The 72,089-nt window shown below is 42.3% G+C and overlaps 1 protein-coding gene across 2 annotated transcripts; it reads right to left on the bottom strand.

The window, feature by feature from the left end:
* Nucleotides 1–18,690: 18,690 nt before the first annotated feature.
* Nucleotides 18,691–69,294, bottom strand: LOC141088448 (uncharacterized). Of its 2 annotated transcripts, none has more exons than XM_073574521.1 (5): nt 69,199–69,294; nt 51,846–52,229; nt 43,673–43,774; nt 23,770–23,868; nt 18,691–19,318 (listed from the first exon to the last, which is right to left on the bottom strand). In XM_073574521.1, the coding sequence occupies exons 2-5, from the start codon at nt 52,225–52,227 to the stop codon at nt 19,293–19,295; spliced, it is 609 nt and encodes a 202-aa protein (XP_073430622.1). In that variant the 5' UTR covers nt 52,228–52,229; nt 69,199–69,294; the 3' UTR covers nt 18,691–19,292. The 2 variants fall into 2 exon arrangements, with proteins under 2 accessions (XP_073430622.1, XP_073430621.1); XM_073574520.1 differs by lacking the exon at nt 69,199–69,294 and adding an exon at nt 56,359–56,668.
* Between the last annotated feature and the right edge of the window lie 2,795 nt (nt 69,295–72,089).

Here is a 72,089-nt window from a genome sequence, read left to right as displayed (position 1 = left end):
GTCTGAGTGTTATGTGATTTTTTTTCTCGCATAGCACTCGTCCGTACTTCTCTCTAGTGTTACTCCGGCCTAAAGAAAAGACAATCAGCGATACTGAGGAAGACAATGAGTTTCAAGTGGCAGCATCTGACCTGGTATGTCTGTAACCCCAGTTAAGAACTGCCTTGTTTAAATGGGTTGTCCATTTATTGGACAACCCCTTCTCAATCCCCATATTTGCCCTCAATAAAATAACAGCACCTATGCTCACGTCCGGTGCTGGTACCGTTCTAATGGTGTTGGAACTGGCTCTCATAGGGATAACATAACAATGTTTTGTCACACAATCCCTGCGGCCAATCAGCACTGGTTTCACTCTCCCCTCCTTCGGACAAATCACATACATTGGCATGTAAAAGTTTGGGCACCCCTGGTCAAAATTACTGTTATTCTGAATAGTTGAGCAAGTTGAAGATGAAATGATCCCTAAAAGACCTAAAGGTAAAGATGACACATGTCCTTTGTATTTTAAGAAAAAAAAATATTTTTTCATTTTTTACATTTTAAAAATTACAAAAAGAAAAATGGACCTATGCAAAAGTTTTTGCACCCTGCGTGGTTAGTACATAGTAGCACATCTTTATGAAAGTATCACAGCTTGTAAACACTTTTTGCAGCAGACAGTTCTTGTTTGAGGGATTTTCATCCATTCTTCATTGGAAAATTGTTACATTTCTGTGAGATTCCTGGGTCATCTAGCATGCACTGCTTTCTTGAGGTCTACCCACAGATTTTCAATGATCTTCAGATCAGGGGACTGTGAGGGCCATTTTAAAACCTATAGCTTGTGCCTTTTGAGGTAATCTATTATGGATTTTGACATTTGTCATTCAGTAAAATGGGTCGTTATCCATTTGTAGAAGTACCTCTTTTCAACGTCAGTTTTTTTACAGATAGTGTTATGTTTGCATTTCACTGAATCCATTCTTCCATCTCCCTGTGAAATGTTCCCCATGCTATTGGCTGCAACATAACCCCAAAGCATGATTGATCCACCCCCATGCTTAATGGTAGTCAAGATGTTCTCTTCCTTAAATTCTGTGCCCTCTTTTCTCCACACATATGTTTTGATCATTGTGGCCAAAGAGTTCTATTTTAACCTCATCAGTCTACACGACTTGTTTGCAAAATGCACCAGGATTGTTTAGATCTTCTTCTGCATAGTTCTGATGCTGAATTTTATGGTGAAGATGCAGGAGAGATTTTTTCTGATGACTCTTCCATGAAGGCCATATTTGTGCAGGTGTGTCTGGACTGTAGAATAATGTACTACAACTACAGAGTCTGCTAAATCTTCATGAAGGTCTTTTGCAGTCAAGCAGGGGTTCTGATTTACCTCTCTAGCAATCCTTCAAGCAGTTCTCATTGAAATGTTACTTTGTCTTCCAGACCTTATCTTGACCTCCGCTGTTCCTGTTAACTGCCATTTCTTAATTACATTTCAAAGTGAGGAAAGGGCAACTTGAAAATGCTTTGCTGTCTTCTTATAGCCTTCTGCTTTCTGGGCCTTCATCATTTTTATTTTCAGAGTGCTAGGCAGTGGCTTAGAAGAACCTATGGCTACCGTTTTTTGGCACAAGGTTAGAGAAGGTTGGGTATCATCCTTACCATGATAGTGAACAAGCTATAACCCTAGCAGGCTAGGGTGTAATTTTCCTTTGTGTAATTGTTAAAATGAAAAAAAAAATGACAATATATATTTGCTTTTTTTTGCAGAAAATACAAAAGAAATGTGTCATCTTTAACTTTAGGCCTTTTAGAGATCATTTCATCTTCAACCTGCTTAACTGTTCACAATAGCAGTAATTTTGACCAGGGGTGCCCAAACTTTTATATGACACTATAGGCATACTCACTAAGATGAGTATAAGTGTTATTATTTTACTGGGGGCAAACACAGGGACTGAGAAGAGGTTGTCCGAGTGGCAGACAATCGCTTTTAAGCTATGACAGTTAATTAAATAATTTTGTTGATAGATGGACACAAAATAGTAGGACATTCTTAATCAAGACTATTTGTAATGTTGCTTCATTACTTATTTTAATGACAATTTGGACATAAAAAAAAAAATGGTTATTGATAGGTGATCACTTACTTTTGCTAGCCTTCTTTTTGCGTATCTTTTTGCTCGTCTTTTTACTTGTTCTTGATGTGTTTCTTTTAACATTTCCATAGATGTGATCAAGAAAGAGTTCTAAAAACGTAGAATATTTTCAATGACATTCATTCCATTTAGTAGTAAATGTATTCAAGTTAGATTGTGTTGAAGAGTGGTTATTTTAATTTTATAAACCAAATAGTACACATAAAATTAGGAAACTTTATAATATATCTTATTAGATAAATCTATAATTTCTCCTCCATTCCTTCTCCAATCTTCAGTTCACAGGTAAAATTTGTATTCAGTGATTCCATGTTTTTCCATTACTGAGGTGAGATACCAGTCTCTGCATTGCATCAGATGACTAAATTAACTGATTTTTATGGAAATGTCATTGATCAATGCTGCTATCTATCTTCTTTAACTTCAAATCTACAAGTTACACAATAATAGTTGATGCTCATAAAATTCTATGGAGAACTGTAATTGTCATTTCAGGAGAACGTGCAGTAAAATGTATGTATCTGCTTCCAACTCCTCATTCCTATTCCCTCAGTTGAATTTGAAAAGCATTCAATAGCTCTAATCAAAACCAAAAAATATCATGACGACATCCCATCACACCCATGTGTGTGTTCTGTATATGTGTTGCATATTAATCACTACCTATAGCTCATACTTAAATACAGTAAATTAGTGAAAACTTAAGAGCTTAAGAAAAGTTACACAATAAACACATTCTCAATAGAATGCGTGACCAGAAAGACTCATGTAAATTATTCTTTACATTCTATTTTAAAGGGAATTGTGATTGATTTTTGGTAAGAGAAGGGTCCTCAAACTGTCCCTGGAACTGGGACCCTAATTATGCCTGTACTGAGTGTACTCTTGATGGCAGAGAGGCCTGGGTCTCTGACCTTACTGATCTCCTGTAATTCACTAAGCTGTCCCCTCCCCCAGGAGACCCGGGACAGGAAAGCTGGTTATCAACACGTAAAACTAGTAATATGGGCATGTATTTCTTTCAAAGACAAATCCAGCTTAACCTTCACATTGCCAGTCCATTTTTCCGTTGTTGAGAAATCAACGTCTGAAATGCTGTGCAAATGAGATTGGAGAGTTATTTGTAGATCTGAAGCCTCTGTCACTCCAGCTCAATTCCATGCCCAACACGGCCTGCTCCTGCTTGACTGATTGCTCCTTTGTCTAAAGTCACATGGCATAGATGCTGTCAGTCAAGGGAGAGGCAGCAACAGGCAGGAAGTAGAGCTGGAGTGACAGAGGCTTCAGATCTACAAATAATTATTTGGTCTTATTAGCAAATAATTAGGAAATGATGATTTCTCAGTAACCGAGGAGCAGACTGGCCATGTAAAGGTATTACTAGTTTTATCTTTAACCCCTATCAGACATCACACATTCTATTCGGTCCATGTAACCTGGGCCTGTCAGACCATGGACAGAATAGTACGTATCAGTGATCAGCCGCACACACGGGTGGTGTGCGGCCGATCGCGGCCGGGTGTCAGCTGATTCTCACAGATGACTCCCAGTACTCACTTTAAACCTCCGAAATGCTGCGATCGAAAACAATCGCAGCATTCCGGTAGCCAGGCAGAGGGCTGACAGCCCCTGTGCCTTTGCATTGGAGACCCTTCTACATGACACGAGGTCCCGATCGCTGACATGGTAATCCAATGTTCTCATGACGACATCTGGGTTACCAGAGCTGAGAAACTTCCTGGTCATGCGCAGTGCATGAATCAGGAAGTCTCTCAGGTCAGTGCAGTAAGTGCAGCGCTGACAGCTCCATCTGCATGCTATAGAAGCGATCAGTCTGCAAAAAATGATTGTTCCATAGTGGAACAAAGTGTAAAAGTTGGAATAAAGAAAAAAAAAATTTTAATAATTGTAAAAATATTTTTTAAAAATAAATGATAAAAAAATCAATATTTATTCTATCACTAAATAAATATTTGAATGAAAAAAATCTTAACAATAAGAGTACACATTTGGTATCGCAGAGTTCGTAATGACCCAACCTATAAAACTGTCCCACTAGTTAACCCCTTTAATGAACACCATAAACAAACAAGGCAAAAACAATTCCTTATCATCATACCGCCGACCAAAAAGTGGAATAACAAATAACACGCAATCAAAAAGATGGATATAAATAAACATCATACCACTGAAAACGCCATCTTGTCCCCCCAAAAAGCTCCATCACCGGAAAAATAAAAAAGTTATAGCCCTCAGAATAAAGCAATGCAAAATTAATTACTTATATGAAATAGATTTTATTGTATAAAAGCGCCAAAATATAAAAAAAATATATAACTGGGGTATTGCTCTATTCATACTAACTCGAAGAATAAAACCGCTTTATCAATTTTACCACACGCGGAATGGTATAAACGCTCCCCCAAAAGAAATTCATGAATTGCTGGTTTTTGTTCACTCTACCTCACAAAAATCAGAATAAAAAGCGATCAAAAAATGTCATGTGCCCGAAAATGGTACCAATAAAAACGTCAACTCGTCCTGCAAAAACCAAGTCATCACATGACTCAGGCTGGTTTCACACTTGCGTTTTTTTTCGCGGTATTTTAGCGCTAAATAGCGCATGCGGTTTTTTTTCCTATACTTTGCATGGGATGCGCTTATGTGCGCATACACATGCGTTTGTACGCGTTTTTCCGCGCATGCGTTTTTTTGCGGTATGCGCTCGGGCGCACAAAATGCAACCTGTTGCATTTTTTGGGCGTCCGACTTGCCTCAAAAAAACGCATGCGCGCGCAATGCGTTTTTTTACAGCAAGACACCCATTATAAGTCTATGGTGAGCATATGTGCGCATTGGCATGCTTATGTATGCGTTTTTTTGCACATGCGGTTTTTTTTTTACCATTAGTTTAGACAATGGAATTTAGGGGTTTGGGTTAGAGTTAGGGTTAGTTAAGGGGGTTTAGGGTTAGGGTTAGGGTTAGGGTCAGGGTTAGGGTTAGGGTCAGGGTTAGGGTTAGGGTTAGGATCAGGGTATGGTTTGGTTAAGGGTTAGGGTCAGGGTAAGGGTTAGGGTTAGGGTCAGGGTATGGTTTGGTTAAGGGTTAGGGTCAGGGTCAGGGTTAGGGTTAGGGTTAGGGTCAGGGTTAGGGTCAGGGTTAGGGTTAGGGTCAGGGTTAGGGTTAGGGTTAGGATCAGGGTATGGTTTGGTTAAGGGTTAGGGTTAGGGTCAGGGTTAGGGTTAGGGTCAGGGTTAGGGTTAGGGTTAGGGTCAGGGTTAGGTTAGGGTCAGGGTCAGGGTTAGGGTTAGGATCAGGGTATGGTTTGGTTAAGGGTTAGGGTTTGGTTAAGGGTTAGGGTTAGGGTCAGGGTCAGGGTTAGGGTTAGGGTTAGGGTTAGTAAAGTCATGGTTTGGGTTAGTGTGAGGGGCCACCTAATGTTGGAAAAAAACACAAACGCGGTAAAAACGCACTAAAAACGCATACAAACGCATAAAAACGCTGCGTTTTTTTCATGCATGCTCATAAAAATGCTTGAAAAAAACGCAGCATCTGTATGCGTTTGTATGCGTTTTTTCAATGCGTTTTTTTGCGGGAAAAACGCGCTGCAAAAAAAGCAAGTGAGAAACTAGCCTCAGTGGGTCAAAATATGAAAAATTTATACCGCTCAAAATGTGGTGATGCAAAAACTATTTTTTTGCAATAAAAAGCGTCTTCTAGTGTGTGACAGCTGCCAAACATAAAAACCCACTATAAGACCTCTTTCACACAGCCTGATATTTCCGGTACCGGAGATGTCAGTGTCCATGTGTGTAATACTTATGTGTGGCATGAGTGTGCCGCATCAGTACCACAAGGACAGGCGCCAGGGAAGAAGCGTTACAGTAAGCGCTATTCCCCGGCGCCGTCACATGGATGACATCCATGTGTGTATGCGCATGCACGTGTGCTGGATGCTTTGTGGCCCATGCTGACATTAAAAAACAGACATGTCAGCATGTTTTGCCCATGGACACACAGTCCGTGGAAATACACCGACATGTGCACAGACCCATTCACTTGAATAGACAAATAGCGCTCCTCTCCTCCCGAGTCTCTCTGCCTAGCTGCCCAACGGAATAAAATTCTGTGAGACACCCATGGTGTCAATATGATCACTGCACCCCTAGATGAATTCATTCAGAGGTGTAGCTCGTAAATTGGTGTCACTTATGGGGGGGGTTCGGCTGTTTGGCACCTCATGGGCTCTCCTAGTGGGTCATGGCACCTGCAAACCATAACAGTAAAGTCTGGCACTCCTTCCCTTCTGAGCTCTGCCATGTGCCAAACTGTGGTTTATCCCCACATATGGGGTATCAGCGTACTCAGGACAAATTGCACAATAACTCTTGGGGTCCAATTTCTTCTGTTACCCTTGGTAAAATAAAAAAATGGGGGCGAAAAGATGACTTTTGTGGAAAAAATATGATTTTTTTATTTTTACGGCTCTATGTTATAATAGTCTGTGAAGCACTTAGGGGTTCAAAGTGCTCACCACACATCTAGATATCATCATTTAGATATCACATCTATCTCAAAATGATATCAATAAAAATGTTGTCTTGCCATGCAAAAAAAAAAAGCACTCCCACGGCTTCTTCGACTACAAAATGAAAATTTTATAGGTCTCAGAAAATGGCAACACAACGCACCCGAAAATGTTTTTCAAACTTCTTATTTTTTTTTCAGCACTAAAATTAAAAAAAATGAACATATTTGGTATCGTCGTACCCATACTGAAGAGGAAAATCATACTGCGAGGTCATGTTCACCATATAATGTAGACCATAAAACAATTCCAAAAAAGAAATGTCAAAATTTTTTGTTTTTTTGCTTATTTTTCCAAATTCCACTTGGAATTTTTTTTTCCATTTTCCAGTACATTATGTTGGCAAATGAATGGTGTCATTCAAAAATACAACTCATCCAGCAAAAAATCAAGTCCTCACACCTCTGTGTGGACAAAAAAAAATAAAACGTTATGGCTCTTTGAAAAAGGGAAAGAAAAAAATGAAAGTGCAAAAACAGAAGGGGCTAAACAACTTCACCAAATATTCTCTTCCTGATCTCCCCTACATCGGGGCCACACACTCCAGGAAGTTCTGACTCTGCAGGGATCATATTGTCGTCACCTACTGATACATACGGTCGGAAACCAGCCACTGTGCAAAAGCGTCGCCAATTAATGAACACAAAGTTTCCAGGTAATATGACAATTCCCGCAACTCAAGCATTTATTTTCAATGTTGCAAAAAATTAGTTTTTAAAAGAAAATTTGGTTTCATAACTTTCAACAATTTTGCCCATTTTCAAAAATTCACTCCAGATGCAGTCAGAATAAAATTGATTTTCATCTAAAATGAAAAAAAAAAATAGTTGTATCTAAAAATTACGGTAATGCATGTAACATGATAAATTTTTTTGTTGAAAAAATTTAGCATTTTGTGCCTAAACCTTGCAGAGAAGGCTTTTAAGTGCAATATGGCAACTACGGTAATTGTCTTCCATTGAGCCTTTCTGCATGTGAGTTTTCACAAAAGGCAGTACAATCCTGATAATCTAGCACCCGTTATGGTGAACTTGGACATATAGAAATACAATTTACACGTAATTAGATGATTGAACATGTTTCTTGGCCACACAAAAGGAGAACTGATGATGTATTGGAGGTAGAGGAGAAGTGTATGGAAAGCAGTGGCTGAGGAGGATGATGACAATGATAAGCCACTACTTGAGGGTTCAAACCGATGATCACGAGGTGAGAAAGGAGGACAACTTGAGCCTTGCTCATCTTGCTGGTCAGTTTGCTTTCTCCACATATTTGCCTCTGAGTGGCGCAATCACTGCTCGCTCATTTTCGATCCCCCGGTTGAATTAGCCGCTAACATCCAGTGATATCACGTCAACTTCTGGAACTCTGGAAGTTGGCCTTGCACCACCGAGGAGTGTGAGTCTGTTTAACCACACGTCACATCCCAATATCCAGCGCATGCTGTACAAGCTTTCTCTTTCTCCTTTGCTTTCTTTAGCAGAGCCCGGCAAGCACACCTCGATACTGTGTGGTGCGGTGGAACACCGCCCACAGCCCAGGCAATCAGGAAGAGTGCGTGAGACTGGGCCACGCCTCGGTGATGCAAGGTCAACTTCCAGAGTCTTTACATTGACATGACATCACTGAATGGTAGCGGCGGCTGCAGTCGGGGATCACGTGATCGGGACTGAGCGAGCAGCGCCAGCGCCTCTCACAGGCAAATATGTCAACATAAGGTATTTGCAAAATTACTTATGTGAAAGGTTTAAATCGATATGCACAATAAACATTGTAGTGGACCACCTCTTTCATTTTGGCTCAAATAAAATTAACTATCACTCATAATAGTGGCAAAAATTTTTTTTCAAAAATTAAATTTGATTAATCCAATTAAAATATTAAAACTATAATCCACTGTAGTAGAAAGTTTTTCAGTCTATAGTCTAATATATCCCTCTGTATTAGGGATAGAGAGTAAAAGATGGTTCAACGGAAGAGCGCTACCAGGAACCTCTAACACTAGCACTCTCCATCCCATAGCATTATCCACACTACCGCTAGTATATGATAGGTCAATATATCAATCTGTATTTATGTAATAGATAGAATTAGAAGTGTTTTAATTAGAATGTATCTAATTTTTACAGATCTCTTATTATTAATTATAGTCACTAGTGTATTTTATGGCACATAGAATGTAATTATTTCAAGATAATTGCCTATAAATATTAGTTTATGCCACTGTTGTGTTATATGGCACATGTAATAATGGTGTTCAAAATGCCTCTGTGTTTTTCACAGACAGCACTTGTACACATGATAGTCTATGGGGCTGTTCAGATGTCTGATTTTGGTCGAGGGTTGGACCAAATTTGCAATGCAAGTCTATGGGGCCATGATAAAATCAGACCACACCTGGACGAAATTCACACTCGGATTGTCAGAAAGGTGGATAAACTTTTTTTTTCTCCAAACTGACTACACCCTGATCAAAAAAAATTGGTCCAACTGACAAATGCAAATCATCCAGTAAAAAAAAAACCTCCTGTGATTATGTTGTCAAAAACATAAAACCATTATAACTCCTTGAATGTGACAGTAGAAATACAAAAAAAGTTCTGGCATAAATGCTAAAACTGTCTGTGATGCTGTAAGGAGATGGACGTACTGCACACGTTCACCCTTGAAGACACGCGTACTGTTAGGATGTATAATGTGTATTGTGGTATGTGTTATTAGTGTTGGTATTGTAATCTGCCCAGCAACAGATAATGAGTAGGAATCAACAGAGTTAAGAGTTGGGACTATCCCAGAGGGGGAGAGGCTATGTAGCAAGATAGAAGAGGACTTCCTAGTATTGAGTCAGATATGGTCCATCATGCAGTAAAAGCGTAGCTGTCCCTTAAGTGAGTGGAGACCGAGGTAGCGGATAGCGTGATACTGAGTAAAGAACAGGAAGCCTAGTAATACAGCCCCGAGTTTATAACAGAGAGGTAACGGGACAGGATGGAATAGAAAGCGTGAGATGGCGAGAGTACCCTGGGAGCGATTCCAAGGAGTGAGCAAGCTGAGAAGCTAAGAACTGGACATATTGGCAAGCTAGTTCTCTTAAGAGGGACTAGGACGTGGAACTGCGGGATGTGGACAGGACTCTGTGAATAGGACTCTCGTTTACTGGACTGTAGGTACTGTTCTGGGTTGTGGTGAAGGTAGGTGACCTAGTGGAGACAGAAACCAAGCGAGATAAGAGAAAGGAACTGAGACTGTGTGTGAAAATGCTTCGTGTTTTGAAGGAAAAGTTCATTAAGTTATGTACCCACTATCTTTTGTACATAATCCCCACCAAGTTATCATTCAGTGAAAAGTTTATTTTTCACTTGTGGACCTCCGCATTGAAGTCCTCAACATCTGGTCCTGGCCAACCAAAGTCATTGGCAACATGCGGCTTGTAAAAGCGTAGCACCCCTATAGATGAAGTCCACACACCCAGCCAGGATCCTCACCTTCACGTAACATGCCGGGGTGTAAGAGATCAGTACCCAAGCCTACGGCTACTGCCACGCTCCATATTTTACAATTAGAGTTGAGCGAAACGGGTAAAAAATTTCAAAAGTCGCCGACTTTTGGCAAAGTCGGGTTTCATGAAACGAAACCCGACCCTAGGATGAGGTCGGCCACGAGGTCGGCGACTTATGCGCCAAAGTCGCGTTTCAAAAGTTTGTTTTGCGCTCTTTTTCAGCCAATCAGGATCCACTGACACTGTGGGCAACGTGATGACATAGGCAGGGGCCACCACCATCTTTCAGAAGGGCATGCAAGTGATTGGCTTGCTTTGGTGGGCGTCACAGGGGGTGTAAAAGGGCGTGCACGCCGACCGCCATCTTACTTCTGCCGATCTTAGCATAGGGAGAGGTTGCTGCTGCTGATTCTGTAGGGAGAGCGTTAGGCAGGGAAGAAGAAAAAAAAACTGCTTTTGCTCCTAGCGATTTTGCCTGTACAACACACCAGTCACTGTGTGTGCAGTGCAAGGGGAGGCTATATTTTGGTGGATCAGCGGTGTTGGTTGTTAGGCTGCCTTCTAAGGCTTCCTGACGGCTGCATTGCTGTTTACCCACTGCTCTGCAAACTGCTTTTTTAAAAGCAATCCCAATTTTTTTTTTTGTCCTGCTGAGGTACTGAGCTTGCATTTTTTCACACCATACAGCGGTGCACACTCCTCACACAGTACCATGTAACGGCTGTTATCACAGCCACAGTGAAGCTATCTGTGTGTCACTCTGTGAGAATAAGTCGAGGACATGTTCCGTTCTTACAGACCTGCACCTTCTAGTTTTGTCTAGCTTTCAAACAGTTAAATATATTTGCTGTTTGATCACATTCAAAACTATAGAGAGACAGCGAGGGAGCTGTTCCGGGAGGTCTCAACATTACGGAATCCGGGGCCTCCCCATCCACCGCCATAAGGGCTACTTCTGCTTCTAAGTCAGGGGTCATTGGTTGCATCCTAAACAGCCCCCGCAGCCACTCCGTCCAGCTCCACAGCATAGTGTTGGTGCCAGAGACCCTGGGCAGGTTGCTCAGCATAGCCCCCAAGGATAAACTGGACCGGGGGCCACTGTTGCCCCCCTGGTCCACGGCACCTCCCTGGTCCACGGTATCTCCGCTCGCAGGCTGGAGTCGGGCAGTGGCAGCCAAGGATGGCAGCGGGTATGCCGCAGCCGCGAGCTGTAGTCGGGCAGTGACGGTCGCGGGAAGCGCAGTCATGCGGTGGGTGTCCCTCTGCTGGGTGGCTAGGTGCCATCTCCTTCCTGTCCGTGGGAAGTCTCTCTCCAACCCCACTAGTTGTCGCTCACTCCTAGCTCTGGCTCTATGGCGCCCTCCAGTCTTCCTGCTCCTTCTCTCCCGCTCTGTCAAGTGCCCCCTGCTGGCGTCCTCAGCTCATTTTATATTGGCTCCACCCCCACTCCTTCTAGAACTCTCTCCGGCCCATCCTCTAATTGTGTCCCCCGGAAACAGTCTCCCTAGGAACCTTGGTGACAGTCCCCTTGGTTCCAGCCCGGTTACAGAGTGGGGACTCTCCCTCCTACACTTGCATAGTCTTTTCTGGTTATTAATTATAGGGGGACCCCACATCAATTTTTTGAGAGGCTCTCCTATTTTAATAGCCAGTAAAGGATAAGTATACAGCTGCGGGCTGATATTAATAGCCTGTGAAGATCCATGGGTATTATCCCCTTCCCAGGCTATAAACATCAACATCTGCCCCAGTTGCTGGTTTTCTCGTTTCTGGTTTTGAAAATTGCGCCGGAGCCCACGCTATTTTTTTCCACAAAATCATCTTTTATTATTTAAAGACAAGAACAGTAATTTACACACACACACACACACACACACACACACACTATACTAATTGTATTTGTCACACACATCTATATAGCTATTCTGTATTATGTAAACCATCTATTCTATCCTTTTCTTCTATGTTTTGAAGAATATGTCCTTTGAAAACGATGTGTAAATGACAGAGAATTGCAGTATGTAAAAGCTCAGGTTAAAATCGCATTGCAGTCTGATAGCAATTACACTGCATTCGTATGTAAATCGGAAGCTAAATGTGAAAAATCGGATTGTAATCGCATAAAACACGCATGATACTTGCATTACACTCGTCCAACTCTCCTGCATCAAAATCGGACCGATTTTAAAATTGCTAGTGTGTCTCCAGCCATATGAGGATGGTAGTATTTCTTTGCCTACCACGTTTTGTGTTTTGTTTACCATTGTAATGCATTGGAAATCTTTTTAGTTGAGCATTCAATTATTTTCTCCACTTCTTTACATGTTTTCCCCTCTCTAAAATATTTTTTGATCATAGTTCTTTCTCCTTTGGTACAATATCTGGAATTAGCCATTTTATTCACTGAGCAAGGGCTAAAACCAGCAGGTGTAACATTTGCTGCCCTCCTTTAAATAAGGGCTGTATCGGACATTTGTTTCTTCACAGAATTAGTGACCTCGCTAATTGAACTCCGTACTGCTATTAATTAGAACACCCCCCCTTCATTAAATAAATCAATTGCGCCAAATGAGTAGCGTGCATGTCATGACTGTTGATTGCCAATTACTCCCCTACACCTAGTCATGAACTTTTCCCGTGTTGTATGATCTTGTATGTGAGGTGGGGGGACTTTCAATGCTGCCCAGGTGACCACTGTAAATTACATTTCCCACAATCCCATGCTTCTTCTCCAGGCCCCTCTATCTGCACTTTGATCTGCTTGTGGCCACAGAGGAGGAAATGTGGTGCTGTGCATAATTTTTTAATATCAAATAAACAGTAAATCTTGTCTGTCCCCTCCACACTATGTAAAGGTTTAGAATTAACCTTCCTCCATCTTTCTTAGACATGGGAACCAATCACAGTGCAGATTTCATTTTACCAGAGTGATTTAAAAAAATGAAAGCTGAGCTCTGATTGCTTGCCAGGGGCAACATAGACAGCTTCTCTTTCAGACAGTCTAGCTGAAGGTCTGGGTTATTGAGTTAATTATAGGTTGGAGGCGGCCATTAGAACAAATATGGACAGAAATATTCGTACCTGCACACCGGACCAGGGACCCATGAATCCATCCGCTCATCTCTAGTCCCAACTGTCCCGGATACTGTGGACAGTCCCGAATTTGGATCTGCACCCTGCACTCTCACCGGGTTCACTCTCAAAAAAAATCTCGGCTTTCCCATTGACTCCCATTATACTCGTTACTCGAAAAGAGCATGCGAGTATTAGAAATTGCTCGGTTCAAGCAACGAGCACCTGAGCACGGTGTCTGCTGAACGTCCCTCACTGCCTACACCCCTCTGATAACTCATCTTGCTGGGGGAGAAAGAAATGGTAAATGGGTGTGAACTGGGGTGTGGCCAGGGGCATGGCCAAAATTTGACGCTGCGCACTTAGTACCCACATGATCTGTCCCTCTTTCTGTTATTCAATAGTTGAGAGTTATGAGTACAGTGTTTTCTTCTGCTCAGTAACAGAGAACTTCTTCCTGCCATGATGCCCAGCCTCACACTGCCTTACTACCTGGAACACAGTCCTTTATAAAGTGAAACCTTTTTTGAGTTGACCTCCCAAAACGGTTTTGAAAAATGGGAGGAGGAGATGGTAAGTATTCTATTGTTAAGTACATGTGGATTTCCTGAAACAACAGGAAGTATAAGTCTTAAAAGCCCCAGTGGCCAGTGTGAAAATTGCAAGTTATCTAGTTTTGATTTTAATACATTCCTGATATAGAAAAAAACCTTTGCAAAAATTAGGAAAAAAAAATACATTTAACACAAAAACCTGATTTCAAGAACTGGTCATTTTCTGATAACACATTTCATAAAAGAGGTTGCCTTTAGAGACGTTTCATTTTATTCTCCAATTCCAGCTACAATTGCGACATCTACAGACAGCAGTTTATATAACAGACTAGATCATTATATATTGAAATAGATGGTGGCCCGATTCTAACGCATTGGGTATTCTAGAATATATATGCAGTTTATTTTTGAAGATTTAATAATAATGCAATAATGCACCCCCCAATCCTGATATGTATGGTTCTCTCACCCCCAATCCTGATATGTATGGTTCTCTCACCCCCAATCCTGATATGCATGGTCCTCTCACCTGTCTTTCCTGGTATGCATGGTCTTCTTACTCCCCCTTCATGGTATGCATGGTCCCCTCACCCCCAAATCCTGGAATGCATGGTCCTCTCACCCCCCAATCCTGGTATGTATGGTCCTCTCACCTCTCTTTCCTGGTATGCATGGTCTTCTTACTCCCCTTTCGTGGTATGCATGGTCCCCTCACCCCCCAATCCTGGAATGCATGGTCCTCTCACCCCCCAATCCTGGTATGCATGGCCCTCTTACCCCCTTTTCGGGGTATGCATGGTCCCCTCACCCCCCAATCCTGGTATGCATGGTCCTCTCACCCCCCAATCCTGGTATGCATGGTCCCTCACACCCCTATCCTGGTATGCATGGTCCCCTCACCCCCCTTTCTTGGTATGCATTGTCCCCTCACCCCCCTTTGCTGGTATGCATGGTTCTCTCACACCCCAACCCTGGTATGTATGCTCACCGTCACCCCCTTTCCTGGTATGTATGGTCCCCACACACCCCAATCCTGCTATGCTTGGTATCCTCACCCCCCTTTCCTGGTATGCATGGTCCCCTCACCCCCCCATCCTGGAATGCATGGTCCTCTCACCCCCCAATCCTGGTATGCATGGTCCCCTCACCCCCTATCCTGGTAAGCATGGTCCCTTCACCCCCTTTCTTGGTATGCATGGTCCTCTCATACCCCAATCCTGGTATGTATGCTCACCGTCACCCCCCTTTCCTGGTATATATGGTCCCCTCACCCCCCAATCCTGGTATGCATGGTCCCCTCACCCCCCTTTCCTGATATGCATGGTCCCCTCACCCCCCAATCCTGGTATGCATGGTCCTCTTACCCCCCTTTTGGGGTATGCATGGTCCCCTCACCCCCAGTCCTGGTATGCATGGTCCTCTCACCCCCAATCCTGGTATGCATGGTCCCCTCACCCCCCCTTTCCTGGTATGCATGGTCCCCTCACCCCCCTTTCTTGGTATGCATGGTCCCCTCACCCCCTTTTGTGGTATGCATGGTCCCCTCATCCCCCAATCCTGGTATGCATGGTCCCCTCACCCCCCAGTCCTGGTATGCATGGTCCCCTCACCCCCCAATCCTGGTATGCATGGTCCCCTCACCCCCCAATCCTGGTATGCATGGTCCTCTCACCCCCCAATCCTGGTATGCATGGTCCTCTCACCCCCCAATCCTGGTATGCATGGTCCCCTCACCCCCCAATCCTGATATGCATGGTCCCCTCACCCCCCTGTCCTGGTATGCATGGTCCCCTCACTCCCCTTTCCTGTTATGCATGGTCCCCTTACTCCCCTTTCCTGGTATGCATGGTCCCCTTACTCCCCTTTTGTGGTATGCATGGTCCCCTCACCCCCCTATCCTGGTATGCATGGTCCTCTCACTCCCCTTTCCTGGTATGCATGGTCCCCTCACCCCCCTTTCCATGTAGCCGCGACCAATCAGCGTCGCGGCCCTCTGTCCGCGACCAATCACTGCCGCGGCCCTGTACAAAAATATTAAAAAATAAAAAAAGTAATTCTCACCTTCCGAAGGCCTCCTGTCTTCTTTCCACACGCCCGGCCTCGCGTTTCTAGTAATGCTTTGTGGCTTAGACCGCTGATGACGTCAGTCTTCTTTCTCGCTCTCGCGAGAGTGACGTCGGTCTTCTTTCTCGCTCTCGCGAGAGTGACGTAATCAGCGGTCTAAGCCGCAAAGCATTACTGGGAACGACAGGCAGGGCACGTGGAAAGAAGATAGGAGGCCGTCGGAAGGTGAGAATAACTTTTTTTATTTTAATTCTCTTTTTTACAGTTTAAGGCCTGCGCCTGCCGCTGATTGGTCGCGCGCGACCAATCAGCGGCAGGCGCAGCTTACCGTTACAAACAGCTGCGCCTGTCGCTGATTGGCTGCGGCCTGGTGGGTGCCTGGCGGCCGCGACCATTCGGCGGGCCGCAATTTCGGTTACAGGCAGACACGATAAGGCGTTTATAAATATAGATGACAGATTTAATCAGTAATCACATTTACTAGTCAGTCTTACTGGCAAAGAATAGTAAAGGTTTGATCCTTATAAGTCTTCTTAATAGCAAAAATCATTTATTACTGTCTTAGCTATGAGATATAATCAAGACAATCTGTTACATGAAGCAATAAATACAACATTTTTTTCAGTGGTTTCCTGTTACAGGAAATCTAGGACATCGACCCCACGTAGAGTGACTATCTACACATATTGTATAGCAGTACAAATTATAATACAATTGTGAGGTCAAGCATTGTGGTTTGGGCTGGAGGACTCCGTGCTTGTAACAAGCCCAGTATTTGTATTTTAGGTTGCAGACTATTTCTAATAACATACTGAAGGTATAATATTGTCACGGATTATTGATGGGTCTAAAAAATGTCTAATGTGTTTAGTTATTGTGTAAGGAGATGGACACACTGTCCATGTTCGCCCTTGAGGAACAAGTATATTGTTGTGTTGTGTAATGTGAACTGTGACATGCGTTAATGGTGTTATGTTGCTGCCTGACGGTAGGGAGAGTTAGAGTTAAAGATTGGGACTAGCCCAGAGTGGGAGGTGCTAAGGTGAAGGGGCAGAGACAGTTTCCTGTCAGGACGCCAGCTAGGGCCCAGTGTGCATCTAAAGTGTACCTAAGATTTAGACAGTAGCAGTGCCACATGATGTGGGTGTCCTGATGTGAGGGGAGACCAACACGTTGGTTAGCGTGAACTGGAGCCAAGAAGGAAAAGAGAACCAATGGAAGGACAGAGTGGTTAATTGGAGATGGGTCACAGAAAAGGACGACTAGCAGTACAGCCCCGAGTTCACAACTCAGAGAGGTAATGGGCCAAGACGAGACAGAGAAAATGAGACAAAGAGAGAGAGAGTGCCCCGGGCAGGAGTTCCAGAGCATCAGTAGCAGAGAACCTAAGCACTGACCATATTGGTAACATAGTTCTCTTGAGGGGAAAGAAGACTGTTCCATGGGTTTAAAATAGGACTCTTGCTAACTGGACTGTAGCACTGAGTTGGATTGTGGTGAAACAGTGAAAATAGAGAACAAGCAAATAAAGATGAAAGAATTGGAACTGTGTGTGAAAAATACTCTATATTGTGAAGGAAGCATTCATAAAGTTGTGTACCCTTTACCTACTCTATATAATCCCCACCAACTTATCGTTCAGTAAAAAGTTTGTTTTTGACTAGTGGTCTCCCTCATTGAACTGTATAATATCTGGTCCTGGCAAACCCAAGTCATCGGTAACATACGGACTGCAAGGGCATAGCGCCTCCAAAGCACAAGTCCGCACACCCAGCCAGGACCCTCACATTCATGTAACGTGTTGAGGAGCAAGAGACTAGTACCCCGCCCACAGCTACTGCCCCACACTACGCTACACTTGCCCAATTTGCCCCGACACCTTTTGCCCAGTGTGTGTGGAAAGTATAAAATTGTAATGTGAAATAATTTTTCAAGACACAAATATTTACAGGGAGGCTAAATTACTAACTCTGCATCTCTAATAGAGCTCCTTATCTCACCTCATGGCTCAGTGAGTAAAGTGCATACTATGGTGACACTATAAATATTAACAGAATGGCGGTATTTAATCGTAAGGTATTGCAGTACTATTTATGTGTACAGTATGGAAGCCTTATTCATATGCATTTTCAGTTTTATGTTGCCATACAGAATGGTGGAAATTCTTTTATGGGGTATCATGAGAACTTGTAAAGACTTTACAGAAAATAAGTAAAATAAAGAGGTGCAAGAAAAAAAGTTTTTTTCTTCTCCTACACATATATCAAACTGAAGGGAATGTAGAAAATTATTTGGGGATGAAATAAATGTTTTAAGTTGAACTTTTTTAAAAAGTGGGAGATTTTAATTTTTCATGTGATATGTTTAACAATCATGAGATATTACAGTCCGTATGCTGATCACCAAGGCTTTAACCTGTTCTGTAACAATCACTTCTCCAAACTAATCTCAGCATCATCACGCGTAGAATTACAGTCAAAATCTGTATCTAGATGATGTGATATCTGACAGAGACAACAGGCTATAGGCACAGCTCACCTCTCCCTACATGCATAATGAGTTCGGCAAAGGTCATACAGCATGTCCACAACATTCTCCCATAGAAGGTGTTGTCATTTCCAGGGAAAAAATCCAAGTGGCTATTGAAAAGTAAGTCAGTTAGCTGCTCTTAACACAGCTCAGTCGAGACAGGTGCTCTTACAATTCAAAAAAAATAATTGAAAAACAAAAATGAAAAAAAAAAAAATATTTAATAGTACCTTGTTTATTTATTATTATTTATTATTATATTTTACCTCCAATCCAAATTTCATAAAAAATGTCAAGTTTATTTCCATGGAAGGAAAAATGATTTGTATGAAATGACGAGCTCCAGCCAATCTGTCTGGGACAGTCAGTGTCTTCTTTATGAACACGTGGCTAATGTCATCCTCGTGCACAGTATCCTTGCTTTTTGGTTGATCACCCACAATCCTTTTGGCATTTTTGGAAGACAGCGCTAAATAAGTATTGACATTAAAGAAAAACCATCATTCAAATGGAGTAGTGATTGATCCAAAAGTATCCAGAGCCACCATTCCATTTTGCCCAAAGTACTTGACTCATTACTGCCACCTTATATCCTCTTCATAAACACTGGTGCAAAACTAGTGGTGTATAATTGGAGACAAACGCCGTAATTCTCTTACTATTGTTTGCCCTTTCTACACATTTAGGAATAACAAATTGCATCCTTTTACAGCACACTCGATGCTTGCACAGTATGAGCTGTCACATCATTAGTTATGTCCTATGGAGAAGTTGGTGAATGTAAAAGCACAAACTGGTGTAAACTTGGACAACCAGTTTATTCCATTTTAGGGTGACATCTTCATACCGATGTCTTCTTTTTGTCCGCTGTTAAAAAGAAAAAAAAAAAAGAACAATGAGCTCAAGACAAGATTTTAACAGATTTTAACACATAATATGCTGAACCGTAGAAAAAAGACATGGACCGCATATCCAAAATTCATACGTTGATCTAATGCGACTAAGCAAAAATTTACAAATCTGAGCATGAGTTTCTTAATTTAAAGAGGATATCCAAGACTTAAAAAAGGCATATAGTTACTAAGAGGCAACTACCTGCCTGTTGTGCACAGCGTCGGTCATTAACAGCTCCTTCCAGATATTCAGCTACCCACTGTCAACAGAACAGCAGTTTCTCTTCCTGTTGACAGGGCGGGACTAGAGGTGTCCTGCTGATTGACAGCCAGCTTCCTCCAATTAAGCAGTGGAGTGCCAGCTGACAATCAGCATGACACCGGTGGTAGTCCCATCCTGTCAACAGAAAGAGAAACTGCTGCTCTGTTGACAGGGGGTAGCTGAATCTCTGGCAGGAGCGGTCAATGACTGATGACGGGTACAACAGACATAATAAAACACACCATAAAGCCTAACAAGTGACACATTGCTCGAATCGGGGTCTCTGTCCTTATAACATGCTGCCCTCAGATTGCATAGCAAAAACCTGCTGAGAAATTCCCTTTAATTATATTTTAAACTCTACTGTAATCTAATTTTTAAATAACTTTGAAACTGATTTCATCATGAGACATGAGAGCTGTTTTCAAGTCTTCCTTTGGTACAGGATGCGGCCCTGTCAAGTAACTTCAAGTTCCAGTGCAAAACTTCCCAAGCAGGAGGATCCTTAGGAAGGACTAAGTGGTCACAGGTCAGATTTCTTGTCAGTTTATCATCTACTTTTCTGAGTTTTTCTTTTGCCCCCAGCCACACCAGAATAGGCACATTCTGGCACTTACCCTCTCTTCCCATTTCCCTGTAGCGGGTGGCATATGGGGTAATAAGGGGTTAATGTCACCTTGCTATTGTAAGGTGACATTAAGCATGGTTAATAATGGAGAGGCGTCAATAAGACACCTATCCATTATTAATCCACTAGTCTGAAAGGGTTGAAAAAAAACACACAGACTTTAAGAATAAAGACTTTTAATGAAATAAACACACATTTTTTCCACCTTTATTTAACTCCCAATCCAATCGAAGCCATCGTTCTCCTGTAAAAAATCCCAAATGAAAAATCAACAATATCCCATACCTGTATGCCATACAGTCAGATCCCATGCTGCAATCCATCTCAAGGGGTTAAATAGTTTACAACCAGGAGCGGTGCTAATGTGACCGGTTCAGCTGTAAACAATGGAGGAATGAAGGAAAAGATGCCTGTGCAGCCTCCCTGCCTGACTGGAGATGAACTTAGTCACTACCGCCGACGTCACTTATGGTGCGCAGACTCCCCACCTGGCCCATGGTGAACTGACAGCATGGAAAAATGTTCAGAAACTTTCCCGCACTAATGAGTTCATCTCCGGTCAGGCGGGGAGACTGCGCATGCAGCTTTTCCTTCATTCCTTCGTGGTTTACAACAGGGCCAGTCACATTAGTACCACTCCCAGTTGTAAACTATTTAACCCCTTGAGATGGATTGCAGCATGGGACATAACTGTACGGCGGATAGGTTTGAGATATTGTTGCTTTTTTATTTTGGATTTTTTACAGGAAAACGATAGCTTCAATTGGATTGGGAGTGAAATAAAGATGGAAAAATTGTGCGATTATTTCAGGTCAATGGGAAGAGAGGGTAAGTGCCAGAACTGTCGCATCTTACAGGTGCGCCTTTTCTGGGGTGGCTGGGGGCAGATTTTTTTTTTAGCCGAGGTGGGGCCAAAAACAATGGTCCCTCTCTAGGCTATTAATTTCTGCCCTCAGTCTCTGGCTTTCCCTCTCTAGCGGATTAAATTGCGCGGGAGCCCAAACAAGTTTTTTCTGTGACTTAATCCTTTAATTTAACACCTACAGCTACAAAATTTTACATACACACACTACTAACATTATTAGTGAGGGACATATATAAATCTAACAGATATGCAATGGTTTACTATATGTAAACCATGTCTCGTATCCTGTTGGGTTTTGTAATTATTTTACAGGGGCCAACAATTGAATCTTCACCTATTCTGCTATCTATAGCTCTATGAAATAAAAATATATATATGTGTGTTAATGATCCTTTTTTTCTTGCACCCGTAGACTTGCATTGGTGAGTCTCGGCTGTAATGCGGTGCAAACTGCAGCATGCTGCGATTTCACCCGCATGAATAATACGTGCGAGAAAAAAACGGATGATGGGAGCTGCCCCATAGATTAACATTGGTCCGAGTGTTATGTGATTTTTTTTCTCGCATAGCACTCGTCCGTACTTCTCTCTAGTGTTACTCCGGCCTAAAGAAAAGACAATCAGCGATACTGAGGAAGACAATGAGTTTCAAGTGGCAGCATCTGACCTGGTATGTCTGTAACCCCAGTTAAGAACTGCCTTGTTTAAATGGGTTGTCCATTTATTGGACAACCCCTTCTCAATCCCCATATTTGCCCTCAATAAAATAACAGCACCTATGCTCACGTCCGGTGCTGGTACCGTTCTAATGGTGTTGGAACTGGCTCTCATAGGGATAACATAACAATGTTTTGTCACACAATCCCTGCGGCCAATCAGCACTGGTTTCACTCTCCCCTCCTTCGGACAAATCACATACATTGCCATGTAAAAGTTTGGGCACCCCTGGTCAAAATTACTGTTATTCTGAATAGTTGAGCAAGTTGAAGATGAAATGATCCCTAAAAGACCTAAAGGTAAAGATGACACATGTCCTTTGTATTTTAAGAAAAAAAAATATTTTTTCATTTTTTACATTTTAAAAATTACAAAAAGAAAAATGGACCTATGCAAAAGTTTTTGCACCCTGCGTGGTCAGTACATAGTAGCACATCTTTATGAAAGTATCACAGCTTGTAAACACTTTTTGCAGCAGACAGTTCTTGTTTGAGGGATTTTCATCCATTCTTCATTGGAAAATTGTTACATTTCTGTGAGATTCCTGGGTCGTCTAGCATGCACTGCTTTCTTGAGGTCTACCCACAGATTTTCAATGATCTTCAGATCAGGGGACTGTGAGGGCCATTTTAAAACCTATAGCTTGTGCCTTTTGAGGTAATCTATTATGGATTTTGACATTTGTCATTCAGTAAAATGGGTCGTTATCCATTTGTAGAAGTACCTCTTTTCAACGTCAGTTTTTTTACAGATAGTGTTATGTTTGCATTTCACTGAATCCATTCTTCCATCTCCCTGTGAAATGTTCCCCATGCTATTGGCTGCAACATAACCCCAAAGCATGATTGATCCACCCCCATGCTTAATGGTAGTCAAGATGTTCTCTTCCTTAAATTCTGTGCCCTCTTTTCTCCACACATATGTTTTGATCATTGTGGCCAAAGAGTTCTATTTTAACCTCATCAGTCTACACGACTTGTTTGCAAAATGCACCAGGATTGTTTAGATCTTCTTCTGCATAGTTCTGATGCTGAATTTTATGGTGAAGATGCAGGAGAGATTTTTTCTGATGACTCTTCCATGAAGGCCATATTTGTGCAGGTGTGTCTGGACTGTAGAATAATGTACTACAACTACAGAGTCTGCTAAATCTTCATGAAGGTCTTTTGCAGTCAAGCAGGGGTTCTGATTTACCTCTCCAGCAATCCTTCAAGCAGTTCTCATTGAAATGTTACTTTGTCTTCCAGACCTTATCTTGACCTCCGCTGTTCCTGTTAACTGCCATTTCTTAATTACATTTCAAAGTGAGGAAAGGGCAACTTGAAAATGCTTTGCTGTCTTCTTATAGCCTTCTGCTTTCTGGGCCTTCATCATTTTTATTTTCAGAGTGCTAGGCAGTGGCTTAGAAGAACCTATGGCTACCGTTTTTTGGCACAAGGTTAGAGAAGGTTGGGTATCATCCTTACCATGATAGTGAACAAGCTATAACCCTAGCAGGCTAGGGTGTAATTTTCCTTTGTGTAATTGTTAAAATGAAAAAAAAAATGACAATATATATTTGCTTTTTTTTGCAGAAAATACAAAAGAAATGTGTCATCTTTAACTTTAGGCCTTTTAGAGATCATTTCATCTTCAACCTGCTTAACTGTTCACAATAGCAGTAATTTTGACCAGGGGTGCCCAAACTTTTATATGACACTATAGGCATACTCACTAAGATGAGTATAAGTGTTATTATTTTACTGGGGGCAAACACAGGGACTGAGAAGAGGTTGTCCGAGTGGCAGACAATCGCTTTTAAGCTATGACAGTTAATTAAATAATTTTGTTGATAGATGGACACAAAATACTAGGACATTCTTAATCAAGACTATTTGTAATGTTGCTTCATTACTTATTTTAATGACAATTTGGACATAAAAAAAAATATGGTTATTGATAGGTGATCACTTACTTTTGCTAGCCTTCTTTTTGCGTATCTTTTTGCTCGTCTTTTTACTTGTTCTTGATGTGTTTCTTTTAACATTTCCATAGATGTGATCAAGAAAGAGTTCTAAAAACGTAGAATATTTTCAATGACATTCATTCCATTTAGTAGTAAATGTATTCAAGTTAGATTGTGTTGAAGAGTGGTTATTTTAATTTTATAAACCAAATAGTACACATAAAATTAGGAAACTTTATAATATATCTTATTAGATAAATCTATAATTTCTCCTCCATTCCTTCTCCAATCTTCAGTTCACAGGTAAAATTTGTATTCAGTGATTCCATGTTTTTCCATTACTGAGGTGAGATACCAGTCTCTGCATTGCATCAGATGACTAAATTAACTGATTTTTATGGAAATGTCATTGATCAATGCTGCTATCTATCTTCTTTAACTTCAAATCTACAAGTTACACAATAATAGTTGATGCTCATAAAATTCTATGGAGAACTGTAATTGTCATTTCAGGAGAATGTGCAGTAAAATGTATGTATCTGCTTCCAACTCCTCATTCCTATTCCCTCAGTTGAATTTGAAAAGCATTCAATAGCTCTAATCAAAACCAAAAAATATCATGACGACATCCCATCACACCCATGTGTGTGTTCTGTATATGTGTTGCATATTAATCACTACCTATAGCTCATACTTAAATACAGTAAATTAGTGAAAACTTAAGAGCTTAAGAAAAGTTACACAATAAACACATTCTCAATAGAATGCGTGACCAGAAAGACTCATGTAAATTATTCTTTACATTCTATTTTAAAGGGAATTGTGATTGATTTTTGGTAAGAGAAGGGTCCTCAAACTGTCCCTGGAACTGGGACCCTAATTATGCCTGTACTGAGTGTACTCTTGATGGCAGAGAGGCCTGGGTCTCTGACCTTACTGATCTCCTGTAATTCACTAAGCTGTCCCCTCCCCCAGGAGACCCGGGACAGGAAAGCTGGTTATCAACACGTAAAACTAGTAATATGGGCATGTATTTCTTTCAAAGACAAATCCAGCTTAACCTTCACATTGCCAGTCCATTTTTCCGTTGTTGAGAAATCAACGTCTGAAATGCTGTGCAAATGAGATTGGAGAGTTATTTGTAGATCTGAAGCCTCTGTCACTCCAGCTCAATTCCATGCCCAACACGGCCTGCTCCTGCTTGACTGATTGCTCCTTTGTCTAAAGTCACATGGCATAGATGCTGTCAGTCAAGGGAGAGGCAGCAACAGGCAGGAAGTAGAGCTGGAGTGACAGAGGCTTCAGATCTACAAATAATTATTTGGTCTTATTAGCATATAATTAGGAAATGATGATTTCTCAGTAACCGAGGAGCAGACTGGCCATGTAAAGGTATTACTAGTTTTATCTTTAACCCCTATCAGACATCACACATTCTATTCGGTCCATGTAACCTGGGCCTGTCAGACCATGGACAGAATAGTACGTATCAGTGATCAGCCGCACACACGGGTGGTGTGCGGCCGATCGCGGCCGGGTGTCAGCTGATTCTCACAGATGACTCCCAGTACTCACTTTAAACCTCCGAAATGCTGCGATCGAAAACAATCGCAGCATTCCGGTAGCCAGGCAGAGGGCTGACAGCCCCTGTGCCTTTGCATTGGAGACCCTTCTACATGACACGAGGTCCCGATCGCTGACATGGTAATCCAATGTTCTCATGACGACATCTGGGTTACCAGAGCTGAGAAACTTCCTGGTCATGCGCAGTGCATGAATCAGGAAGTCTCTCAGGTCAGTGCAGTAAGTGCAGCGCTGACAGCTCCATCTGCATGCTATAGAAGCGATCAGTCTGCAAAAAATGATTGTCCCATAGTGGAACAAAGTGTAAAAGTTGGAATAAAGAAAAAAAAAATTTTAATAATTGTAAAAATATTTTTTAAAAATAAATGATAAAAAATCAATATTTATTCTATCACAAAATAAATATTTGAATGAAAAAAATCTTAACAATAAGAGTACACATTTGGTATCGCAGAGTTCGTAATGACCCAACCTATAAAACTGTCCCACTAGTTAACCCCTTTAATGAACACCATAAACAAACAAGGCAAAAACAATTCCTTATCATCATACCGCCGACCAAAAAGTGGAATAACAAATAACACGCAATCAAAAAGATGGATATAAATAAACATCATACCACTGAAAACGCCATCTTGTCCCCCCAAAAAGCTCCATCACCGGAAAAATAAAAAAGTTATAGCCCTCAGAATAAAGCAATGCAAAATTAATTACTTATATGAAATAGATTTTATTGTATAAAAGCGCCAAAATATAAAAAAAATATATAACTGGGGTATTGCTCTATTCATACTAACTCGAAGAATAAAACCGCTTTATCAATTTTACCACACGCGGAATGGTATAAACGCTCCCCCAAAAGAAATTCATGAATTGCTGGTTTTTGTTCACTCTACCTCACAAAAATCAGAATAAAAAGCGATCAAAAAATGTCATGTGCCCGAAAATGGTACCAATAAAAACGTCAACTCGTCCTGCAAAAACCAAGTCATCACATGACTCAGGCTGGTTTCACACTTCCGTTTTTTTTCGCGGTATTTTAGCGCTAAATAGCGCATGCGTTTTTTTTTCCTATACTTTGCATGGGATGCGCTTATGTGCGCATACACATGCGTTTGTACGCGTTTTTCCGCGCATGCGTTTTTTTGCGGTATGCGCTCGGGCGCACAAAATGCAACCTGTTGCATTTTTTGGGCGTCCGACTTGCCTCAAAAAAACGCATGCACGCGCAATGCGTTTTTTTACAGCAAGACACCCATTATAAGTCTATGGTGAGCATATGTGCGCATTGGCATGCTTATGTATGCGTTTTTTTGCACATGCGTTTTTTTTTTTACCATTAGTTTAGACAATGGAATTTAGGGGTTTGGGTTAGAGTTAGGGTTAGTTAAGGGGGTTAGGGTTAGGGTTAGGGTCAGGGTTAGGGTCAGGGTTAGGGTTAGGGTTAGGATCAGGGTATGGTTTGGTTAAGGGTTAGGGTCAGGGTAAGGGTTAGGGTTAGGGTTAGGGTCAGGGTTAGGGTTAGGGTCAGGGTATGGTTTGGTTAAGGGTTAGGGTTAGGGTCAGGGTCAGGGTTAGGGTTAGGGTTAGGGTCAGGGTCAGGGTTAGGGTTAGGGTTAGGGTCAGGGTTAGGGTTAGGGTTAGGGTTAGGGTTAGGGTTAGGATCAGGGTATGGTTTGGTTAAGGGTTAGGGTTAGGGTTAGGGTCAGGGTTAGGGTTAGGGTCAGGGTCAGGGTTAGGGTTAGGATCAGGGTATGGTTTGGTTAAGGGTTAGGGTTAGGGTCAGGGTCAGGGTTAGGGTTAGGGTTAGGGTTAGGGTTAGTGTGAGGGGCCACCTAATGTTGGAAAAAAACACAAACGCGGTAAAAACGCACTAAAAACGCATACAAACGCATAAAAACGCTGCGTTTTTTTCATGCATGCTCATAAAAAATGCTTGAAAAAAACGCAGCATCTGTATGCGTTTGTATGCGTTTTTTCAATGCGTTTTTTTGCGGGAAAAACGCGCTGCAAAAAAAGCAAGTGTGAAACTAGCCTCAGTGGGTCAAAATATGAAAAATTTATACCGCTCAAAATGTGGTGATGCAAAAACTATTTTTTTGCAATAAAAAGCGTCTTCTAGTGTGTGACAGCTGCCAAACATAAAAACCCGCTATAAGACCTCTTTCACACAGCCTGATATTTCCGGTACCGGAGATGTCAGTGTCCATGTGTGTAATACTTATGTGTGGCATGAGTGTGCCGCATCAGTACCACAAGGACAGGCGCCAGGGAAGAAGCGTTACAGTAAGCGCTATTCCCCGGCGCCGTCACATGGATGACATCCATGTGTGTATGCGCATGCACGTGTGCTGGATGCTTTGTGGCCCATGCTGACATTAAAAAACAGACATGTCAGCATGTTTTGCCCATGGACACACAGTCCTTGGAAATACACCGACATGTGCACAGACCCATTCACTTGAATAGGCAAATAGCGCTCCTCTCCTCCCGAGTCTCTCTGCCTAGCTGCCCAACGGAATAAAATTCTGTGAGACACCCATGGTGTCAATATGATCACTGCACCCCTAGATGAATTCATTCAGAGGTGTAGCTCGTAAATTGGTGTCACTTATGGGGGGGGTTCGGCTGTTTGGCACCTCATGGGCTCTCCTAGTGGGTCATGGCACCTGCAAACCATAACAGTAAAGTCTGGCACTCCTTCCCTTCTGAGCTCTGCCATGTGCCAAACTGTGGTTTATCCCCACATATGGGGTATCAGCGTACTCAGGACAAATTGCACAATAACTCTTGGGGTCCAATTTCTTCTGTTACCCTTGGTAAAATAAAAAAATGGGGGCGAAAAGATGACTTTTGTGGAAAAAATATGATTTTTTTATTTTTACGGCTCTATGTTATAATAGTCTGTGAAGCACTTAGGGGTTCAAAGTGCTCACCACACATCTAGATATCATCATTTAGATATCACATCTATCTCAAAATGCTATCAATAAAAATGTTGTCTTGCCATGCAAAAAAAAAAAGCACTCCCACGGCTTCTTCGACTACAAAATGAAAATTTTATAGGTCTCAGAAAATGGCAACACAACGCACCCGAAAATGTTTTTCAAACTTCTTATTTTTTTTTCAGCACTAAAATTTAAAAAAATGAACATATTTGGTATCGTCGTACCCATACTGAAGAGGAAAATCATACTGCGAGGTCATGTTCACCATATAATGTAGACCATAAAAACAATTCCAAAAAAGAAATGTCAAAATTTTTTGTTTTTTTGCTTATTTTTCCAAATTCCACTTGGAATTTTTTTTTCCATTTTCCAGTACATTATGTTGGCAAATGAATGGTGTCATTCAAAAATACAACTCATCCAGCAAAAAATCAAGTCCTCACACCTCTGTGTGGACAAAAAAAAATAAAACGTTATGGCTCTTTGAAAAAGGGAAAGAAAAAAATGAAAGTGCAAAAACAGAAGGGGCTAAACAACTTCACCAAATATTCTCTTCCTGATCTCCCCTACATCGGGGCCACACACTCCAGGAAGTTCTGACTCTGCAGGGATCATATTGTCGTCACCTACTGATACATACGGTGGGAAACCAGCCACTGTGCAAAAGCGTCGCCAATTAATGAACACAAAGTTTCCAGGTAATATGACAATTCCCGCAACTCAAGCATTTATTTTCAATGTTGCAAAAAATTAGTTTTTAAAAGAAAATTTGGTTTCATAACTTTCAACAATTTTGCCCATTTTCAAAAATTCACTCCAGATGCAGTCAGAATAAAATTGATTTTCATCTAAAATGAAAAAAAAAAATAGTTGTATCTAAAAATTACGGTAATGCATGTAACATGATAAATTTTTTTGTTGAAAAAATTTAGCATTTTGTGCCTAAACCTTGCAGAGAAGGCTTTTAAGTGCAATATGGCAACTACGGTAATTGTCTTCCATTGAGCCTTTCTGCATGTGAGTTTTCACAAAAGGCAGTACAATCCTGATAATCTAGCACCCGTTATGTTGAACTTGGACATATAGAAATACAATTTACACGTAATTAGATGATTGAACATGTTTCTTGGCCACACAAAAGGAGAACTGATGATGTATTGGAGGTAGAGGAGAAGTGTATGGAAAGCAGTGGCTGAGGAGGATGATGACAATGATAAGCCACTACTTGAGGGTTCAAACCGATGATCACGAGGTGAGAAAGGAGGACAACTTGAGCCTTGCTCATCTTGCTGGTCAGTTTGCTTTCTCCACATATTTGCCTCTGAGTGGCGCAATCACTGCTCGCTCATTTTCGATCCCCCGGTTGAATTAGCCGCTAACATCCAGTGATATCACGTCAACTTCTGGAACTCTGGAAGTTGGCCTTGCACCACCGAGGAGTGTGAGTCTGTTTAACCGCACGTCACATCCCAATATCCAGCGCATGCTGTACAAGCTTTCTCTTTCTCCTTTGCTTTCTTTAGCAGAGCCCGGCAAGCACACCTCGATACTGTGTGGTGCGGTGGAACACCGCCCACAGCCCAGGCAATCAGGAAGAGTGCGTGAGACTGGGCCACGCCTCGGTGATGCAAGGTCAACTTCCAGAGTCTTTACATTGACATGACATCACTGAATGGTAGCGGCGGCTGCAGTCGGGGATCACGTGATCGGGACTGAGCGAGCAGCGCCAGCGCCTCTCACAGGCAAATATGTCAACATAAGGTATTTGCAAAATTACTTATGTGAAAGGTTTAAATCGATATGCACAATAAACATTGTAGTGGACCACCTCTTTCATTTTGGCTCAAATAAAATTAACTATCACTCATAATAGTGGCAAAAAAAATTTTTCAAAAATTAAATTTGATTAATCCAATTAAAATATTAAAACTATAATCCACTGTAGTAGAAAGTTTTTCAGTCTATAGTCTAATATATCCCTCTGTATTAGGGATAGAGAGTAAAAGATGGTTCAACGGAAGAGCGCTACCAGGAACCTCTAACACTAGCACTCTCCATCCCATAGCATTATCCACACTACCGCTAGTATATGATAGGTCAATATATCAATCTGTATTTATGTAATAGATAGAATTAGAAGTGTTTTAATTAGAATGTATCTAATTTTTACAGATCTCTTATTATTAATTATAGTCACTAGTGTATTTTATGGCACATAGAATGTAATTATTTCAAGATAATTGCCTATAAATATTAGTTTATGCCACTGTTGTGTTATATGGCACATGTAATAATGGTGTTCAAAATGCCTCTGTGTTTTTCACAGACAGCACTTGTACACATGATAGTCTATGGGGCTGTTCAGATGTCTGATTTTGGTCGAGGGTTGGACCAAATTTGCAATGCAAGTCTATGGGGCCATGATAAAATCAGACCACACCTGGACGAAATTCACACTCGGATTGTCAGAAAGGTGGATAAACTTTTTTTTTCTCCAAACTGACTACACCCTGATCAAAAAAAATTGGTCCAACTGACAAATGCAAATCATCCAGTAAAAAAAAACCCTCCTGTGATTATGTTGTCAAAAACATAAAAACATTATAACTCCTTGAATGTGACAGTAGAAATACAAAAAAAGTTCTGGCATAAATGCTAAAACTGTCTGTGATGCTGTAAGGAGATGGACGTACTGCACACGTTCACCCTTGAAGACACGCGTACTGTTAGGATGTATAATGTGTATTGTGGTATGTGTTATTAGTGTTGGTATTGTAATCTGCCCAGCAACAGATAATGAGTAGGAATCAACAGAGTTAAGAGTTGGGACTATCCCAGAGGGGGAGAGGCTATGTAGCAAGATAGAAGAGGACTTCCTAGTATTGAGTCAGATATGGTCCATCATGCAGTAAAAGCGTAGCTGTCCCTTAAGTGAGTGGAGACCGAGGTAGCGGATAGCGTGATACTGAGTAAAGAACAGGAAGCCTAGTAATACAGCCCCGAGTTTATAACAGAGAGGTAACGGGACAGGATGGAATAGAGAGCGTGAGATGGCGAGAGTACCCTGGGAGCGATTCCAAGGAGTGAGCAAGCTGAGAAGCTAAGAACCGGACATATTGGCAAGCTAGTTCTCTTAAGAGGGACTAGGACGCGGAACTGCGGGATGTGGACAGGACTCTGTGAATAGGACTCTCGTTTACTGGACTGTAGGTACTGTTCTGGGTTGTGGTGAAGGTAGGTGACCTAGTGGAGACAGAAACCAAGCGAGATAAGAGAAAGGAAATGAGACTGTGTGTGAAAATGCTTCGTGTTTTGAAGGAAAAGTTCATTAAGTTATGTACCCACTATCTTTTGTACATAATCCCCACCAAGTTATCATTCAGTGAAAAGTTTATTTTTCACTTGTGGTCCTCCGCATTGAAGTCCTCAACATCTGGTCCTGGCCAACCAAAGTCATTGGCAACATGCAGCCTGTAAAAGCGTAGCACCCCTCTAGATGAAGTCCACACACCCAGCCAGGATCCTCACCTTCACGTAACATGCCAGGATGTAAGAGACCAGTACCCAAGCCTACGGCTACTGCCACGCTCCATATGTTACAATGCCAAGGGGTTAAACGGCCTTGCCATTTGCAGACACGTTTTTACAGGGTGTTGTCCTTCAACAGTGCAAAGTAAAATAATTGGCTGGGTGAGAGGTTTTTGAAAGAAGCTTTAAAGGGAATCTGTCACCCCTTTTTTCGACTATGAGCTGCCGACACCGCCATCAGGGGCTTAATCTACAGCATTCTGTAATGCTGTAGATAAGACCCTGATGTAACCTGAAAGAGAAGAAAAAGGAATTATATTATACTCACCAGGGGATGGTCCGGTCTTGGTCCGATGGGTGTTGCGCCTCCCATCTTCACACGATGCCATCCTCTTCTTTGCTGCCTGTCGTGGTGTGGCGCCCCTGAGGGTTCAGTCACCACAGAGGTACTGCACCTCCTCCTGACGTGTGGTACCCCACCATCCAGGTAAGGTGGAGACACCTGACCACACTCCAACACCTGCATCCCACACAACATAGTAGTGTAGCAAAGCACCCTTTGGTGGCTCCCTGCTTGGAACGCGAAGCGTGCTGGGAGGCGGGTGGAGTTTAGTTTTGCACTAAAAGAGTGGGAAGAGTGTAGGATTTAGCCAGTCTGTCACAGGAGTCTGTGAGAGAAGATCCCCGGAGTGGGATGGATGAAGGAAGTGCTGCAGCCGACCTTAGTGACCTGGGTCCACTGGCACAGGAAAGGGACATTGATAGAAAGCCTGACTCTCCATAAGAAGGAAAGGATGAGTACGGAATGTGAGAAGAAGAGAACTGTTATGAATGAGTCACCGTAGGAGGCAAAAACAGAAATGCTAGCTAAGTCCAGAAAACCAGAGAAGTTGGCAGCTATCAGATTGCAGACCCCTGAACCTATCAACAACAACTAGCAGTAGCCGTGGGGGGTTCCTACGGTGCCCTAGACCCCTCGATCACAGCTGGAGAACTACATAGCCTAAAGACAGAAAGGGAAATCTAAACTGTCCCAGAGCAGACCCCAAAGCAATAGGCAGCCCCCAACATATAATGACGGTGAAGCAAGAAGAAAAAAACACTAACACAGATAGAAAGATAGACTGAGCAAATGATGGGGCCCAAGCTAACTGGATAGGAAAGGATAGGAAAGCTGCTGTCTGCAATCTGCAAAAAAACCCTATCAAAATAAGAGCCAACTGACTGACAGGGAAAAAGGCCTTGAAGACGCTAGGCTTCAAAAAGACTATATCAGTACTCAGGTATTTTCTGAAGACAGAGCAAACCGACAAAAAGGAATTCAGCTCACCCCGGCAGGGAATGGCAGAATCCAGAAAAGCAAGGCAAACTAAAACCAAAACACAAATGCAAAAAGGCAAAGCAGAAAACTTAGCTTTTGAGGAGCAGGAATCAGACTGGTCTCCTAGAATTCCACAGAGAAATCACCAGCGAGGCAGAAGGGCGTCGGCTGCCTTATATCCAGTCAGAGATCCCCGTCGCCCAGTCATCCTCTCCCAGCTCAGGTGCTTGGTAATCAGCCTCACTACCTTCCTTCACCAGAAGAGGGAGTTCATCAGACCTCAATGGTGAAGGGGAAAATGAACTCATAACAGTACCTCCCCCCTGAGGAGGGGTCACCGAACCCTCATCCACGCCACCAGGGCGATCAGGGTGAGCCCAATGAAAGGCACGCACCAATCTTTTGGCATGAATATCAGAGGCAGAGACCCAGGAATTATCCTCCTGACCATAACCCTTCCACTTAACCAAATACTGGAGTCTCCGTCTAGCCAGACGGTAATCCAGTATCTTCTCTACCTCATATTCCATGTTACCTTCAACCAATACAGGGTCCGGAGGTGGCACCCCAGGAACTACTGGTTCAACAAACCTCTTCAACAAGGACTTATGAAACACATTATGGATTTTAAATGTGACAGGAAGAGCCAACCGAAAAGAGACCGGATTAATGATCTCCAAAATCTTGTAAGGCCCAATAAATCTAGGCTTAAACTTAGGAGAAGCTACCTTCATAGCGATATTTTTTGATGATAACCAAACCATATCACCCACCTTAAACTGGGGACCAACGGTCCTATGTCGGCTGGAAAACCGCTGGGCCTTTTCCTGGGAGAGAGATAACTTATCCACCACTTGGTCCCAGATCTGGTGCATTTTCTCCCCCACAGTGTCAACACCTGGGCAAGCAGAAGGCTCCACCTGCCCTGAAGAAAATCGAGGATGAAACCCAAAGATACAAAAAAAAGGTGACATCAAAGTGGCAGAACTAGCTCTATTATTTAAAGCAAATTCGGCCAAGGGCAAAAATGAAACCCAATCATCCTGATCAGCGGAAATAAAACATCTCAAATACGACTCCAAGGTCTGGTTTGTTCTCTCCGTCTGCCCATTGGTCTGAGGGTGAAACGCAGAGGAGAAGGACAACTGAATTCCCAGCTTAGAACAGAACGTCGTCCAAAATCTAGACACAAACTGAACTCCTCTGTCAGATACAATGTTCTCAGGAATCCCGTGCAAGCGAATCACCTGTTGCAAAAACAGGGGCACCAACTCAGAAGAAGATGGCAACTTAGGGAGTGGTACAAGATGAACCATCTTAGAGAAACTATCACAAATCACCCAAATAACAGTCATTCTCTGAGAGACAGGCATATCAGAGATGAAATCCATTGAAATATGGGTCCATGGCCTCCTGGGGACCGGCAAAGGCATCAACAACCCACTAGAGTGAGAACAAGGTTTAGACCGGGAGCAAGTCCCACAGGACTGCACAAAATTCCTGACATCACGAGACAAGGTGGGCCACCAAAAAGACCGACTCACCAGATCTCTAGTACCAAAAATACCTGGATGACCAGCCAATGCAGACCAATGAACTTCAGACATCACTCTCTTCTTCCACTGGTCAGGAACATACAACTTTCCACTGGGACAACGCTCAGGTTTGTCCTCCTGGAACTCTTTCAGAGCACGTCTCAAATCGGGCGAGATGGCAGAAAGAACTACCCCTTCGCCTAAGATGGTAGCAGGCTTGGTCACCACAGGAGAATCAGCAAAGAAGCTCCTAGAAAGAGCGTCAGCCTTGACATTCTTAGTGCCAGGAAGAAAAGAGACCACAAAATCAAAACGTGTAAAAAACAAGGCCCACCTAGCCTGCCTAGGGTTCAAGCGTTTGGCCGACTCCAGGTAAATCAAATACTTGTGGTCAGTGAGGACCACGACTTGATGTTTAGCTCCCTCCAACCAATGTCTCCACTCCTCAAATGCCCATTTCATGGCCAACAGTTCCCGATTCCCCACATCATAGTTACGTTCAGATGGGGAGAACTTTCGGGAAAAGAAAGCACAGGGATTTATTTTAGATGTTACAGGATCTTTTTGGGACAAAACAGCTCCTGCACCAATCTCAGAAGCGTCCACCTCTACCTGGAACGGGAGTGAGACATCAAGTTGCCGCAAAACCGGGGCAGAAGTGAATCTTCGCTTCAGCTCCTGAAAGGAAGAAACAGCCTTCGGAGACCAATTCAACACATCAGCACCCTTCTTAGTCAGATCAGTCAATGGCTTGGCAATACTAGAAAATTTTGCTATAAATTTCCAATAAAAATTAGCAAAACCCAAAAACTTCTGAAGGGCCTTCAAAGAAGTGGGCTGAACCCAATCATAAATGGCCTGTACCTTGGCCGGGTCCATTTCAATAGTTGACGGAAACAAAATAACTCCCAAAAATGAAATCCTCTGTACCCCAAAAAGGCATTTCGATCCTTTGACATACAGGGAATTCTCCCTCAAGATCCGGAACACCGTCCGAACATGTTCCACATGAGAATCCCAATCCTTGGAGAAGATCAAAATATCATCCAGATAGATAATCAAAAATTTATCCACAAAGTCTCAGAAAATGTCGTTCATGAAGCACGGGAAGACAGAAGGGGCATTAGTGAGCCCAAAAGGCATCACCAGGTACTCAAAATGTCCCTCTGGAGTATTAAACGCCGTCTTCCATTCATCCCCATGCTTAATGCGAATAAGATTATACGCCCCCCTGAGGTCAAGCTTGGTAAACCAGCAAGCACCTTTAACTCTGGAGAATAGATCCGAAATCAGGGGTAACGGATACTGATATTTAATAGTATTTTTGTTGAGGGCACGATAATCAATACAAGGCCTTAATGAACCATCCTTTTTGGCCACGAAAAAAAACCCCAGCACCTAATGGTGAAGAGGATGGTCTAATATGACCCTTCTCCAATGCCTCCTTAATATAGGATCGCATAGCCTCGTGCTTCGGTACAGATAAATTGAAGAGCCGACCCTTGGGAAATTTACACCCCGGGCTCAGTTCAATTGCACAGTCATAACTCCTATGAGGAGGCAAAGACGCAGACTCATTCTCACTAAATACATCATAAAAGTCCGCCAAATAGTCAGGAACATCATGCGACTGAGGAGAGATGGAAAAAACCGGAGCCTCACTAAGGGCACACCAACAACCCCAACTCACCACAGACACAGATTTCCAGTCCAAAACTGGATTATGAATTTGCAACCAGGGAAACCCCAGAACAATGGTATCATGCAAATTATGCAACACCAAAAATCTGTAATTTTCTTGATGGTTTGGGGCGACCCGCATTACCACCTGGGTCCAAAACTGAGGTTTATTTTTCGCCAAAGGAGTAGCATCAATCCCCCTCAAAGGGATAGGCATCCGTAGAGGTGTCATAGGAAATCCACAACGTTTAGCAAAATCCAAGTCCATTAGGTTAAGGGCTGCTCCCGAATCCACAAAAGCCTTGGCGGAAAATGTGGACAGGGAGCAGATCAGAGTAATTGCCAGAAGTAACTTAGGTTGAACACCACCCACAGAAAACGTGTGTGCAAAACGTTTCTCTCGTTTAGGACAGACAGAAATAATATGCGAGGCATCTCCACAAAAAAACACAGCTTATTACGCTTTCTGAACTCCTGACGTTGCTCCCTGGTCAAAACTCTATCACATTGCACAGGTTCAGACACTTGTTCAACAGGTGGCAACACCTCTCGTGCAGTCCTGCGTTCACGTAAACGCCGATCAACCTGAATGGCTAATGACATAGAATCGTCCAGACCAGAGGGAACAGGAAATCCCACCATAGTATCTTTTACGGCTTCTGACAAACCCTTCCGAAAGAGAGCTGCCAAGGCATTATCATTCCAGGCAGTAAGGACCGCCCACTTTCGGAATTTTTAACAGTACAATTCTGCAGAATCTCGACCCTGGCTCAATGCCAACAGGGTCTTTTCAGCCTGATCAATAGCATTAGGTTCGTCATACAACAACCCCAAGGCTTGAAAAAATGCGTTCACATTAGTCAGACTAGGATCATCAGGTTTCAAAGAAAACTCCCAATCCTGGGGATCGCCACGCAGCAAAGAGATGACAATTTTAACCTGCTGCGCGGAGCTCCCTAACGAGTTAGGCTTCAAGGCAAAAAATAATTTACAATTATTTTTGAAATTCAAAAATTTAGACCGATCCCCAAAAAACACATCAGGAGTAGGGATCTTTGGTTCAGCAGCATGTGAATGAGCAAGGTAGGCGGAAATTCCCCGCACTTCCGCAGCGAGCTGCTCCACACGATCAGACAATTGCTTTATCTCCATTGAGAGAAAAAAAAAAATTCCCCCTATGGCCTCAGAGATATAGAGGAAAAAATATACACACTTTTTTTTTACAATTCTTTCCTGCTATTGAGTACCCTAGGATCTGCGGTATGGCTGGTGATTCTGTTATAAATGAGTCACCGTAGGAGGCAAAAACAGAAATGCTAGCTAAGTCCAGAAAACCAGAGAAGTTGGCAGCTATCGGATTGCAGACCCTTGAACCTATCAACAACAACTAGCAGTAGCCGTGGGGGGTTCCTACGGTGCCCTAGACCCCTCGATCACAGCCGGAGAACTACATAGCCTTAAGACAGAAAGGGAAATCTAAACTGCCCCAGAGCAGACCCCAAAGCAATAGGCAGCCCCCAACATATAATGACGGTGAAGCAAGAAGAAAAAACACTAACACAGATAGAAAGATAGACTGAGCAAATGATGGGGCCCAAGCTAACTGGATAGGACAGGATAGGAAAGCTGCTGTCTGCAATCTGCAAAAAACCCTATCAAAATAAGAGCCAACTGACTGACAGGGAAAAAGGCCCTGAAGACGCTAGGCTTCAAAAAGACTATATCAGTACTCAGGTATTTTCTGAAGACAGAGCAAACCGACAAAAAGGAATTCAGCTCACCCCAGCAGGAAATGGCAGAATCCTGAAAAGCAAGGCAAACTAAAACCAAAACACAAATGCAAAAAGGCAAAGCAGAAAACTTTCAGAAAGTTGTGGGAAGCAGGGTGTGTTGCAGTCCGCGCTGCCGAGATTCACAAATCACCTGGGATGCAAGATGTTGTAGCAGTGTACTCCTTTATTTCCTCCTACGCGTTTCGGCGCCCTTCCTGGCACCTTCCTCAGGGAACAACTTTCTGAAGGTTTTTCCACGTGCGAGTGGGTGGTGGAGGTCCTGCAGCAGCTGATTCTGTGATATGCTCTAAAGCCAGTTGTGGGTTACACAACTGGAATAGGTGAGTGGAACTGTATTATACCGCTCATACTTCTAGTGTCACTAGTGATAGGGCACTATTGCGCCTCTTGTTCCCCCCACCATTTTTGTATTAAAGCAGAAAACTTAGCTTTTGAGGAGCAGGAATCAGACTGATCTCCTAAAATTCCACAGAGAAATCACCAGCGAGGCAGAAGGGCGTCGGCTGCCTTATATCCAGTCAGAGATCCCCGTCGCCCAGTCATCCTCTCCCAGCTCAGGTGCTTGGTAATCAGCCTCACTACCTTCCTTCACCAGAAGAGGGAGTTCATCAGACCTCAATGGTGAAGGGGAAAATGAACTCATAACAGAGAACTAAGGATTAGGGTTAGAGGAGAACCCTTCCCAAGTTCTATGCGCAAGGCCGGGGTCCGGTCCCCGAGGTTGTATGGATACTAATGGTCCTGCAGCAGACACCGGAGGAATAGAAGTTGTCACCACTTTATTCCCACACCAGACTTGGGGGTACAACAGCATCGTGAGTGAGCCGGGACTAGGTAGTAAGGAGTCCCCGAAGCAGGCTGCAGCTGTCTGTCGTACAAGTAGAGTTCATAGGAACATCTGACAGGAGGAACTCCAGTGTAACTCAGTACTGTGAGTACTTCACTAAAGGCGCAATAAGGGAGACGTTCAGAGAAGGCACATGCTGGCGGAGTGTTGGAAAGGAGTACTTCATCTGTCCTGGAAGTTGGCTGAGCTCCTGACCCGGAGGACACGGTACAGATGCGGGTCCTTCTACCACAACAGACTGTGAGTACAGCTTTGGAACTACATGCCCTGGTGTCCTCCACTTATTCCTGCGTCAACCTGCCCGACACTGCTACGTCCCCTGCACCTGACACTACACCATCTACGTGTCACTTCACCTACACTGCCCTGGGACTACAGCCCTGCCTGTGGAGGGCTATAACATCATTGCTGCACCACACCATCTGTCCCAGAGGATCTGTCTGCAGCGTCGGCTTAACATCTTCATTGCCAAACACCACAGGTGGCGTCACGACTCATTCATTCATAAACGCTAATCATCATAAGCACACTGAACATTCTCCTTTTACAATGGGCACCCAGGGCCAAGGGCCGGGTCCCAGCTGCCGTGACATCTCCCATTGAAGCTCATCGGGCCCGGTACCGAGTACCCCGCCAGCCCTGGGAGGGCGACCCAATTTGGCGTCACGAACAGGATGATGAAGCCCGGTGCCACCGGGTTCTGTGTGCCTAAGATTTATTGGACTTAAAGATTGCTGCCAATGTACAGAATAACCAAATTGATATACCATGAAATGGACTCTAAAAATGGCCGCCGGCGCAGAGAAGAAGGGCGTGACAACATGGGTGGTCCTAAGAAAAGACCGTGAACTGTCCTGGGCCTCCCCTGCCTGAACTTCTATGCAACCACAACATGGCCCACCCCCTGAGGGGTTCGTATACTGGCTTGGTATGGAGGAGTGGGAGGAGGATGCCGCCCCCGGAGGGAGGGGCGGGAGCCGGTGGCAAGAAAGGAGTCCAGACAGGAAGAAGGAAGAGAGAGCGCCATGATGGAAGAAGGAGGGAGGCCCGAAGAGCGCAATGTGAACCCACAAGCAGGAAGAGGATGTCCAGAAGTTCTCTCCTGGAAGCAGCACAAGCGACCAGCTTCCAGCACCCCAGGAGGAGACCACCAACATTAAAGAGCATACCAAAAACTAACTCTGTTACCCAGGAGGGTATTTGCACCATTGTGCCTGTTTTTTCTATTTTTCTATTTTTTGTTATCATGATGTTTCCCTGTTGATTCCAGTTTTGTTGCCCAGTTTTATTGGCAGCGTTTTTCTTATTGAACTGCAGTGATCATGAACTTGGAGTGTATCACAAACTTTCTTGTACATAGTTGCACCTCTTTAGGTGCCCTTTCTTGGTTTTACTTAAGTCTTTTTGAGAATAAGGACTACCTCACTAATTAGCGTTTTAGGTTTGGAATAAGGACATTTCAAGACATCTTGGCTGGATCAATGTCTATATTCCGCGTATTAATAATGTTTAGCATTTTTTAAAGAAAAAGTAAATAGTGAATGTTTCATAGAAATCAGACTAGTGCTAATATTTGAATTAAGATTTAAAATTTGCAGGTGGCGAACCAGGCATCAGCGGTTGTCACTTAAGGTTAATAGTAGAAAGTAGAAAATGTGAAAGAAGAGATGATGAAGAAATGTGTTAATAATAATACTTGAAGTGGTAGTGAGTTACTGCCAATAGCACTTTTCAATTAGGTACTGTATTAGGACATAGATAGTTCGTTAAAAATTGTTTGCAACGTTCAAGAGTGAGTGCCTCCCACATTGGGAAGTTTAGATAAGAACTGTTTATTTAGCATTACAAAAATTTTGTATGTTCCTGTATTTGTCCATCTTTGCTTCTTTTGCAGCCCGCGGACGTGCTGTGTTTAACGGGGGGTATGTGGTGCCCCTGAGGGTTCAGTCGCCACAGAGGTACTGCACCTCCTCCTGAGGTGTGGTACCCCACCATCCAGATAAGGTGGAGACACCTGACCACACTCCAGCGTCGGCTTAACATCTTCATTGCCGAACACCACAGGTGGCGTCACGACTCATTCATTCATAAACGCTAATCATCATAAGCACACTGAACATTCCCCTTTTACAATGGGCGCCCAGGGCCACGGGCCGGGTCCCAGCTGCCGTGACATCTCCCATTGAAGCTCATCGGGCCCGGTACCGAGTACCCGGCCAGCCCTGGGAGGGCGACCCAGTGGCTCCGGCGCACTGCTCTGCCCTGTTGAGGGCAGAGCAGAATACTGCAGTGCGCAGGTGCTGGACCTCTCCCGGTGCCTGCGCACTGCAGTATTCTGCTCTGCCCTCAACAGGGCAGAGCAGTGCCCCTGCGCCGGAGCCACGACAGGCAGCAAAGAAGAGGATGGCATTGTATGGATATGGGAGGCGCCGGACCGGACCACAAGACCCATTGGACCAGACCGGACGCTAGGGTGAGTATAATCTAACTTGTTTTTCTTATCTTTCAGGTTACATCGGGGGCTTATCTACAGCATTACAGAATGCTGTAGACAAGCCCCTGATGGCGGTGCTGGCACCTCATAGTCAAAAAAAGGGGTGACAGATTCCCTTTAAAAGTTAAAGTTTCTCCTTCTGTAGAGCACCAAGTTAGTGTCTAAAGGTACTGTCACACTTAGCGATGTACCAGCGATCCCGACCAGCGATATGACGAGGTCAGGATTGCTGGTGCATCGCTAAGTGGTCGCTAGTGAGCTGCCACACAGGCAGATCTCACCAGCGACATCGCAGGGGTCGGGGGTTGCTACTTACCTGTCAGACGAGGCGATCCTGACGTCCTCCCGCCCACGTCCACGCGTCGCTCGTCATCACAGCAGGAAGCCCCAGCAGGAAGCTGACGACGAGAAACGGCCCAGGCCGTTCTCGCGCGATCAGCGATAACCAGCGGGGGAGTGGTCGGAGGTAAGTATCACACATAGCGATATCGCTAGCAATATCGCTGCTACGTCACAAAAACCAGTGACGTTATAGCGATATTGCTAGCGATATCGCTTAGGCCTCTTTCACACATCCGGTTTTTGTAATCCGGCACGATGCGGCGAAATTTTTCATAACCGGATCCAGCACCGGTTCCGGTTTTGTCCCATAAGCTTTCATGTTCGCCGCATCGTGCCAGATGGTTATGCGTCGTGTCTGGTTGTTGCCGGACACGGCAAAAATTAGCCGTCCGGCATCTGCAAAAAAACATTCTCTGCAACGTTTTTTGTCAGCGCCGGACCGGCTTTTTCCACAGCGCATGCCCGGACTCTGTGAATGTTAACCCCACAAGTGCCCGGCGAGAGAGAGAGAGATCTCTCTCTGTCACCCAGACACTTGTGAGAGATCTCTCTCGCCAGGCACTTGTGGGGTTAACACTCACAGTGTCTGGGTGAGAGAGAGAGATCTCTCTGTGGGGTTAACCCCTCAAGTGCCCGGCAAGAGAGAGAGATTCTCTCGCCTGGACACTAAGTGTTAACCCCACATGTCTCTCTCTCTTTCCACCCCCTCTCCTCTCCCCTCCCCTCTCCTCTCCTACCCTCCCCTCACCTCCCTTTCAGCAGCTGTCTCTCTCAGCGGCTGCCTCTGTCCACCTCCTCCTGCGGCTCCTTTAAATCACGTCCGAGCCGTATCAGACGCCGCACACACATCCGGTGTCACGGCTGCAGGCCGGATCCGGCGGCCCGGCTTTTCGCCGCACGCCGCCGGACCCCACACACCGGATGTGTGAAAGTAGCCTTAGTGTGACAGGCCCTTAAGTCATGTGACAAGGCCCTTTAACCCCTTTCCGACACAGCTGTTTTTCCAGTCCTTCTACCAAGAGCCATTCATTTTTTATTTTTCCATCTACCTAGCCATATGAAGGTTTCTATTTTGTAGAATGAATTGTACTTTTGAATGACACCATTTATAGTATTACGTGATGTCCTGGAAAATGGGAAAATAAATTTCAAATGTGTTGAAATGCAATATGATTCTCCAGGTCAGTAAAATTATGGAGATACCAAAATGCAAAGTTTTTTTTTTTATTATTATTTAAGTGGTGAAAAAAATCAGAAATTTAGAAAAAAAAAATTTGCTTATGTTCTCTCGCACCAATAAACAAATAATAATAAATAAATGAGAGAGGAACAAAAATAAGATATATCACGTTTGTCAATCTCTCTGATGTTACTAGTGTTCCCTACTAACTTTGTGTTATATAAACCACAAAACTTGACACTTCTTGCTGACCTGGCCAAGTAATGTGCTTCCGTGCATCGAGCATGATGTGTAATGACCGCTATGTTCTTACACATGTGGTTATCTAGCGGTTACATGTTTGAGCATGTTATACTGACCAGCGCTTTGCAATGTATTAATGCACGGTCACAATGATCTGCAGCCAAGTCATCTCTGAACAAATTCTTCTGAAAACCGTAGATCTTTGGTGAATTACCAAAATTTTGAAAAACCCACAAGAACCCAAGTAGATTCAGCAGAGTAATAGTAAAGTAGTGCTCGTACCTAGACAGAAGACAGGGGACTTCAGGTGGCTCCCCTTATGTATTAGGTTATATAGTACAATATGGCCCCCACTGTTCATAAGACAATTCCCATAAACTAACAATGCAAATTAAATTGAAATTCATGATTAGTTACCTTTTTTCTTCTTCCTCTTGCAGTACAGGCAGTACACAATTAACAGCATGGGGATAATGAGAAGTGTAGTCAGATACAAAAATCTGATATCTAGAACAAAAGCTGAAGCATTTTACTGTTAATTACAGAAATATAATAACACATTTTAATACACACAATCTCCAAGGGGGACTGTTACGCCTTGTGGAGAGTGCCAAGATGGCGTAAGGAGACTTAAAGGCCATGCAAATCTCCTCTGGGAATTCAAATATGCAAATTGTGTCTGCAAAGAGAAAGAGAAGAGGACTCTAGTGCCGCCTATTGGAATTAACGATCCTAAAATTCAATATCGACCCATTAACATTTTAGGATTGACACATCCATTAGGTGGCACTAGTGTCCAAGTCTTCTTCCTCTTCGAAGAGAATATTGACTTATCAAATTACAAGGTGAAACTGTTTTCGTATTCATTGCATTCCTGATTCAGGAGGAGAGAGAAATGACTTTACAATAAAATCCTATGTAGAATTCATCATCCTTTACGTAGAAGATGTACCCGTGCCTCCCCCGTATATGCTATGGAGAAGTACAGGTATAGCGGTTGCAGAGGTTGCCCCATAATCACAGAAGAGTATTAACATGAAGGGTAATAGATTGGAGGTCCTGCATATGTTTCAGGGCCTGGTCCATATTTAGTAGAAAAGCCACAGAAGAGGACTAAAAATCCTTCAAAAATACAGCTGAAAAAGGGGCAGCACCGCTTACCAGCCCAGGTCTCTGAACAAATGCACTACAGCAGTGTTTCCCATCTCGGGTCCTAAAGAGCCACCAACAGGTCATGTTTTAAGAATTTCCTTAGTATTGCATAGCTGATGGAATTCTTGCCTGTACTTTTGATGCAATTATCACCTGGGCAATACTAGGAATTCCTGAAATCATGACCTGTTGGTGGTTCTTGAGGACTGAAGTTGGGGGAACACTGCACTACAGGATGCAGCAAACCCATATAGCAAAGATGTTGCAAAACACAGGTGCAAAACACTAAATAGACGGACATTCACAACCTACCAGTTCATGGAGGGGGTGACTGCTTAGTATACATTTGCACAATAGAGGCCTGTATAGGGCACTGTTCACATGCAGGTAATGCATAGTGTCTGATTCTCAGCCTATTAGTCACACCTATACTATTCACTTTGCTATATGGGTTGGCTGCATCCTGTAGTGCATTTGTTCAGACACCTGGGCAGATAAGGCCTCTTTCACACTTCCGTTTTTTCTAGTCAGTTAAAATCCGCCAAAATGGCGGAAAGCGGATCCGTTTGTAACTGATGCAAACGGATGCCACCGGACCGTTTTTTTGACGGATCCGTTGAATGCATAAAAGAGAGAGAGAGAGAGAACTGGCGGATTTTGACTGATGGTCAAAAACGGAAGTGTGAAAGAGGCCTAAGCGGTGCTGCCCTTTTTCAGCTGTATTTCTGGTCCATATTTAGACTATAATTTATGAGCTACAAACTATTTTCAGGAGGTAAATAACCAAGTGCCCAAATCTTTACATATAAAACTTGAAAGAGGCTTTTCAGGTAACATAAAATATTCACACACGAGTTTTACAGTACATTGTAAACTATATAACTGGCTATTATAGTTCTATTCATCTTGTAGCTGTCTGATCAGAGTTCTCACAACTTGGTCTGTACTCAACACAGGACAGCATTTCTGGTGTTGGTACATGAAGGCACAGTGTGTGAAGGGAGATGGTTGACTTCATATTTCAGTAGTTAAGCCAGCCCCCTTCATTTACTGCTCTAGCTATGTGCCCACAGACATAATGCTGTCTACTAAGACCAGGGATGGAGCAGCTACTGAAGGGTTGTATCACCTAGCCTAATAAAACATCACTAACTTCTGTAATTCACAATTTAAGGATTATTTTTTGCCTTGGAAACTCATTATCCTCTTAAAATCCTGGTCTGGGTCTTAAAAAGGACCTTTTACCAGTTTGGACAAAATACGGAATAGTGGCTGTAGAGCTGAATAAAACATTTTTTTCTTTTTTAATTTCTCCTCTCCATTGCAAGTTAAATTGTGGTCATAATTTATGTAAAGTCCAGGGGGGGTGAAGGAGTATTACCAGAAATTTTTCACTGGGGGAGTGTACTTTTTCCCCTGCATGAGCTTGACCAATCATAAGCAGGCCGCAGTGTACAGGGCAAAAAAGCACACACACAGTTGTTTACAACAGGTTTTCTCCTGTGTGAGACAGTCAGTCTGCTCAGTCACTGGTCTCACTGCAGAACTGAGCATGATTACAAAGTGCCAGATTTAGAGCAGAGATGAATGTGAATGCATACAACTTTCAGCTTTAATCTTATAAAAGTTAGTGTGGGGGAGGGTAAGTACAGCAGAGCTGACAGCACTATTAGAAGAGAGTTGTAGCTGCAGAGGAGTTTGTAATTAGACAAAACACAGCTCTGCTGTACTGCTCCCCCCCCCATGCCATGAGATGAAAGGTGAAAGATGTATGCAATCACACTACGTCACTACGGTGACTCATTCATAGCACACACTCAGCTCTGTTCTAAACACTTGTAATTACTCACAGCTCTGAGTGCGAGCTGTGAGGAGAGCAGACTGTATGTCATTACGTAAGAAACCTTATTTTCAGAAATTCATACCTATATACACAAAAAATATAAATTCCCATGTTAGAACTGACTAACCATATCATTAACCCATCAAATAAAATCATATGGAAACTAACAAAATATACTCTAAGTTTACTCTAGATAACCACCTACCCAAAAATATTAACCTAATAAAATGGGAAAAAGATCTACAAAATAACTTTACATCTGCTCAATGGAATAATGCCCTAAAACCTTCATATCCAGCTACCAAATCAGCATCCTTGCAGGAAACCCACTTGAAATTAATATGCAGGATGTATTTTGAACCGCCAAGACTACCATTATGTTGGAGGAACTGTAAAGAAGTAACTAATATCACTCACATATTTTAGAAATGTGCAATTATTAAAGCATTATGGCAGGAAGCATTAGATTTAATACAGAGAGTAACACAGATACAATTACCACTGTCTCCCAAACTCGTTTAATTCAGATTTTGATAGTCATGAAAATCCTTATTGCCTCACACTGGGGACAATCAAAAATACCCACAATAAGAAACATTATTGAAAAAGTCTCAAAAAAATGATGAATATATCTTTGCAGTAAGAAATAACTCCACTTCATATGCATACAGATGGCATGTATGGTACAAAGAATTTACAACAAGAAGGAACCCCCCCACTCAATCTCATTTAACTAAGGAAAAACAAAAGAGACTGAATGAATATAAATTAAATATCGGTAATGAAGCAGGTAATCACAAAAGTTCTACTCCAGTTATTACAACAATAGTTAAGACTCAACAAAAAAGAAAATTTAAAAATTGGTTTCTACTTAAGAAATAATGATCACCTCCTAACAAAGTTGCAGTAGTAACGAAACGTGCCTAGAGGTGTCACACAGCAAGCTGTATTAACATGTCACGGGGTAAGTGCAATAGATATGGACTGTGAGGTGACTGCACATTAGATTCTTAGCAGATCCTTAGCAGTTTACTATTTTCCTTCATGGCCATATGTTACTGAACTATTCAATTGATCATATTTTGGGCCTCATGGGGGTTTCTTTGTGTCTCTTTTTTTTTTTTTTTGAGATTATGCTTGATAATTCAGTCCTAATATAGGACATTTTTCTGGTATCTGGGCTACATAGTAAAGCTCACACATATGTAATATAACCTGCTGCATTGATTCCAATAATTTTTATGCCTGTGTTTTTCATCAAATAATATGTTACTGGTTTCGTATCATATTTACTGTCATAATTAATAAATTGGTGTTTCTAATTAACTGTTTACCTCTGGGATTATTTGATATAGGTTTAGTTATTGCTTATGATGGGGAAGTAAACTATCTCTCCCCACTTGATCTCTATTATCCACCTTCTAGTCCCCCGCTATAATTATTACCATGTTCATCCCTCCCATTCCTTGAAGTCTGTTATATTTCAAAGAATACAAAATAAACAATAACAATATCTTTGACAGTAAGAAATCTTACTTAGAAACCCTAAACTTTTGTGGGGGTGTGTTCTTTTCATCAGTATATTGCTGCCTGCTTATGATTGGCCAACCTCGTACAGGGGAAGCAGTACACACCTCCATTGAAAAATCTCTGGTAACATACTTTGGACTTAAAGAGGACCTATCACCAAGGTCAAAAGCATCCAGTTTTTCAATTTTTCTCCTATGTTATTCCCTGCTTCCCCAAATATTTTATTTTAAAATCCCACATAAGGTTCCAGAAATATGGCCTTTTTTAGCTGGTGCCAATTATGGTCTTTTCAAGGGGGTGGTGACAGGTCCTCTCAACTAAACTTTACAAACCAATATCTGCGCAACAGACATAAGAAATTGAAAAAAATAAAAAATATTTTACTCAGCTTTGCAGCCACTATTCCATGATGTGCCCATTTTAACATGCTCAAATGAGTGAAACTAGCCCAGTTAAGGTCACCATACTGTTAATGGAGCTGTGTTGCTATGCAAATGATAACATCCGGCGGCACCGGTTACCAGTGTTGGTGTCCATATCCTCTGGATACATCATCAATATAAAAGTAGTGGACAACTCCTTTATTAATGTAGATAATTTTTATCTGCATATTCAAAAAGCCATAAGTTAATTTTTCTGTTATTCCACCAAAATGAGAACTTGTTTTACATGTAATTTTCAATGACACCATTTGGGGTCTCTTTATTGGTTGAATTTTATTTACCCCTTCCAAAAACATCTACTTTTTGCTTTTGTATTTTCATTTTTTTTTTCCTCCACTTCTTCCAAGGTCCATAATTTTTTTTAACTTTCTGTCGATATGACTGTATTAGGGCTTTATTTTTGTGGGACAAGTTGTACTCTTAATTAACCCCATTTATTTTACTATACAATCTACAATTGTACCAATAGGGTTGATTCATTTCATGGTTTTTTAGACCGCACTTTTTAAAGTCATACCAAATATACTTACTTTTTAGTATTTTTTTTTTCATATTTTTATTTTTTATGGAGAATAGCTGCGGCTTATAGAGGCAAATGATGGCTTAATAATACAGTAATGATCTGCTGAGAATAGAGTTGACTCAGGCTCTGAGTTCAACCCATTTTTTTGCTCCTGACCTGCGCAGATGAAATGCAGATGTCAGAAAGGGGTTAAAGAGGTTGTGCAATCAAAAAAGACCCAATGCTTAAATCAGGTGTTTATGTTGAATGCTATTTTTCAAAATGTTTCCAATGTCATGGATTGGATAGATGAATGGATTTTCCACATCACTATCTATCACATAAAAACTAAAATCTTTCAGTTTTCACACATGACAAACTTTGTTCTTTTTTTTTCTGTACAGAAAACTTTTCAGTAGTCTCATTATCATCACAGACAGGATTATAGTGAAAGGCAACACGTCTCTATAGTGCAGTAGATAATACAGGATCCACCATTCACAGTATGTAATGTCACAGGGACATGAAAAAGAAATCAAAACTTGATTTAAACAATAGGTCAATTTCTGAAGACACAATCACTTTTCCTATTCCTGGAAGAAAATAACAATTCTGCAATTTTTTTTCTTTACATTTCACATGTATAACTATTTAGCATTTACCATGTGGTCTAAATAATGTTTTATGGTGATACCAAATTGTGAAGGAAATGTATAATCAAAAAAAGTATAATAGCAGTAGTGTTACATTTAGTTGACAAAAGGTGGAAAATGGATTTACCAGTATTGCAAACATATTATAACATATCATACTATTGCTTTCCCTGGAATTGTCAAACATGTCATCTCAGCGACTGGACCCTGAGCTTCAAAGGGAAACAAATGGTCTGAAACTTGGCAAAATATTTCTTATTTACTGTATAGGTAGGAGTGGGGCAGATACCGGATATTTGAAATGCAAGGCCCTAAATTAGCCCATCGTCCAGTTACATACAGCAATTTTTTATATAGTCCAATCCAGTTGATCCTATCCTGGAAATTTGAGTCCTGGACCAGGGATATAAATGCTGGGTTGCACAAGAAAGGTTGTTCACATGTGAGGGCCTGTCTTAGCTGCTGTGATCCATAATACAAGAAAAAGATAACTGTAGGCGGAAACGTTTAGGTATTTCTGTTATTTCTCCCTTTATATTTTAGACCTGTTTTGCATATTTGTGCATCATTTAATTTCTATCTTTTTATGTCTTTTATTGTAAGCACTACATATTTGTATAATAAAGCTTAAAATCTTTAATAATATTACACACTTGAGAGGATGTTCTATTGCCGGCGCCGGTTGCAGTGGGTGCATGACCACAAGTGTGAGATTTGCATACATGCGGTCATGTGCCAACTAGTTGTGAGCAACCTTGCTTAATGCAAGTGTATTGAGTGAGGCCAAAAACAGTCTAGTCAGAATATGGCCGGAAGCATGTGTAAGGAGATGGCGGAGACCTTCGTTTGCCCCCTCTCTCCCATGTGCTGGGCCCGTACATCTTGTGTGGTGCCCGGACGGTGTACCCGTTTAGGAATGTCTGTATTAATGTTATGCACCTGTATGTTAATATGCTCTGTGTTTGCAATGACCTAATGTTATATCATTACAATGTATGTACTGTTGTAGAGTTAGGGATATCAGGGGTTATCTTTGTGGGCTGGGTTAGCAGCCTCAAAGGAGCAGGAAGCTCCTGCTTCCTGGTCAGTAGCCTGGGCACGTGTGCAGCTCCAGCCGGGGCATTGCCAGACCCCAGGAGGGGATAGAATCTGTTGCCCCGAACTTAAGGACAGCAACATGGGCATTGCCAGACCCCCGGAGGGGGATAGAATCTGCTGCCCCGGACTAAGGACAGTAACAAGGGTCCCAGGACTATGTAAACGCCCCACCAAAGGGACTTCAAGCCTCCAGATTCCAGTGTGGCGGCCTCTTTTGTCTGCCATGGCTGTTGTGGGTACAGTCGTGGATGAAGCTAGGGGGGAGGGAGAGAGCAGGAAACCAGTGCTTGTACTTTATTCATCTCTGTGATTAAAATTGTTCTCCCTTTTGGACTGCAGCTGTGACTGGAATGCATCTGTCCTGCCTATTTTCTCTACAAGATCCCGGGGTGTAAATTGACTGTGGCTTAATTAACTCGGCTGGAACTACCACCCTGGGCCACCTTGTTACATATGAAAATTGCATACTTGCAGTCACGACATTCCGCACCCAATGCCTGCACCAGCAGTGTGCGAGATGTGAAGATTCACAAGTCTGCAGTCACATAAAGTGACTGTAGACTTGTAGCCTAATGTTGGACAACCCATTTAAATCAAAACAGAGATTGTAGTCAATTCGATTGTTTGAGAGCACCCACAACTATTACACACTTATTTGCTAGCTTGGGAACATTCTATAAATGCCACACATGAGGAAACCATGTTATGCTACACTCCCACGATGAGAATTTGGTGAGTATTTGGTGTTGCAGAATTTCTCCACCTATTTGGTAAATTAGGTTACTTGTGTTTTTTTTTACATGTGCTTTAATCACATTTTTGACTACAGTTTTTTATCTCTTTCTGGCATCTCACGTTTTCAGTAAAGATGCTTTGTTTTTGATACTTCCTAGTATTAAGCTTGGACAAAACTGTATTGATACTGTTATATGTTGATTATGTGTGAGCAAATTCCCACATAAAACTCAGCCTAACCGCAATAGAAATTGAAATATTTCAGATTTGAAATGCATCACAGGTCAGTTTACATCCATTTTGCTGGAATTGTAAAATGCTGCAAATTTTGCTCAGCGAAAATATACAGTGCCGAAAAGTCATCATGGGAACTTACCCTTAAAATAATAAGCTCCATGCAGCCACAACTGAAGGGCAAATGCCAAAATGTATGGCACTCATTCAAATTTGACAACTGTATATTAAAGGAACCTCTTTACTTAGTGGTCTTTCTGCTCTTTCACAAAGAAATGGGTCCCTAACTGGGAAACCACCTCGATGACCTCTATATATGTTCCTATAGGACATATCAAAAGGGTAAAATATAGATCCCCTTTAATACTGTATAATTTATAGTACAATTATGTCTACTTACCACCACTATTACCATCATGGACATATAATTGGGTCCCATTTCCTTCTGCTTTGTACAGTGCCGGTATCTCCCATGTAACTTTACAGACATACCGCCCTCCATCGTCCTCTGTGACTCCCTCTATGGTCAGCAGTGTAGTATTATTGGTCACGTTACATGTAGTTCTATTATTTCTCACAGATGAACTGCTGTTGTTCTCGGACTTCAGTACAGAACATAACACGGTCCCGTTGTCTTCTCCATTGCTTGAGATTTGCTTTCTCCATTCAGCTCGGACCTGATGATCATTATTACTAGTCCAGTAGCAGCTTATTCTGGCAGTCTCCGATTTAGACAGATTTAGGGTTCCTGGCTGTTGAGTGATTATTTTCCCTATCACCATATCTGTATAACGAGAAAGTAATAAAGAATAATTGATTTTGATAGTTGTAGCCCCAATATCTGTATAATGAAGTCATGTTATCAAAGTGCAAGCTCCAGATTAGAGTATCACAAACATAAGCACAGAAGAGGTCTCCATAGGCAGCATCCAAAGAACACTGCTCCAGGGGCTCCACCACCAACCCTAACTTTCTATGATCATTCTTCCAATCCAAACTCCTAACATCACCATTGACTAGCCTACGGTGGAAGTTGTAGTCTTTAACATTTCCAAAGCTTGATATGGGGCTCAGCATCTTATAGCTCTGCTCTAGACATTATTATGGATCTCCACACTTGAGGATTAGGAGTGAAATTAGAAATTTGTAGTAAGTGGAAAGCCTATCTAACCTATAAGAGATGGCCACACATGCCCGTCTAACAGAGTCACTAACATGGCTGTTTTCATAACTGCGGTAGAGTTGGCATCTTGGCATGGCACCCATCAAAAAAAGCGGATTTTGAAAAGGAAAAGCAATTGCCCACCACAAATTAATCAATGCTTTGTGCATGGATCTTGTATGATGGCAAAAAGACTGTTGTACTTTTAAGTTTGGGTCAAGAGACCTGCAGCCATTCCAAACATCGCGATCTGTACTTGGACCATGAATAACAAATTTGTCGAACCGAGTTTAGGCATGTTATGGGTTTGTATATTTTCATCATGTTTGCGTGGGTTTCCTCCGGGTTCTCCGGTTTCCTACCACACCCCAAAGACATACTGATAAGGAATCTAGGTTGTGAGCTTTAATAGGGACAGTGATTATAAGGTCTGTTAAGTGCTTTAGTATTAATGGCGCTGTACAAGAAAGCAAAATCAATTAATGAGTGGAACAGGCTGCCATGAGAGGTGGCGAGTTCTCCTTCAATGGAAGTCTTCAAACAGAGGCTGGACAGACATCTGTCTGAGATGGTTTAGTGAAACCTGCATTGAGCAGGGGGTTGGACACGATGACCTTGGAGGTCCCTTCCAACATGAACATTCTAGGATTCTATGAAAATAAATAAAAGCATTCTACCGCAATTTGGATTCATATTATTTGTAGTGCATTTTACAATTTACGCAAATATGCATGGAGGTTCGCAAGGATTTACGGTATTTGGAATCTTTCAGAAAAAATAATTCTGCCAAATATGTAATAATAAACCGTTCTAAACTAGCAAGGTTTCCCTAGGAGTATTGCATGTGTCCAGTACATTGCACAGACTAGGGAGGACCATGCATGGACTGTGCTTGGATGCAATATTTACATGCCATGCAGAGGTGCTCAGTAGTATGGGGTTATTGGGTGGAGGCAATTTAGTTTTAGACAAGTAATTCAAAAGCCTTTTAATTCCTAAAATAAATGTCCACCATAACTCATTTAAGCTGTATGTACAGTATATATACAATGGAAAATCCCTTTAATTTATAGTTGACAGACAGTGTAGGTTGAAGCCACGGAAGGGGACTTTCTTTTTCTGCAAATTGCATATTTAATTATGCAAACTGCATAATGAAACTTTTAATTGAAGAAGCATTAAACTTGGTGTATGATATTGTACATGTGTTTGCAGACTATAAAACAGTTTATGGCCATTTTTTTTGCACATTGCAGGATTAAATTAGCAAATTATATATTAACTATATCATCTAAATTGAAATATAATTTATTTACAAATGGAAGTTTCTAATTTTTTGAATGAAGTAGACGAGGATTTAGGGGGTGCTCCATTGGGTTCTGTTCACATCTGCATTGGAGGTGCTTATAGCGGGAGTGAAATATGGGCATAATGATTCTGCGATGAAGGGAAGCATAGACTTTTCTACTATAGACCGGTACTCTGACCCCAGACAAGAATTCCCCTTTATAGTCTGTCACTTACAGTTATTTATTATGCAGGACGGATGGTTTATTACCATCTCTTCCTTCTCAATCACTGCATACACAGCACTAAAAAAGCCCAGTGTATACAGTAATAGGGAGCGCTAATGACATTTCTTTCTCCTGAACCAGCGGTTATGTGCTCTTTGGGTGTAGGGAGGGAAGAAGAGCTACTGGATCATAGGAGACCTAGTCAGCTCTGTATATTCAACCTTGATGTTGCATTTACACTGTAACTGGGACCAATATACCCGAGTTACAGGGAAAATCAAGTTTTAAAAAAAGACATTTAAATGTTAAAATGCCCCTCTCCCTTCTGCGGGGCACGATATGTGAAACAAATTAAAATATATAACTAAATAAAATAAATCCAATCAGGTAAAAAAAAATAAATGGATAAATAAAAAAGCCATCGTTAATCCAAATGGCTTTTACTAGCCCCACCCACATTGGGGGAAAAAAACCCATATCCAATATATAAAAATAATAGCTACAGAAAGGGGAACAAATTTTAAAACACATTTTAATGGTCCTTGATGGTCATAAAAAACTATATGTGAAAAACAGACACGTATTTCCTTTGTTTTCCCACAGATATCGACAATTAAAAAATTAAAGAGAGGAAGAAATTGACATAAAAATTAAGCTACATGTATCACAAAAAACTCTGCAAATATCATTTGAATATCCAAGCAAGAAAAACCTTTAAAGCTTTTAAACCAAATATAAGAAAAAAAAAACAAAAATGTGCCTGGTCAGGAATGGGGCGTAAATGGATGCGTCATGAACTGGTTAAAGAGAAGCTCAAACTTTGATTTATATTGAAAATTGAACACCTTTGTAATAAACATTTTGCAATTAGTTTTTGTTTTGTTTGTTTTATTTTATTATTTTTTTAAAATCTTATAACTTGGAAACAATCACCAAGTAGGCCAGCTTCTACATCTATATAACCTGTTAGGTCGGGATCACACTTGCGAGTGCAATGCGAGAAACTCGCACATCAATGCTCGGCCGCATTCTGGACCGGAGCGTTCAGCTGCATAGAAATACCGGCGGCACGGTGGCTCAGTGGTTCAAATCCCACCAAGGACAACATCTGCAAGGAGTTTGTATGTTCTCCCCGTGTTTGCGTGGGTTTCCTCCGGGCACTCCGGTTTCCTCCCACATTCCAAAGACATACTGATAGGGAATTTAGATTGTGAGCCCCATCGGGGACAGTGATGATGATGTGTGCAAACTGTAAAGCGCTGCGGAATATGTTAGCGCCATATAAAAAATAAAAAAATAAATAAATACAAGCAGCAGCACACTCCGATCCCGAGTGGCGGCGGCAGTGCCAGGTATTGATGAGAGTTTCTCGCATTGCACTTGCAAGTGTGACCCTGGCCTTAAGGTCAGCACAGTGGCTCAATGGTTTGCAGTACTGGGGTCCAGGGTTCTGATCCACATAAGGACAACATCTGCATGGAGTTTGTATGTTCTCCCCGTGTTTGCATGGGTTTCTTTCCAAACTTCAAAAGGCATAATGATGAGGAATTAGATTGTGAGTCACAATGTCGATGCCTGTGGAAGGATGTGGAATATGGTACTGTATAACCACAGCCCCATTCACATTTATTCCTACGGACAGCAGAGGTCCCAGAAATTGTACCCCCCGATATTATGACACTGACTGCATATCATAGGGCAGCAGGGTGGCTCAATGGTAGCACTGCAGAGTTGGGGTCCTGGGTTCAAATCCCACCAAGGACAACATCTGTAAGGAGTATGTTCTCCCCATGTTTGCGTGGGTTTCCTCCGGGTTCTCCAGTTTCCTCCCACATTCCAAAGACATACTGATAGGGAATCTAGATTGTGAGCCCCATCGGGGACAGTGATGTATGTATGAATTAATGGCGCTATATAAGCAAAGCATGATAAATAAAATATCAGTGGCTGGACCTGTCTCACAGCTGTCAGAACCTTATCAATTGACCATGGCTGGCATGTGCAATATCAGTGATTAAAATGGGAAAAACATGGTAGAACATGTATACACACATTACAAGCATGTTGGATTTTGACTCTTGCCAACAACAGGCCCATACCCATATATAAAGTATAAACATGCAGAAAACATAGAGAACCATAAAGATCATGTGAAACTTCCTCGTCAGACCGACAATCCAATAAGTAGTAATCATGATAAATGAGAACCATCAGGAAGCGCAAAATAAAATACTCACTATGGAGAAAAAGGTAAAAAGCAGCATAAATCCAAGGGACCATTGTGAGATGACTCCACTTTTCAGTCTTCTCTACACAGAAGTATAGTGCAGCTCAGATGAACTCCTGTAACCACCTCCTTCCTGCTGTCATACATGGCTTTGTTTCTTTTTTTTTCTTTCTCTTGATTTGTCATATATTTGAAAAATTCTGTTTAGTAGAAGGGTATTTTCTGCTATGTTACATCGCTGGGATATAACAGTGTAGGTAATTTCTGTGTAGAATTAAAGGAGCCATCGATTTTTGCACAAACCTTTTCTAATGCTCCAAAGCGTCTGAAATTAAAAATATAGCTACATTACAAAGAAACTCTGTATAACTTGTTACTGAATTAATTGTCCATTCTACCAATGCAAGTAGCCTCTTCAGAGAGGAAGAGATCAGGAACTCTAGTGCAAGATATTGGAAGCTTAAGACTATGTTCACACTAGTTGTTTTGTTTTCAGTATTTTTTTCTGAAAAGAAGCTGCAGAAAAAAACAAACAGGTTTTGCTTATTTTTGTTGGTTGCGGTTTTTGCTGTGTTTTTTGCCATATTCTTGCAATACTACATTTTTCTCTTGTGCATGCTAATAAAGTTTCTACTTCATCAGGTTTCGGCACAAAAAATGATGCAAAACCTTTTTTCACCACCCATTACTTTTAATGGGTGAAATGCGCTGAAAAGAACGCTGAAAGAAATGACATACTCTATTCAGTAAAAACCAAGCAAAGGCACTAGTGATGAACGAGTATACTCATTGCTCAGGTTTTCCCGAGCATGCTCGGGTGTCCTCCGAGTATTTTGGCGTGCTCGGAGATTTAGTTTTCGTCGTCTCAGCTGCATGATTTGCGACTGCTAGACAGCCTGAATACATGTGTGGAATGCCTGTTTGTTAGGGAATTCCCACATGTATTCAGCCTGTCTACAAGTTGCAAATCATGCAGCTGAGATGACGAAATCTAAATCTCCGAGCACGCCAAAATACTGGGAGGACACCCGAGCAACGAGTATACTCGCTCATCACTAAAAGGCACAAAATAGTGATGACAAAAAACCAAACTGTGTGCATGAGATTTTGGAAATTTCATAGACTTTGCTGGTACTGTAAAACACAGCTGAAAATTTGTATTAAAAAACGCTGAAAAAAATGCCTAGACATAGCCTAAAAGTCAAAACTGACCTTTTAAATGGCCTTGTCACATGAATTAGTGGGTCGCCCTCCCAGGGCTGTGGGGTACTCGGTACCAAGCCGGTCCTTCAGAGGGGAATGTCACAGCAGCGGTGACCCGGTCCGTGGCCCTGGGCGCCCATGTAAAAGGGGATTGAGTGATGGGAATAAAGCTTATGAATGATTCGTGACACCACGTGTGGTGTTCGGCAAAGGAGGTGTTAAGCCGACGCTGCAGACAGATCCTCTGGGACAGATGGTGGGGTGCAGCAGTGATGTTATAGCCCTCCACAGGCAGGGCCGTTGGTCCCAGGGCAGTGTAGATAGGTGTTGGGGACGAGGGTGCAATGTATGGCACAAGGATGTAGCAGTGCCGGAGAGTTTGTAGGAAGAAGGCAAGGACACAACAGGGTGCAGTTTCTTTACCTTTACTTGGCAAATGCAGTCCAGGGTCCCGATTACAGATGGCACAGGAGCAGGCTAGCCTGGAAGCAACTCAGGGATCTCTCTATCAGATGGGTTGTGAAGTCTCCTTCCTAGCACTGGCTTGAGGTACATCCAGTACTGTGTTACACTGAAGTTCCTCCTTCTTATCTTCTCTTAGAACTACCTCATATGGCAGACAGCTGTAGCCCTCTGTCTCTCTTGGCTCACCCGTCGCTGTTGTGCCTCCGAGTCTTAGGTGGGAATAGAGCATTTACAGCTTCCTATTCCTCTGGTTTCTGTTACAGGACCTTCAGTATCCATACAACCATGGAGACCAGGCTCCAGATCATGCGCTATCACTGGGAGCGAGCTCTCTATCCTCAGCTCAACCTCCAGCTTATCTCCACACGTCTACACTCGTTGCCATCCTCACACTAACTCCTCCTTTCCCTTCCTGGCCCTCAAAGAGCACTACTCCCCCAATTCTGGTTCAGAGCTCCCTCTGCTGGCCTGGAGTGGGAACTGTGTTGCATGACATGGTTAACTGCTAGAGAGACACTTCATTGCCTCCAAGCCTGACATCACCCTCCCTGGAGGAAGGCAATGCCATTGTGGCGACCATACTCCTGGGGGCCCCACATTAGGATAAGTAGCCAAAGCAAACACTCCATTTGCAGACACGTTTTGGAGTGTTTCCCCTCATCAGTGTAAAGAAGAACTGGTTGGCTTTGTGAGAAGCCTCTGACAGGCGTTCTAAGGGGTAAAGTTTTTCCTTGTGGAGAGCGCAGAGTTGGAGTAATGAGATTTACCGTATATGTCATGCAGTGTTGCTCTGGGAATTTGTCTCTACAGAGAAAAAGAGGACTGGGGCTCTAATGCCTCCTATTGGAAGTGTGGCACAGGCATCCCTGCACACTTATCCCCTCCCCAGGTGGGGAATCCTGCTCATTCACTGCCGTGGCCGCATCCAGCAATTCCTCCTCCCCTTCTCCAGCTGCTGCCTGGGTCTAACGCAAAGATCCTCATGCATTGTGCTTAGAACGTGAGCGCTCCCTCCTTCTTAAAGGGACCATGCGCACCATCCTAAAGTGTCCCCAGCCAATGCTAGTTGTCAGGTACCCAATACTCACCCACTTACCAGTGAAGTACCTGTCTGCCAGTACTTTCCTTGTGTCTCTGTATTTCAGCCGTACTTACCTGCCTGCCTATCAGCCATGTCCGCCTTTTTGCATATTAGTTGTACCAACCTGCACCTGTCAGTGTCCATCCGTATAATAATCTGCACCTGCCAGTGTCCATCTGTTTACCAGCCTACTCCTGCTGTATCCATCAGTATACCAGCCCGCACCTGCTGTACTTACCTGTATATCATCCATAACAGCATGCACCTGTCAGTTGCCATCTACCAGCCTGCACCTACCAGTGCTTACCTGTATACCAGCCTGCACCTGCCAGTTCCTATCTGTTTACCAGTCTGCACATGCCAATGCTTATCTGTATACTAGCTGTACCGCCTGCAACTGCCAGTGCTTATCTGCATACGAGCCAAACAACCCGTTCCTGCCAGTACCTATCTGTATACCAGCCGTACCTGCCAGTGCCTATCTCTATACCAGCCTGTGATTCCTGCTGTGTCTACCTGTATCTGCTGTACTCTCCTACCGGGCCGTTCCAGCTACTTGTCTCTTGAGGGTCCACCTGACTGGAGGTGCCTGAGCAATGTGTTTAGTTACAGTAATATCCCGTTCACTTGCTAGTTGTCAGGTCCTCAGTACCCGCCAGTCAGTCTACCAGTACAGTACCTGTCTGCCTGTACTTTCCTTGTGCTACTGTATTTCAGACGTGCCCACCTGCCTGTATATCAGCGGTGTCCATTTGTTTGCATATCAGCTGTACCAGCCTGCACCTGCCAGTGTTCCTTTGTATACCAGCCCGCACCTGCCATACTTACCTGTATACCAACTGTAACAGCCTGCACCTGCCAGTGCCTATCTGTATACCATCCATACTCACCAGTATCTGTGATACCTGTGCTCCTGCTGTCCCTGCCTGTTTTTGCTGTACTCCCATACCGGGTCGTTCAGCTACCTGCCCCTGGGGGGTCGACTGCCATGCTTCTGAAGTCTTTTCTGGTGTAGCACCTGGTGTCCATTTGGAGCCAAGTCTAACCCCACCACCAGAGGCATTAGTGAAGAGTCAGATGCTCACCTAGTTACACTCCTCCATGCTCTCCTCGGCCCATGGTAAAGCACTCCCATTACGGTTTGCTCAGGCCCTGAGATCCGCTGGTTCTCAGGCTTCCTCTATCTCAAACTTATACCAGGAGGTCTCCTGCCAGAAAGACCAGCAGTATAAAATCCTCTCCTACCTGCAGACAGTAACCACCTGCCTACATAGGCTAACAAACTACGGCCTCATCTGCACTTACCCAGCTGCGGCAACCTCGGCCATGACCCATCAGCATCCCAGCTATGTTATCGGCTTCAGTCTTTCAGCTCCTCCATGTTATGGTGGTGACCCAGCCCTATGTCAAGGGTTCATCAATATCAGTGCACAGTACACTTCGAACTCTTGGCTCATCAGTTCACTCCAGATTGAGTCAAAGTGGCTTTCATCATCTCCCATCTCACTGGCGAAGCTCTGGCATGGGTCAATCCCCTGTGGGAGGAAGTAGATCCTCTTGAACGTCCAGTCCTTTCTAGAAGCCTTCCGTAAGGTCTTTGATGACCCTGGCTGTGTTTCCTCCACAGCATTTTCTCTCCTCAGACTGTGCCAGGGAAACCTCATAGTGGACCAGTACACTGTCCGATTCCGTACCATCTTCCAAGCTTGCCTGGAATAATGAGGTGCTGATTTCAGCCTTCTGGGAGGGCCTTTCTGGGAGAATCAAGTACAAGCTGGCTGGTCATGATGTATCCACTTCACTGGGCAACCTGATGTCCCTGGCAACTCAGATCGACATTAGGTTTCAGGAGCGTTCCAAGGAGATGACCCGCGAGAAAAGACCTATGTGTCTAGCTCCTATTTTTCAAAGCCCGATCATGCAGCAAGCCTCGGCTTCGGCACCTTCCCCAGAGTCCATGCAAATTAACAGGGTGAAGATCGCCAAGCATTTTCAGGAGTCCCGTCGTGCTGAGTGAAGGTGCTTCTTTTGTGGCAGTCATGAACATTTAATTCGCTCTTGGCCAGAAAAACTGGAAAACTCCAGAGTCTAGGATCTGATAGAGAGGCCACCCTGGGCAAGGATCACTCCTCTCCATCACTGACTGTCAGTATCCATTACCTGTGGCAACATACGTTTTGTCGAGTTGGACTATCTGGACTTTGGCTCCACAGGGAATCTCATTCAAAAAACCTTTGTTGGGCAGTATCAAATCCCGATCAAACATCTACAGTATCCATTGGTGGTTTCATCAGTGGATGAAAATCTCTTATGGAAGCCATTCTTTTCGTTACCAAGCCTGTGGAAATTCAGGTAGGAATGCTACACTCGGAAAAGATTCCTCTCTACATGCTGTCAGGTCTGATTCATTCTCTGCTTCTAGATCTGTCATGGCTGCGAAAACACAAGCATTTCTTGGATTGAAATAGAGTGAAGTACTCTGTTGGGAACAGGAGTGTCACAAGAGTTGTTTAGCTCCCATTTGTCCTGCTCGACCTCCAGCTTTTCCATCTAATTTACCTGGCTTGCCTGCTGCATATTGGATGAACGCTGAAGTCTTTGACTAAGGGGAGGCTGAGACGTTACCTTACCAGCTCATAGGCCATATGACTGCCCTATTATCCTTTTTGTCGCTTCCCTTTCACTAGGCTGAATGTACCCCCTGTCTCAGACAGAAACCCAAGCCATGTCCGGATATTTTAAAGAGAATCTAGCCAGGGGATTTATCTGGAAGTCTTTCTTCCCAGCTTGAGCAGGATTCGTTGTAAAAAAAAAAATAAATAAATAAATAAAAGAGTGGCTCACTTTGATGCTGTATCGATTATTAGGAGACTATACCAGATTATGATCAAGAATAACTATCCTCTGCCTCTCATTTCAGAGTTGATTGTTTCAAAGGTTCCAGAGTCCTCACAAAACTCGACCTTCAGGGATCATATAACTTGATCTGAGTATGCCAGGGTGACGAATGGAATATGTTTTCCAAATGTTTTATTTGAGTTTAAATAAATGGGGAGGATGGGGGAGGAAAGATGGGGGAAAAAAAAGGGGGGGAGGGAAAAATGTAAAGGGAAAGAAGGAAAAAGGAAGGACAATAAAGTCCAAATATAAAGAAGACATAAAATGAAACAAGTTAATGCAGAAGCATATTATGCAGTGAGTTATTACAAAGGTAGGTATTTAAGCATATAATATATTAATATATATGTTCCAAAGACCCAAACACAAGGGGCCTTAGGCAGGTGCACTCTGGGTGAAGACTTAAGAGAACAACTCCAGCCATCTAGACCATTTCCTAGAATATTTAGCAAATTGATCATGCACATTCGCAAATTTCAATTCAAAAGAATGATGAAGGCTAAGTTTGTCTATAATTTCATTAATTTGTGGGGGTTATGGGTTTTTCCAAAGAAAGGCAATACTATGTTTGGAGACTAGTAAAATGTGCAAAATCAATAGCCTGTTAGAAGTATCAATTTTGTCTGCATCCAGAGAAAGAAGGACCAGACGAGGAGACAAAATAAGTCGTGTTCCTAGGATAAAATCAATAAGGTTAGAAATCTTTTTCCAAAAGGGAATAATTTTGGGACATTGCCAAAATATATGCAAGATATTTCCTGGCCTTCCACAACCCCTCCAACAGAGCGGAGAATTGTCAGGGTTGATTCTATGAAGTCTAACGGGGGTATAATACCTTCTCGTTAAAAGCTTGAAGTGGGTCTCTTGTAGTGATAAGGAAATGGAAGAGGCATACGAGAGGTACATGCCTGTTCAAGGTCAGAAGGGTCAATTGTTGTGTGCAATTCGGTTTCCCATTTGACAATATTTTGAGTCTTTACCGCTTCATAGCTATTGTTACACCATTTGTACATGTATTCAAAACTCCAAAATATATTATGATCTATATTACAAATAAGGTTAACTTCTGGTTCAGAGATTCTCGGGTAGATAGTAAGGAACTCATGGATTATGGATTATGGATTATTGTAAGAAAGCAGGGGTAGTAGATTGAAATCTTTCCTTGAGTTTATTGTAAGGTGTACAAGTAATGCCATCGTATAAATCTTTAATTTTTTTAAGTCCAAGTTCAGACCAAATGGGGTCAATGGTCTGATTAGACGCTTGAAAGATAACTGATAGAGCCAGATTTTTTATTGTGACTTCTTTGTTAGAGCCTCTTTTTGGAGCAGAACATTTTTTCCAAGCTTCAAAAAGAGCTTGAAAAATCAGATGAGAATTTGTAATTAATTTTTTATGAAGGAGTTGGTTCAGAATTAGTAGGTGAAGAGGTTTATAATTATTAAAGAACAGTTCTAGTTCATGCCAAGCTGGTGTTGTATCATGAGGCCTCCAGTATGAGCTTTGTTTGACTAAATTTGCAATGCAATAGGCCGTAATATTTGGGGAACCAGCTCCACCATAAGATTTATGGTTGTATAGAATATTTTTTGCTATTCTGAGTCTTTTGTTATTCCATATAAAGGAGTTTAATGAGGCTTGAAGGTTTGTGAGAGAGGAAGTGGGTATTTTTAAAGTCAGTGAGCGAAGTAGGTATAGGATTTTTGGGAAAATATACGACTTGACCATCATGATTCTTCCCCACCAAGAAAGCCCAACATCTCTAGATGTACGGAATTAATTAAAAAGCTTTTTAGTAAGCAGCTCTAAGTTTATTTTTATTAGAGAGTTTACGTTTTTGACGAATTTTAGGCCTAGATATGTCAGCCCATGAGTGGCTCACCCCCAAGGTGAGAGGCCCTCAATTTCCTCTTGGTCTGATCCTAGGTTAAAGCCAAGTATTTTGGATTTTGCGTAGTTTATTTTAAAATAAGAGATTTTAGCAAAAGTCTGGATTAAGGTTTGTAAGGCAGAGATAGAGTTGCTTGGATCTGTGAGGGTAAGAATAATATCGTCTGCATACAACGCTATTTTAAAATCTCTGTGCAAAGTTTTGATTCCCGAGGTCTTTGTGCTGTTTCTGATTAGTTGGGCCAGAGGTTCAATAGCTAATGCCAAAAGCAATGGTGACAATGTGCAACCCTGTCTGGTCCCATTAGCTATATTAAACATAGAGGAAAGATGATTGTTGGAATAAACCCTTGCACAAGGGCCGGAGTACAAAGCCATAATACCTCTCATGATCTGAGAAGCCATTCCAAATTTTTTGAGAGTTGCTTCGAGATATGACCAATTAAGGCGGTCGAACGCTTTCTCAGCATCAAGAGAGATAACAATGGCCCTGAGTTTGTTCGAGGAAATAAGCTTAATTATGTTAATGAGTCTTCTCGTACCATCTATGGATTGCCTTCCTTTGATGAAGCCCATCTGATCATTGGAAATTAAACTCGGGAGGAATTGATTTAGTCTATTGGCCAGGATCTTCGCATAAATTTTTACGTCTGTATTGATGAGGGATATAGGTCTATAATTAAAAATTTGGCTAGTGTCAGAATTTGGTTTTGGGATTACGATAATTCTCGCTTCCAGCATCTCTTTAGGAAATTGACCTGTTTGGAAAGCTGAGTTAAATACTTTGACAAGGTGGGGGGTTAATATATTACTAAAAGACTTGAAATAATCATTACTAAACCCGTCTGGGCTGGGTTATTTGAATGTTTTAAGTTTGTTTATGGTATCTAGGACTTCTTGTTCATTGAAGGGAGAAGACAAAAATGATAAGTCTTCAGGGTTAAGCTTTGGAAGGTTCATGCTGGAAACAAATGATCCAATCTGTGAGGTAGATGGCTGCATATTGTGGTTGTCTTGGTTGATATTGTACAGATTTTTGTAATAATCGGCAAAAGCTCCTACAATATCTTTAGGGTGGACCAGGGATGTACCATTAGAGGAAGTTATACTGTCAATTCTATTCCGTTTCCGTATATTCTTAATTCTGTTTGACATGTATTTTGAAGGGCGATTTATAGATAAGTAATGTTTGCATTTTGCTGATCTAATGGCTGAGTCGTAAAAATTGAATATGATTTTCCTTAACTGCAATCTGAAAACAGTAAGTTCTGATAATACAGCTTGTTTGTTAGAGGAAACAGAGGATCGACATAGTTCCTCTTCTTTAGATTTAATAGACTCTTGTAGTGTAAGGATTTTATCCCTATTAATTTATTTTTGTCTGGAGGAAATTTGAATCAAGACTCCCCTCAACACCGCCTTGTGAGCATTCTAATAGGTAAACGGATTGAGGAGGTTTGATTCGTTTTCACTAAAATAATTTTGTAAGGCTGAGCTGATTTCAGATTTGATGGTGGGGTTATGAAGCAGAGAGGAGTTGAATTTCCACATGAATTGGGGATCCTATTATCAGTTCTGCAGTTACCGGGGAATGATCTGAAATAGATTTATTAAGTATGGAGCTGGAGGAGAACCTTGGCAAGGAGAAGACATCTGTATCAGATCTATTCTAGATGCCGACTGATGGCCATCAGAAAAATGAGTAAATTCTCTAGATGTGGTGTTCAAACAGCAGAATGAGTCGAATAGCACGTGATTATAAATCCAGCTGTTCAAAGATTTCGTTTTTTGTCTGCTGGGAGAGGTGGAGTCTAGTACACCATCTGGCACCATATTAAAGTCCCCTAACAAAAGTAGGGTTCCTGATCGTAATGTTAAGGGAAGAATATATGGCACATGAATATATACAAGAATCAAAACTGTATCACTATATGGACGCTTTGCTGGATATTGGGATCATGTTGCTTTAAGATACTTCTGATTTTCTTATATTCTCTTAGGGTTGTTTCTGTATGGTATCACTCACCTAAGCTTCATCAAATATTGAATAAACTGGGTGGACCAGGGTGAGTCAAGCTAGAAGACAATACTTGTGTATATAAGTATTAGCTAGCAATGTGGGAGCAGTCAACGGTAGCCCAGAAATGTACATAATAATTGTGTAGCGACCTGGGAAAAGCAAATAGTAACTGGAAACATGCCCATGATGTAACTGATGATGTAGCTCAAATTCTGTTATAAAAGCTGTACACGTTTGATTAAAGACAGAGAAGAATCATACTGACACGATACCCTCTTGTCTTGTGTATTCTTTTCTCGAGTATACGTATACCTTGTGCCAAAGCTACAATTCGGCCACAGACAATTAAGACGGGTCGCACCTTAGTGTGACAGAATCATCAGTTGGCGCCCAACGTGGGGCTCAGGACGATACCAGATGATCACAGCCGCAACAAAATCTCCCCCCAGGACGGACGTCTTTCCAGCGGGACGAGACTGCAGCTCGAGACCTGGTGAGAAAATATATCATCTTACCTAACCTTCTGTATTCACGTCCGGCTGGGAGGAGATAGTTGGCTGTCTTCTCTGAACCCTTAAACTGACCACGTTTGAAAGTCCTGAGCCTACGGACCCGGTCAGGTATATAATTCCTTAATTGTCTGTGTGTATTATCCGGTCTAACCAATTCGGAGGGTGTATCTAGAATCCATCTAGTATCTGTTAAAAACTATTTCATACTGCACTAGGGCTACTAGAAGCATACAGAGCAGAGTACAAAGGGGATGTTTCCACTGGGTTATCACCCTGGTTCCGACCTTAGACGGTCGAAGAAGTTATGTATATATTATATATATACACATATAGGTGCTCACGTCCGGCCATACGCCCACAGTATAAACTGGGCCCGGTGACGTGAATGACACGGCATATACATATTTTTAAGGAAAGAGGTGATTACTAATTTTTCCCCCCTCTGCTGAAATATCAACCACCTATCTAGAGGTGATTACCACTATTTACTATACCTAAAGTGACAAAAAGCCCAGCCCTAGTTGCCTTGGTAACAAAAGAACAGTGAAAGGGATAAGGAATACATTCATAATAGTTTTTTTTTATGTTTTGAAGTATTGATGCATTGTTGAGACATGCCTGTCCGCAGCTCTCATATTGAATATACTGCCATACTGGTTAGACTGCTATTTCAGCTGCATTTCCTGAATCCAAAGTGTTTAACAATCCCGCTACATTATCTGTATTCAGTCCGGAGGATATAAAATATAGAGTGTAATAAGTTGTTTTATAGTATACACACAGTAACCCTTCAAGCATATTTATAATTACGGTAATCTAAAAGTTTAATTGTCTGCCTTATCTGCTTTGCCTCTCTGCTTTGCTGTTTTGGTTGTTTGCATACGTGATTGTTACCTCAGCCAGCCTGAAAAAGAAAAAAAATATAGATAGGGAGACGTACTGAGCAAATTCACTGTCACTCTGGTTCCGGTCCTGCTCTCGGCTTGACCGATGATCGCAGAAGTCTGAACTGTGTCTCTCCCAGTGGGCAAGTGGGAGTAGGGGCTTGATTACTCTCAGTGATTTTCCAACCTCTAAGTGGTTGGTGACTTCTTGCGGGTTTCCCACCGGACATCATCTGGCTAAGATGATGGTGTTTTAGCTGCAGCATAGGTTCATAAGTTATATGGGTGGAAGGGTAATTTCAATTACCGTGTTGATGTGACTGAGTGATTGCTCTCTCCCTGAAAAGTATGGTTTGCCCAGGTGTAGATTTTTCACCTCTACAAATCAGGCTGGCATATGGATAGGTAAATTGCGAATTGTTTTGGTGTCAAGGATTCGCAGTATTTGATGTCAGTACCAGTTTTAAATTCATTGTCTTTTGTTTTTTGTAGTGTGTATAATTTGCAGGAGGCGTACTAGCATGTGGTTAAAATTTTTGAATGCATTCTATGTGTGTATACATATATATGTTGTGAAATTAGAGAATTGGATAAACTGGTTTTGTTCTGCATACTATAATTATAAGGTTAGTTGGTTCAGGTAGAAAGAGAATTACTTGAATGGTAATTGCTTGATTTGTACAGATATCTCTGTGAGATCCGAGGTCTATTGTTACTTTTTAGTTATTGTTTTACTAATGTCACTACATTTCTCTATGAGATGGTTTTCTTTGAAAGGTTTTAGAGCGAAAGTTTTGAGGAAACAGAAATTTTAACAATTTATAAGGTATTTTTATACTACGCAGTTTCTGGATACACAAGATTTGTGAAATACTCTGGTGTTAGTTGTTGGTTAATTCCCTATATTACTGTGTTCAAGATAGCTAGACATCACTATGTTCACTAAAGACCCCTTTACTCGGACATAAGGAGTACATACAGCTTTTACAGTCACATATCCAACTGTTCATAACCCCGTGAGAATTTGTTTCAAGACGCCCACATACATATGTTTTTCAGATATACTCAGAATTCAGATGATAGAATGGGTGGGAGCAGTCAGTCGATATCTATAAGACAGATATGACCCATAGTGGAGTGAGAAAGAAAATGTACGTTAAGAAACCCTCCGATCACGAGGGGAGGAGCATTAGATAAGAAGGGATAGAAGAATGTGTTAATGAGTGGAGAGCAGCGTCCCAGCCTCAGGTATTATGAGGTGTTACAGGACCCTGAAGCATTTTATAAGATGGCAGAGGAAGTTAGGAAAAAAGGGATGAGGAGAGGAATATAACAAGATTGCTGAATTTTGTGCAAAACAAATATTTACACAGGAAGATGTCAGTTGCAATATCTGCATTACATTCATTCATACTTCTTATATACATTCCCGATGACTGGACGTGTGCCAGCTGTCAAACGCAGAATGCAGAACATCGTGAGACTTGTTCTGACTGTCAGATGACCAACCCAAAGAGCCGTACCTTCTTTCCAACTATTTATATAGACGGCACGTCTTGTGCTACATCCTGTCCAGCATCCATTATAGTTTTATTAATTAATGTAATTTATGAAAAGAATAATGAAGAGAAAGATGAATATGACATGGAGGTATATAATTAAACAGAACAGGAAGAGACAGGAAATAAATAGCTCAGACTGATAATCTACAGTATTTATCGTTATATGGTGAGGGGACATAATTATCATCATCATCATCATCTTTTAAGCCTCAAAGCTCATACTTTTATACACAATCTACTACATGCAAGGACTCCTGGAAATGCCAGGACACAGATACCCTAGTAAACAGCTCGCCCCCCCCACAAAAATACAATGGAGAAACAACATCTCTCACCCAGACAGGGTTGAGGATACTCCTCTCAAATTCCTGGTGGGTCCCGATGCAATCAGAAGATTGATCAGGGACATTGATCTACTTGCTGAAGAAGTATGTAGCCTTTTCTTTTTTTTTTTTTTTTTTTTTTTTACAGGACACATCTGTAGATCATGTGGGCGTTGAATTAATGGCACTGATTCCAGATTCAATATTGGCAGGCTGAAAATCCAGTTTGTAAAGGTGGGGCAGAAGCCAGTAGCCCAGCTGCCAAGGAAATTGCAATATTTACCCTCCATTTCATAATTTGCAATTATTTCTATGAAGTTATGGATAATACATGATAATACATGTCAATGAAGTTATAGTACTGAACACATCTATGGTACCAAACCCACACACTATGTTTTGTTTTTATCAATTCTATTTATTTTTCTATGGTTCACGGTGATTGACCTGGCCAATGCTTTCTTCAGTTTATTTCTACATGCTGCAAGCCAGTACCTGTTTGTTTTCACACGAGGGCCAGCAATATATTTGGACTATGATGCCTCAAGGGGCACAGTATAGCCTCTCTATGTTCACCCGAGCCATGACCACGGTCCTGGAGCCCTGGAAGAGGATACATCCCACAGCCACTTTTTTTTTTTACAATACATATGGATGACCTCCGACCCTGACTGAAGACAGCCAAACCAATACTGCTCTTCTACACATGCAACCTTTTTATAATTATTTCAAGACTTTCCAAGAAGGTATCAGTGTGTTTTATATGCTAAATTACAATCACATTTTCACAGCTCTAGCACTGCCACGCTATACTGAACTGTTTTGTCTGTTTGTCATGAAGAAGCCTGACCATGTAAATGGAGTCCTAACACAGCTTCCCGGAGGAAGACAATGCCCTCCTGGCTTCTACTCTCCAAAACCTGACCAAGTGACTCGTGAAGTCCAAACCTGCATGAGAACCGTGTTTGCAACCCACCTGTGCTGGATAAAGCTTCTGATATTTCTGTCTGCAATGCCCTACTCTGCTCCCAGACAACGTCACCATCTCCAGATGTGCTGTCCATAATCCAGCTACTCTTCTACCTCAGCCAAAGGGGGGAGGAAGATGGAGGATGAAAACCACATCTCTGACACATTAGTGGAAGAGGTAGTCGACTCTGAAATGGCGGAATGCGATTGTCTTGCTGTCATGAGGCAAGAGAACACCTGGAAGATCCTGACCTGATGCTCTTTGTGGATAGACCAAGGTATGCAGACCAAGAAGGCCGTTCGCACACTGGTATAGCAGTAGCCACAGAAGATACATGCTGCCAGCAAAACCACTGCCTACATCCAAAGGCAGGACTGCGGGCCTTGACAGAAGCATACGAGAGGTCCACTCAACATGAAGCTGTCAAGATCAATCTGGAGGGAAAGAGACTTCATCACGGCTAACGGAACGCCAGTCTGACACCACAAAGCCATACAAGAATTAATGGAGTCCTTGTTGATGCCAGGAAGAGTTGCGGTGGTAAAAGTAAAAGCACACACACTGGAGACACTTCAAGGGAAGCAGTGGGCAACAGACTAGCTGAAGTAACAGCAAAAGAAGCAGCAGTAATACCGGTTGACACGGAAACAGAGGAAAAGGAATAACACTCCAGAAACAAGTATCCAAGGAAGAAAAGAAGAAATGGACCTAAGATGAAGTTATACAGGATGAAATACGCCTAAGGATGAACAAGGAAAATTTAAGGCCTCGAACAAAACTCTACATACTTGATGCTATACAGGAAACAGGGAAGTCATAGCATAAGAGTTTAGTCTTTCCCTTGGGTCACATACACGCACAAGTATAATTGCCTATATGTAGACTAAGTTTAAAAACATGTGACTAAAATGCATTTTCGAGTCTTTTCATCCATCCCAGATCCTGAGGACATAGGAGCCCACCAGATCCTGCCCGGTGACTGAGTCCTCATCACCAAGAGGTTCAACAGACGTACCCTTGAACCTAGAGATGACAGCCTGTTCCAAGTCCTGTCAACTATCGCAGCAGTCCATGGGTCCTCGCTTCCCACTGCAAGGAGATGCCGGATCCAGAGTCCAGTAGCGGCTGCCACTCTTCATCCATCTGGCACTTATCCTTCTCCTAGCTCAAGGGGTAGTCAATCACCAAGGGGTAGTCACTCATGAGAAGGGCATACTGACTTTCTGGTATAATGTCTCCACCCCAAGAGTAACATATCAATTTGACTACTGTCTCACAATAAGAATGTCCAGGCCCCATGGCACAGTTTCATATCAGGTTTAATACACAATTCATCTGTGTCACTACTGCTGAAATAGGGGAAGGTTCAAACTGGGAGGATTAGTCTCTTGTTGGGTGGCACACTGGTGAAAGTGACTGGAGACATCAACCAGCCCAGGCCCTACAGCGAAGGGACAAATGGGGAATAAGCCTATTAAGTCGCATGACCCTGTCCAAAGCCCATTTTAAGGGTCAGAGTGGCCTTCCAGATTCAATACTCCCTGTCACTGCCACTCACTGCCCCAAGGAGGGATGCATAGTTCTGTACCTTACTATTGACAACCCTTCAGAGTATGAGCAAGGGTTATATGTACTAGGCTCAAGTACTAAACTTGGGAGGGAAAATGGTGACACAAAAGGTAAATTTTGGCTAAGAAGCAAAGATACCAGTGGGGGCACACAGGAAGCACCTGACAAATTCAAAGTCGAGAACGAGACAATAGTTGTGTTTAAACCCACCATCCCCGCAAATAAGAATGCAAAGCGGATAAACTATTTATACAATAATCAACAACGGCTTATAAAATACACTGGGGATGCCATAAAGGCAATTATTGACCCATTAAGTTTGCAAAAGTTATTTTATGTCCTTTGATCATATTTTCTTTAATTC

This window comes from Dendrobates tinctorius, unplaced genomic scaffold (assembly GCF_039654945.1).
Source record: "Dendrobates tinctorius isolate UK_male_01 unplaced genomic scaffold, ASM3965494v1 ptg000039l, whole genome shotgun sequence".
NCBI classification, from domain to species: domain Eukaryota; kingdom Metazoa; phylum Chordata; class Amphibia; order Anura; family Dendrobatidae; genus Dendrobates; species Dendrobates tinctorius.
Note: the sequence above shows the minus strand (reverse complement) of the source record. Positions and strands in the feature narration are given on the sequence as shown.

Coding starts and splice junctions, on each gene's coding strand:
- LOC141088448 (XM_073574520.1), bottom strand. CDS start 56,401: ATGGTCCCTTGGATTTATGCTGCTTTTTACCTTTTTCTCCATA. Junction 52,230..56,358: donor TTTTTACCTTTTTCTCCATA/GTGAGTATTTTA, acceptor CTCGTTATACAG/ATATGGTGATAGGGAAAATA. Junction 43,775..51,845: donor CCATGATGGTAATAGTGGTG/GTAAGTAGACAT, acceptor AAAATGCTTCAG/CTTTTGTTCTAGATATCAGA.